Source organism: Scyliorhinus torazame, chromosome 14, assembly GCF_047496885.1.
Source record: "Scyliorhinus torazame isolate Kashiwa2021f chromosome 14, sScyTor2.1, whole genome shotgun sequence".
Classification (NCBI taxonomy): Eukaryota; Metazoa; Chordata; class Chondrichthyes; order Carcharhiniformes; family Scyliorhinidae; genus Scyliorhinus; species Scyliorhinus torazame.
In genome coordinates, this window is record NC_092720.1 from 221664259 (window position 1) to 221734965 (window position 70707).

Genomic DNA, 70707 nt, shown 5'->3' on the forward strand with positions numbered 1-70707 from the left:
TGGGGATAGACGGAATTATAGACGGGAGGTGAGTTTTTGATTTAAAAACGCTTACCTAACAGGAGCAGTCCTCAGAATTTCACCGGGAGCAGAGTGCAGGGGCCTGTCGGGAGGTGAGTTTTTGATTTAAAAACGCTTACCTTACAGGAGCAGTCCTCAGAATTTCGGCGGGAGCAGAGTGCAGGGGCCTGTCGGGAGGTGAGTTTTTGATTTATAAACACTTACCTGGTCCCGATTCTGTTCTTTTCTGTGTTATTTATTTATTTTTTTAATATAAGGCAGGAACCGGAAGTTTGACCCGCGGACTTCTGGGACGGTCCCCCCCCCACCCCCAAACCAATAGATCCTGGTGGAGAGGAAACCCGAGACACTACACGTGTAGTGCCTCCCACCCGCCCTCCTCCTCTAACCTAATAATAAGACCCATTGGTGTGAGGTAAGTGCCATATTATATTATTATTTATTTATTTATTAACCAGAACTTGGTTGGAAGTTAAAGGGATGGCAGGGAAGGGAGTGCAATGTTCCTCCTGCAGGATGTTTGAGGTGAGGGATGCAGTTAGTGTCCCTGCTGATTTTACCTGCAGGAAGTGCTGCCATCTCCAGCTCCTCCAAGACCGAGTTAGGGAACTGGAGCTGGAGTTGGACGAACTTCGGATCATTCAGGAGGCAGAGGGGGTCATAGATAGCAGCTTCAGGGAATTAGTTACACCAAAGATTGGAGATAGATGGGTAACTGTCAGCGGGACTGGGAAGAAACAGTCGTTCCCCTGAGAAACAAGTATACCGCTTTGGATACTTGTGGGGGGGGGGGACTTACCAGGGGTAAGGCATGGGGTACGGGCCTCTGGCACGGAGTCTGTCCCTGTTGCTCAGAAGGGAAGGGGTAGAGGAGCAGAGCATTAGTAATTGGGGACTCGATAGTCAGGGGCACAGATAGGAGATTTTGTGGGAGCAAGAGAGACTCACATTTGGTATGTTGCTTCCCAGGTGCAAGGGTACGTGATGTCTCGGATCGTGTTTTCCGGGTCCTTAAGGGGGAGGGGGAGCAGCCCCAAGTCGTGGTCCACATTGGCACTAACGACATAGGTAGGAAAGGTGACAAGGATGTCAGGCAGGCTTTCAGGGAGCTAGGATGGAAGCTCAGAACTAGAACAAACAGAGTTGTTATCTCTGGGTTGTTGCCCGTGCCACGTGATAATGAGATGAGGAATAGGGAGAGAGAGCAAGTAAACACGTGGCTACAGGGATGGTGCAGGCGGGAGGGATTCAGATTTCTGGATAACTGGGGCTCTTTCTGGGGAAGGTGGGACCTCTACAGACAGGATGGTCTACATCTGAACCTGAGGGGCACAAATATCCTGGGGGGGGAGATTTGTTAGTGCTCTTTGGGGGGTTTTAAACTAATGCAGCAGGGGCATGGGAACCTGGATTGTAGTTTTAGGGTACGGGAGATTGAGAGTATAGAGGTCAGGAGCACAGATCTGACTTCGCAGGAGGGGGCCAGTGTTCAGGTAGGTGGTTTGAAGTGTGTCTACTTCAATGCCAGGAGTATACGAAATAAGGTAGGGGAACTGGCAGCATGGGTTGGTACCTGGGACTTCGATGTTGTGGCCATTTCGGAGACATGGATAGAGCAGGGGCAGGAATGGATATTGCAGGCTCCGGGGTTTAGGTGTTTTAGTAAGCTCAGAGAAGGAGGCAAAAGAGGGGGAGGTGTGGCGCTGCTAGTCAAGAGCAGTATTACGGTGGCGGAGAGGATGCTGGATGGGGACTCTTCTTCCGAGGTAGTATGGGCTGAGGTTAGAAACAGGAAAGGAGAGGTCACTCTGTTGGGAGTTTTCTATAGGCCTCCTAATAGTTCTAGGGATGTAGAGGAAAGGATGGCGAAGATGATTCTGGATAAGAGCGAAAGTAACAGGGTAGTTATTATGGGAGACTTTAACTTTCCAAATATTGACTGGAAAAGATATAGTTCGAGTACATTAGATGGGTCGTTTTTTGTACAATGTGTGCAGGAGGGTTTCCTGACAAAATATGTTGACAGGCCAACAAGAGGAGAGGCCACGTTGGATTTGGTTTTGGGTAATGAACCAGGCCAGGTGTTAGATTTGGAGGTAGGTGAGCACTTTGGGGACAGTGACCACAGTTCGGTGACGTTTACGTTAGTGATGGAAAGGGATAAGTATACCCCGCAGGGCAAGAGTTATAGCTGGGGGAAGGGCAATTATGATTGCCATTAGACATGACTTGGGAGGGGTAGGTTGGAGAAGTAGGCTCTTGTTAAGAGGAAGAAGGAGGCTTATGTGAAGATGAGGTGTGAAGTTTCAGTTGGGGCGCTTGATAGTTACAAGGTAGCGAGGAAGGATCTAAGGAGAGAGTTAAGACGAGCAAGGAGGGGACATGAGAAGTATTTGGCAGGTCGGATCAAGGAAAACCCAAAAGCTTTCTATAGGTATGTCAGGAATAAAAGAATGACTAGGGTAAGAGTAGGGCCAGTCAAGGACAGGGATGGGAAGTTGTGTGTGGAGTCTGAAGAGATAGGCGAGATACTAAATGAATATTTTTCGTCAGTATTCTCTCAGGAAAAAGATAATGTTGTGGAGGAGAATGCTGAGATCCAGGCTATTAGAATAGATGGCATTGAGGTACGTAGGGAAGAGGTGTTGGCAATTCTGGACAGGCTGCAAATAGATAAGTCCCCGGGGCCTGATGGGATTTATCCTAGGATTCTCTGGGAAGCCAGGGAAGAGATTGCTGGGCCTTTGGCGTTGATTTTTATGTCATCATTGGCTACAGGAATAGTGCCAGAGGACTGGAGGATAGCAAATGTGGTCCCTTTGTTCAAGAAGGGGAGTAGAGACAACCCCGGCAACTATAGACCGGTGAGCCTCACGTCTGTTGTGGGTAAAGTCTCGGAGGGGATTATAAGAGACAAGATTTATAATCATCTAGATAGGAATAATATGATTAGGGATAGTCAGCATGGCTTTGTGAAGGGTAGGTCATGCCTCACAAACCTTATCGAGTTCTTTGAGAGGGTGACTGAACAGGTAGACGAGGGTAGAGCAGTTGATGTGGTGTATATGGATTTCAGTAAAGCGTTTGATAAGGTTCCCCACGGTAGGCTATTGCAGAAAATACGGAGGCTGGGGATTGAGGGTGATTTAGAGATGTGGATCAGAAATTGGCTTGCTGAAAGAAGACAGAGGGTGGTGGTTGATGGGAAATGTTCAGAATGGAGTTCAGTTACAAGTGGAGAACCACAAGGATCTGTTCTGGGGCCGTTGCTGTTTGTCATTTTTATCAATGACCTAGAGGAGGACGCAGAAGGGTGGGTGAGTAAATTTGCAGACGACACGAAAGTCGGTGGTGTTGTCGACAGTGCGGAAGGATGTAGCAGGTTACAGAGGGACATAGATAAGCTGCAGAGCTGGGCTGAGAGGTGGCAAATGGAGTTTAATGTAGAGAAGTGTGAGGTGATTCACTTTGGAAGGAATAACAGGAATGCGGAATATTTGGCTAATGGTAAAGTTCTTGGAAGTGTGGATGAGCAGAGGGATCTAGGTGTCCATGTACATAGATCCCTGAAAGTTGCCACACAGGTTGATCGGTTTGTGAAGAAGGCCTATGGAGTTTTGGCCTTTATTGGTAGAGGGATTGAGTTCCGGAGTCATGAGGTCATGTTGCAGCTGTACAAAACTCTGGTACGGCCGCATTTGGAGTATTGCGTACAGTTCTGGTCACCGCATTATAGAAAGGACGTGGAAGCTTTGGAGCGGGTGCAGAGGAGATTTACCAGGATGTTGCCTGGTATGGAGGGAAAATCTGATGAGGAAAGGCTGATGGACTTGAGGTTGTTTTCGTTAGAGAGAAGAAGGTTAAGAGGAGACTTAATAGAGGCATACAAAATGATCAGAGGGTTAGATAGGGTGGACAGTGAGAGCCTTCTCCCGCAGATGGAAATGGCTGGCACGAGGGGACATAGCTTTAAACTGAGGGGTAATAGATATAGGACAGAGGTCAGAGATAGGTTCTTTACGTAGAGTGGTGAGGCCGTGGAATGCCCTACCTGCAACAGTAGTGAACTCGCCAACATTGAGGGCATTTAAAAGTTTATTGGATAAACATATGGATGATAATGGCATAGTGTAGGTTAGATGGCTTTTGTTTCGGTGCAACATCGTGGGCCGAAGGGCCTGTACTGCGCTGTATTGTTCTATGTTCTATGTTCTATACTGTGTCCAATCCGCTGATTAGATTTAACTCTATGTAAATGAGGGTGTTACATGGGCCCGCTGCAGGGCACAAACTTTGATTTCACCGCCAGGGAGGGACTGGAGCCTGGCGTCGGAATCAGTGCCGGGCACAAACCTCGATTTGTGCATTACGCCCGATTCTCCGCCCGATCGCACTTCCGGTGCCGTGAAGCCGAGAATCCGCCATATTTGTTTCCACGGAGCAGAACGGAAATATCTCGGTGTTGAGATCTTCATCTAAATTTGAGAAGAGATTCGTTTATTTTGATGATGTCACCCACCCCCCACAGTTTTACACACACACACAGTTACACACACACACACACAGCACACACAGTTACACACACACACAGTTACACACACACACGCAGTTACACACACACACATACACACACACACAGTTACACACACAGTTACACACACAGTTACACACACGCAGTTACACACACACACATACACACACACACACACACACACACACAGTTACACACACACACAGTTACACACACACACATACACACACACACAGAGTTATACACACAGTTACACACACACACACACACAGTTACACACACAGTTACACACACACAGTTATACACACAGTTACACACACACACATACACACACACACAGTTACACACACAGTTACACACACACACAGTTACACACACGCAGTTACACACACACACACAGTTACACACACACACATACACACACACACACAGTTACACACACACAGTTATACACACAGTTACACACACACATACACACACACACAGTTACACACACACAGTTACACACACGCAGTTACACACACACACATACACACAGTTACACACACACACATACACACACAGTTACACACACACAGTTATACACACACACACACAGTTACACACACACAGTTACACACACACCCACACACACACAGTTACACACACACAGTTACACACACACAGTAACACACACACAGTTACACACACACAGTTACACACACACACAGTTACACACACACACACAGTTACATGCACACACACAGTTACACACACACAGTTATACACACACACACACACAGTTACACACACACCCACACACACAGTTACACACACACAGTTACACACACACAGTTACACACACACACACAGTTACATGCACACACACAGTTACACACACACAGTTACACACACACACACACAGTTACACACACACAGTTACACACACAGTTACACACACACACAGTTACACACACAGTTACACACACACAGTTACACACACACACAGTTACACACACACCCACACCCACAGTTACACACACACACAGTTACACACACACAGTTACACACACACACATACACCAACACACACACACAGTTACACACACACAGTTACACACACACACAGTTACATGCACACACACAGTTACACACACACAGTTACACACACACACACAGTTACACACACACACAGTTACACACACACAGTTACACACACACCCACACACACAGTTACACACTCACAGTTACACACACACCCACACACAGTTTCACACATCCACGCCCACCTAGTTCCATACACACACACAGTTACACACACACAGTTACACACACACAGTTTCACACACACACCCACACAGGTACACACACACAGTTACACACAAACACACACACAGTTACACACACACAATTACACACACAGTTACACACACACACAATTACACACACACACAGTTTCACACACACACACACACACAGTTACACACACATACACACTGTTACACACACACACAGTTACACACACAGTTACACACACACACAGTTACACACACACACAGTTACACACACGCACATAGAGTCTCTCCCCGATCCCCAGTGACTCTCCCCCGATCCCCAGTGAGTCTCTCCCCCGATCCCCAGTGAGTCTCCCCCCGATCCCCAGTGAGTCTCTCCCCGATCCCCAGTGAGTCTCCCCCTGATTCCCAGTGAGTCTCTCCCCGATCCCCAGTGAGTACCCCCCCGATCCCCAGTGAGTCTCTCCACGATCCCCAGTGAGTACCCCCCCGATCCCTAGTGAGTCTCTCCCCCGATCCCCAGTGAGTCTCCCCCCGATCCCCAGTGAGTCTCTCTCTGATCCCCAGTGAGTCTCTCCCCCCGATCCCCAGTGAGTCTCCCCCAATCCACAGTGAGTCTCTCTCTGATCCCCAGTGAGTCTCTCCCCCGATCCCCAGTGAGTCTCTCCCCCCGATCCCGTGAGTCTCTCCCCCCGAAACCCAGTGAGTCTCTCCCCACCAAAACCCAGTGAGTCTCTCCCCCCCGAAACCCAGTGAGTCTCTCCCGCCCAATTCCAGGTGAGTCTCTCCCCCGATCCCCAGTGAGTCTCTCCCCCCGATCCCCAGTGTGTCTCTCCCCCCAATCCCCAGTGAGTCTCTCCCCCGATCCCCAGTGAGTCTCTCTCCCCGATCCCCAGTGAGTCTCTCCCGATCCCCAGTGAGTCTCCCCCCCGATTCCCAGTGAGTCTTTCCCCCGATCCCCAGTGAGTCTTTCCCCAATCCCCAGTGAGCCTATTACCCTGCTCCCCAGTGAGTTTCTCCCCCGATCCCCAGTGAGTCTCCCCCCGATCCCCAGTGAGTCTCTCCCCGATCCCCAGTCTCTCTCCCGATCCCCAGTGAGTCTCCCCCCGATCCCCAGTGAGTCTCTCCCCGATCCCCAGTGAGTACCCCCCCGATCCCCAGTGAGTCTCCCCCTGATCCCCAGTGAGTCTCTCCCCGATCCCCAGTGAGTACCCCCCCGATCCCTAGTGAGTCTCTCCCCCGATCCCCAGTGAGTCTCCCCCCGATCCCCAGTGAGTCTCTCTCTGATCCCCAGTGAGTCTCTCCCCCCGATCCCCAGTGAGTCTCCCCCAATCCACAGTGAGTCTCTCTCTGATCCCCAGTGAGTCTCTCCCCCGATCCCCAGTGAGTCTCTCCCCCCGATCCCGTGAGTCTCTCCCCCCGAAACCCAGTGAGTCTCTCCCCACCAAAACCCAGTGAGTCTCTCCCCCCCGAAACCCAGTGAGTCTCTCCCGCCCAATTCCAGGTGAGTCTCTCCCCCGATCCCCAGTGAGTCTCTCCCCCCGATCCCCAGTGTGTCTCTCCCCCCAATCCCCAGTGAGTCTCTCCCCCGATCCCCAGTGAGTCTCTCTCCCCGATCCCCAGTGAGTCTCTCCCGATCCCCAGTGAGTCTCCCCCCCGATTCCCAGTGAGTCTTTCCCCCGATCCCCAGTGAGTCTTTCCCCAATCCCCAGTGAGCCTATTACCCTGCTCCCCAGTGAGTTTCTCCCCCGATCCCCAGTGAGTCTCCCCCCGATCCCCAGTGAGTCTCTCCCCGATCCCCAGTCTCTCTCCCGATCCCCAGTGAGTCTCCCCCCGATCCCCAGTGAGTCTCTCCCCGATCCCCAGTGAGTCTCCCCTGATCACCAGTGATTCTCTCCCCCCGATCCCCAGTGAGTCTCCCCTGATCCCCAGTGGGTCTCTCCCCCCCGATCCCCAGTGAGTCTCTCCCCGATCCCCAGTGAGTCTCTCCCCGATCCCCAGTGAGTCTCCCCCGATCCCCAGTGAGTCTCTCCCCGATCCCCAGTGAGTCTCTCCCCGATCCCCAGTGAGTCTCCCCCGATCCCCAGTAAGTCTCTCTCCCCCGATCCCCAGTGAGTCTCCCCCTGATCCCCAGTGAGTCTCTCCCCGATCCCCAGTGAGTCTCTCCCCCGATCCCCAGTGAGTCTCTCCCCCCGATCCCCAGTGAGTCTCTCCCCGATCCCCAGTGAGTCTCCCCCGATCCCCAGTGAGTCTCTCCCCCCGATCCCCAGTGAGTCTCTCCCCGATCCCCAGTGAGTCTCCCCCGATCCCCAGTGAGTCTCTAATTTTCTGTTTTTTCTCCCAGTCTCTGGGACCCTGGATGTGGAAACAGCGAATCCCCGGCTCGAGGTGCCTGAGGATCTGAAGAGTTTGAGATGGACCCGGACCCGGAGGAGTCTCCCTGGCACCAGGAAGAGGTTTACACACTGGCTCTGTGTGCTGGGATCAGAGGGATTCACGTCGGGGAGACATTACTGGGAGGTGGAGGTGACGGGGAATCGGCGCTGGGGTCTGGGAGTAGCCGCAGAGTCTGTGTAGAGGAAGGACTGGGTCAGTCTGAGCCCAGAGACTGGATTCTGGACCATTGGGCGGGTTGTTGATCAGTTTAATATAAATTCCTCTCCTGGATCCCGTCTCCGTGTCGGTCAGATCCCCGGGAAGGTGGGAGTTTATCTCAGTTATGAGTCTGGGACAGTTTCATTTTACAACGTGGACACCAAGTCCCATCTCCACACCTTCACCGGGAATAAATTCACTGAGAAACTTTATCCTTTCTTCTGGACTCGGGATGAAAACCAGTTTCTGAGAATCTGCTCCGGTTCTGATCCGGATTGGGAAAGGGGCGGGGCCTCGGGGTGGTGACATCATCCCTGACATCACAATGACTTGAGGGTCAGGGGCAGAGGTCAGGGGTTGGGGGTCAGAAACTGCCACAGACAACAGTTTGTCACTAAATGTGTTTGTTAATTTGCAAATTGTAAAATCCCAATCAGACTGTAAATAAAAACAACACAAATAAAAACGTCAGAGGATTAAAATAAAAAGGAAATTAAATATCTTGAACTTTCCCTTGCAGTTCATTGTAGTGCCGATTTCAGCCACACGATGGTGATGTTGAGCTGTACAAAGATCAGTAACGTTTACAGCACAGTATCGCCACCTGCTGCTGGATACCTGGTACTGGCAGGAATACCAACAACTCAAAATGCTTAATCGCTGATCAGACAATTCAGGCAGGACCTTTCTTCACAACTGAAAGAGAATTGGTTCAGAAGCAGAGGAGAAATAAACATCAGCCTGAATTTCCCACTTCCAGAGCAACACCACCTCCCCCTGGCTGAGAATGGTATTACAGCAATAAAATTAGATTTTTAAAAACCAGTGCAGCAATTCCTGGTGAGACTGGAACAACATGTTTCCCTGTTCAATTAACCAGCAGATCAAATTAATAATAAAAACAGAAAGTTCTGGAAAAATGTTCAGCAGGTCCGGTCTGTGGAGGGAGAAACAGAGTTGACATTACTTGTCAGCAAAACAGTAAACCTGAAACCACAGACTGTCTGTGGATTTATTTTTAACCCAGTCATTTCTCAGAATCTTTGTTATTCAGGCCCCCAAATTTATTTCACTGTTCAATTAGTTCACAAAACTTCATTTCAGTCACTAATATCTGATGATACCTCTCCAGGGTTCCTCTGTTTTGATCTTTATTCAGGTAAATGATTAAAAACATTTTAAACATAAAAATCCTGTTTTGCATGGAGCAGCACTGCCACCCGCTGGCAGAGATCGGGACTCCACAGATTTATTGGTCCTGCATTACTGACTATGGCCACATGGTGGTGGTAGAACACAGCTGTTTCTTTTTGGGGAGACGATTCTGTTGACTGTTCACCAAACTTAACAATAACTAGCGAAGGGAGCTTTGTGTCAGTGAATGGGTCCATTAGTCTGTGTAGGTATTAGGGATGGACAACAAATGCTGGCTTTGCCATTGACACGCGCCTGTTCTGAGCTGCCACCATGTTCTGAGATTGGGTTCTTTGGCTCGGACTCTGGGTCTGGGACGTGGTTCTCAGACAGACTGGAGACAGACTTTAGTATCCGCTTCAACACTTGTTTATTAGGATTACTTCTGAACCGGTTACAGAATAGGCACGTAGCTCTTAGGCATGATTCCAAACTCTCCCTTGAGAGTCGAACACATGACTGACGAGAGTCATTGTTACATCATCATCAACGTCACACAATAGAATATCCCACCTGTTAAACTTTTAAAGAACACGTGAATGTTTTATACATGTTAACCCTTTATACAACATGCGACACGGTGGCACAGTGGTTAGCACTGTTGCTTCACCACACCAGGGTCCCAACCTGCGTCACTGTCTGTGCAGTAGTCTGTGTAAACTAGAAAGAGTGCAGAAAAGATTTACTAGGATGTTGCCGGGACTTGATGGTTTGAGTTATAAGGAGAGGCTGGATAGACTGGGACTTTTTTCCCTGGAGCGTAGGAGGCTTAGGGGTGATCTTTTCGAGGTCTATAAAATAATGAGGGGCATAGATAAGGTAGATAGTCAACATCTTTTCCCAAAGGTAGGGGAGTCTAAAACTAGAGGGCATAGGTTTAAGGTGAGAGGGGAGAGATTCAGAAGGGCCCAGAGGGGCAATTTCTTCACTCAGAGGGTAGTGAGTGTCTGGAATGGGCTGCCAGAGGTAGTAGTAGAGGCGGGTACAATTGTGTCTTTCAAAAAGCATTTAGATGGTTACATGGGTAAGATGGGTCTTGAGGGTTATGGGCCAAGTGCGGGCAACTGGGACTAGCTTAATGGTAAAAACTGGGCGGCATGGACTGGTTGGGCCGAAGGGCCTGTTTCCATGCTGTAAACTTCTATGATTCTATGATTCTAGGTGCTCCGGTTTCCTCCCACAAGTCCCGAATTCTCCCTCTGTGTACCTGAACAGGTGCTGGAATGTGGCAACTAGGAGATTTTCACAGTAGCTTCATTACAGTGTTAATGTAAATCTACTTGTGACACTAATAAAGATTATTATAATATCAAGAAACGGCTGAAGGCACTGGATACTGCAAAGGCTCTGGGCCCTGACAATATTCCGGCAATAGTACTGAAGACTTGTGCTCCAGAACTGGCCGCACCCCTAGCCAAGCTGTTCCAGAACAGATACAACACTGGCATCTACCCGGCAATGTGGAAAATTGCCCTGGACACAAGAAACAGGACAAATCTAACCTATCAGTCTACTCTCCATCATCAGCAAAGTGATGGAAGGAGTCATCAACAGTGCTATCAAGCAGCACTTACTCAGCAATAACCTGCTCACGGACGCTCAGTTTGGGTTCCGCCAGGGTCACTCAGCTCCTGACCTCATTACAGCCTTGGTTCAAACATGGACAAAAGAGCTGAATGCCAGAGGTGAGGTGGGAGTGACTGCCCTCGACATCAAGGCAGCTTTTGACCGAGTGGGAACAAGGAGCCCCAACTAAACTGGAGTCAATGGGAATCAGAGGGAAAACTCGCCGCTGGTTGGAGTCATACCCGGCACAAAGGAAGATGCTTTTGGTGCTTGGAGGTCAATCATCTCAGCTCCAGAACATCACTGCAGGAGTTCCTCAGGGTAGTGTCCTGGGCCCAACTATTTTCAGCTGCTTCATCAATGACCTGCCTTCCATCAAAAGGTCAGAAGTGGGGATGTTCGCGGATGACTGCACAACAAGGGGCTGGTTTAGCACACTGGACTAAATCGCTGGCTTTGAAAGCAGGCCAGCAGCAGGGTTCAATTCCCGTACCAGCCTCCCCGAACAGGCGCCGGAATGTGGCGACTAGGGGCTTTTCACAGTGACTTAATTTGAAGCCTACTTGTGACAATAAGGGATTTTCATTTCATTTCAATATTCAGACCATTCGCGACTCCTCCGATAATGAAGCAGTCCGTGTCCAAATGCAGCAAGACCTGGACAATATCCAGGCTTGGGCTGACAAGTGGCAGTGTCAGGCAATGACCATCTCCTACAAGAGAGGATCTAACCATTGCCCCTTGACATTCAATGGCATTACCATCGCTGAATCCCCACAATCAACATCCGGGGGATTACCATTGGTCAGAAGCTGAACTGGACTAGCCACATTCATACTGTGGCTACCAGGGCAGGTCAAAGGTTAGGAATCCTCCGGCGAGTAACAAAACCGTTGACCCCCCAAAGCCTGTCCAGCATCTACAAAACACAAGTCAGGAGTGTAATGGAATACTCTGGATGAGTGCAGCTCCAACAACACTCAAGGAGCTCGACACCATCCAGGACAAAGTAGCCCTGCTTGTTTGCTCCTCCTTCCACAAACGTTCAAACCCTCCACCACTGATGTACAGCGGCAGCCGTGTGTACCATCTACAAGATTCACTGCAGTAACTCACCAAGGTTCCTTAGACAACAGCTTCCAAACACATGACCACTACCATCTAGAAGGACAAGAGCAGCAGATATTTGGGAACCCACCACCTGGACGTTCCTCTCCAAGCCACACACAACCCTGACTTGGAAATATATCGCTGTTCCTTCACTGTTGCTGGGACAAAATCCTACAGCTCCCTCCCTAACAGCATGGTGGGTGTACCTACCGCTAAAGGACTGCAGCAGATCAAGAAGGTAACTCACCACCACCTTGTCAAGGGGCAACTAGAGATGGGCAACATATGCTGGCAGAACCAGCATCACCCACATCCCGTAAACAAATTTTTAAAAATCTTTAAGTTTACGCTAAAATTGTCTTTGTGGGTTAAGGGTTGAGACTTCAGTTTTGTTTCATGTTGAAAGATACAAGTCTGTAGGTTTAGTTTCACTTTAAACATTGCCTGCATTGCAATGAGGGTTTTACTACTCTAAAAGCAAACACAGGATATAAACAAAACTAAGCTATTGCTTAGAAACCAGAGGGTCACACTGAAAAGCAGAAGTACTTGAGTTTCAGTTTGGAAACAGGCAACCCAGAGTAAGAAGCATTTCCCAGAAACTGCTCGAACAGACAGGACAATGCAGAGGGACAGAGAGCCAGTCGCAAACTAAAGAACAGGAAGTTCCAGAATGGGACACAGGAAAGTCTCTGACGTGTGAAGTCCACAAAAGTTAAATTAATGAGTGGAGAAAGGTAGACCTGGAAATGTGGACCTGGAGGTGCAGACCTGGAGATGTTGGCTCGCGAGAAGCCAGGTATCCGGGATAATCAAATGTTTGGTGACACCTTAATCCAGCCTGTGAGGCAGTGGTGGTCCATTGGAGTAGCTGGGCCTGAGAGATGGTGTGGAAGCTTGAATGTACGTGGTGATCCAGGGTAGAGGAATTCCAAATGGAGAGGTTGAAGTCCTGGAGGTGGATTCTTGGTGAAGCTGTCCGAGCGAGAGTAAGTGGGGGATGATTCCAATATGTTTTCTTTGGAAGGGGAGTTTGGAAATTCTCGTGTGAAAGTCAGAGTTTCAGTCAGTCCAATTGGCTCACAGTGACAAGAATCTGGGAGAATTGGGAAACCCATAGAAGTTGTCACTTGGATTCAGAGTGTGGTGTGTCTGACCACATTTCACCTGGTGCTTTACATGGACTGTGTACTTACTGAGAACATTATAGTAAAAGTCTGTAACTTGTGTTATCCTTACAAATCTGTAAAATCTGTAAAGGTACAGCTGGGATGAAGGAATTGTGAATAATAGGGGGCAGCACGGTGGCATAGTATTTAGCACTGCTGCTTCACCACTGGGTGCTCTGGTTTCCTCACACAGTCCGAAGATGAGCAGGTTGGTTGGGATTGTGGGTTTTGGGTGGGGGAGTGGGACTCGGTTGGGTGTTCTTTCAGAGGATCAGTGCAGACTCGAAGGGCCGAATGGCCTCCTCCTGCACTGCAGGGATTCTATGGATAGTTAATATTTTCTTGTTTAATAATTGTTTTGTTCAAAGTTCATCATCCTGTGACTCTGTTCATCCACGTCTCTAAACTTAACAAAGGGACACAAAATACTTTCCATCCGCAAAATACCCTTTATTCATAACATATCTGAAAGAACGTTACAAACATTTCAAAGTGGCCGTCACACAAAGTGCAATAATATTCAGTTCTCTACATACATCATGTTGCTCTCTGAGGTGCTTCAATACAGTCAAAGAAACATTACAGACATTTCAAAATGGTCGTTACAAATGGTGTAAAAGTATTTCAGTATCGACAGAGATCAAGTTGGACTCTGAGGAGCTTCAATACTATTGTGATCCATGGAATTGTTCTATTTCTCTAGTTGCTGCAAAGGGAAAAGAATTTGAGGTTCCTCGCTCTCAGTTCATCACAAACACAGAGCAGGGTTTATTTGGGGATGTTGCTCTTACAGAACAAGATGGTGAGCGGAAAACCCACGTAAACACTCTGCTGACGTCACTACAGATCACGTGACGTTCCACCAGCAGCTGGATTACTGAATACAGAACATAACTATTGATAATGAGACATCTCCAATTGTAGAATTATTGTTGTGGTGGGGGAGGAGGGAAAGGTGCGGGAGGCTTCTCAGCCAGCTGAGCTTTTCCCTATCTGCTCACCTCTTCCAATGTCCCTCCAAACAGTCAGCCTCCAGAGGGCACGGCCATCGGTAACTGTCTCCCAGTTGTCAGAGTCAATGTCCATCATCTTCATATCTCACTGGCGGTGTCCTTGTAGCGGAGATATGGACTTCCAGCAGTGACTCAGTGCCCAGCTCACTGTACAGAAGATCTTTGGGTAAATGGCCGTCATCCACCTGATGAATGTGACTGAGCAGCAAAGACGTCACTGACTGAGTAATGAGTGTCTGTTCATAGAGCTCATCGAATTTCACACATTTTAATCAATGTCTTCTCAAAAAATATGTGTTGCTCTGTTTGCTAATTGTTTTCTCTTTGTCTGTATGTATTTAAATAGTAATTTATTAATGCAGAACTTGTGTATTTGTGAAAAGAGAGACATGCTGTCAAAGCTTTTCATTTCGCACTTATCAGGTCAGACACAAGAATGCCAAGAATATGCGCCTTTTTGAAATGAAATAAAACCTTTGGGGAAACTGTTACCTGGTATATTCTCCATGACAACGTCTCAATCAATCAATGTCCCCCTGCCAACCAATCAGCACTCTTTTTCTCATGTGGTATTATTTGTTGTTCCCTTTGAAATTTGGAATTTTTGCCTCTGTCCTGATGAGTCAAGATGAAAAGCTTTGACAGCCTGTCTCTTTTTCAGCAATACTCATGTTTGTATTTCTTGCATTCATGGCCTGGGAATGTCAAATAAAAATTGGCACTTGGAGTTCCTGACACAATGGAAATGTGGGGCGTCATTCTCCGCCCCCCCGCCGGGTCGGAGAATCGCCGGGGGCTGCCGTGAATCCCGCCCCCGCCATTTGCTGAAGTCTCCGGCACCGGAGATTCGGCGGGGGCGGGAATCACGCCACGCCGGTTGGCGGGCCCCCCCGCTCGATTCTCCGGCCCGGATGGGCCGAAGTCCCGCCGATAAATTGCCTGTCCTGCCAGCGTAAATTAAAGTACCTATTTACCGGCGGGACAAGGCGGCGTGGGCGGGCTCGGGGGTCCTGGGGGGGGGCGCGGGGCGATCTGACCCCGGGGGGTGCCCCCACGGTGGCCTGGCCCGCGATCGGGGCCCACTGATCCGCAGGCGGACCTGTGCCGTGGGGGCACTCTTTCCCTTCCGCCTCCGCCACGGTCTCCACCATGGTGGAGGTGGAAGAGACTCCCTCCACTGCGCATGCGCGGGAAACTGTCAGTGGCCGCTAACGCTCCCGCGCATGCGCCGCCCCGACATGTCATTTCCGCGCCAGCTGGCAGGGCAACAAAGGCCGTTTCCGCCAGCTGGCGGGGCGGAAATTCCTCCGGCATCGGCCTAGCCCCTCAATGTTGAGGCTCGGCCCCCAAAGATGCGGAGCATTCCGCACCTTTGGGGCGGTGCGATGCCCGTCTGATTGGCGCCGTTTTGGGCGCCAGTCGGCGGACAATGCGCCGTTTCGGGAGAATTTCGCCCGTGACCAGAGTGAGTTTATTCATTTCAATTTAGGATTTGGAAATAATTTTGAATGACGTTCAAGTGAAAGATTTGGAGTGAATTTATTCCAACCAAAGTTTTCCTGTGTAAAGGTGAAAAGCTGTGTCTTTGGCCAATCTAAACACTTCAAATTATTTTTTCCGGGTTTATTCTAAAATCATCCCAGGTCAGTGACAGTAACAAGACAGAGCAGCGAGTTAAAGTTTGGGAATGGAATGGAAGTGCAGGCGAGATAAATGATGTCAAAGTGAAACATCCCCTTTTAATCATTCAGTGATGCCGGGTCAGACTCTGTCCTGGGAACAACACCAAGCAAAGCTTCTTCTGTGGAGGATTCACTGTCACTCTCCCCCAAAGTGTGATATTCCAGAAAGACAATGGTGAAGGATAGAACTGGAGCCAATCTTTACACACTTTTAAATCATTTATTTACAGAACTAGACAATACAAGCATGTACCTCCAACCCAACAAGGACAGTTTCAGTCTATCTATTTTTTTCTTTTGTAGAAATCCTAAACAAGAAGTTCCCCGTCTGAAAGGGGCAGGAATAACCCATTGTGACAAAAATCCAAAACATTTAAAAGAAACTTTAAAACTCAAATTACAATGACTTTCCCAGGGTTGATGATGAACCCCAGGCACCATCCCATTCCACCCCCCCCCCCCCCCCACCACCATCACCCCCACCGCTGCCCCCCTCCCACCCCGTACCCACTGGCCGTGCGTGCCACCAAGCGTACCAGTGGAATCAACTGCCCACTGCCTGGGCCTGTTAATGGTCACCTTTACCAGGCCCAGGAGCAGGAGGACAAGGGGGTCCTCTGCCCGATCTCCTCAGCACCGGGTGGTCAATGATCAGTAAGGTGGGACTGAACTGTAACCAGAAATTGAGGATCAGCCCCTTCAGATAATGGAAGAGGAGCTGGAATCTCACACACTCTGTAGAAATATTAAACACAGACGTCCCAACCCCACCCCCCACCCAGTGACCCAACGTGTGGACCTTCCCCTCCCCCACGCAGTGACCCAGTGTGTGGGACCTTCCCCTCCCCCACCCAGTGACCCGGTGTGTTGGGCCTTCCCCTCCCCCACCCAGTGACCCAGTGTGTGAGCCTTCTCCCGCATGGTGGCACAGTAGTTAGCACTGCTGCCTCACAGCGCCAGGGACTCGGGTTCAATTTTGGCTTTGCGTGACTGTGCGGAGGTTGCACACTTTCCCCGTGCCTGCGTGGGTTTCCTCCGGGTGCTCCGGTTTCCTCCCACAGTCCAAAGATATGCAGGTTAGGTGGATTGGCCATGATCAATTTCTGAAAGGTTATGGGGATAGGGTGGGACATTGGGCCTAGGTAGGGAGCTCTTTCACAGGGTCAGTGTGGACTCGATGGGCCAAATGGACTCCTTCCGCATTGAAAGGATTTTATGATGTCCCCATTAATGCCCAGTGACCCAGTGTGTGGGGCTTCATCCGCACGGTGGCACAGAGGTTAGCACTGCAGGACCTTTCCCCCGCCCCCCCCCCCACCACCCAGTGACCCAGTATGTGGGCCCATCCCCCCACCACCCAGTGTGTGGGGCCTTCCCCGCCCCCACCCAGTGACCCAGTGTGTGGGGCCTTCGCCTCTCCCACCCAGTGACCCAGTGAGTGGGGCCTCCCCCTCCCCCACCCAGTGACCCAGTGTGTGGGGCCTTCCCCTCTCCCACCCAGTGACCCAGTGAGTGGGGCCTCCCCCTCCCCCACCCAGTGACCCAGTGTGTGGGGCCTCCCTCCCCCACCCAGTGACCCAGTGTGTGGGGCCTCCCTCCCCCCCACCCAGTGACACAGTGTGTTGGGCCTCCCCCTCCCAGTGACCCAGTGTGTGGGGCCTCCCTCCCCCCCACCCAGTGACCCAGTGTGTGGGGCCACCCCCTCCCCCACCCAGTGACCCAGTGTGTGGGGCCTTCCACTCTCCCACCCAGTGACCCAGTGTGTGGGGCCTTCCCCTCCCCACCCAGTGACCCAGTGTGTGGGGCCTTCCCCTCCCCCACCCAGTGACCCAGTGTGTGGGGCCTTCCCCTCCCCACCCAGTGACCCAGTGTGTGGGGCCTCCCCCTCCCCCACCCAGTGACCCAGTGTGTGGGGCCTTCCCCTCCCCACCCAGTGACCCAGTGTGTGGGGCCTCCCTCCCCCCCACCCAGTGACACAGTGTGTGGGGCCTCCCTCCCCCCCACCCAGTGACACAGTGTGTGGGGCCTTCCACTCTCCCACCCAGTGACCCAGTGTGTGGCCTCCCTCCCCCCCACCCAGTGACACAGTGTGTGGGGCCTTCCCTCCCCCACCCAGTGAGCCAGTGTGTGGGGCCTCCCTCCCCCCCACCCAGTGACACAGTGTGTGGGGCCTTCCCTCCCCCACCCAGTGAGCCAGTGTGTGGGGCCTCCCCCTCCCAGTGACCCAGTGTGTGGGGCCTCCCTCCCCCCCACCCAGTGACACAGTGTGTGGGGCCTTCCCTCCCCCACCCAGTGAGCCAGTGTGTGGGGCCTCCACCTCCCCCACCCTGTGACCCAGTGTGTGGGGCCTTCCCTCCCCCACCCAGTGGCCCAGTGTGTGGGGCGTCCCCCTCTCCCACACAGTGACCCAGTGTGTGGGACCTTCCTCTCCCCCACCCAGTGACCCAGTGTGTGGGGCCTTCCCCTCCCCCACCCAGTGACCCAGTGTGTGTGGCCTTCCCCTCCCCATCCAGTGACCCAGCATGTGGGGCCTTCCCCTCCCCCACCCGGTGACACAGTGTGTGGGGCCTTCCCCTCCCCCACCCAGTGTGTGGGGCCTTCCCCTCCCTCACCCAGTGACCCAGTGTGTGGGGCCTTCCCCCCCCACCCAGTGACCCAGTATGTGGGGCATCCCCCTCCCCCACCCAGTGACCCAGTATGTGGGGCCTCCCCCTCCCCCACTCAGTGACCCAGTGTGTGGGGCCTTCTCCTCCCCCACCCAGTGACCCAGTGTGTGGGGCCTTCCCCTCCCCCACCCTGTGACCCAGTGTGTGGGGCCTCCCCCTCCCAGTGACCCAGTGTGTGGGGCCTTCCCTCCCCCACCAAGTGACCCAGTGTGTGGGGCCTTCTCCTCCCCCACCCAGTGACACAGTGTGTGGGGCCTCCCCCTCCCAGTGACCCAGTGTGTGGGGCCTTCCCTCCCCCACCAAGTGACCCAGTGTGTGGGGCCTTCCCTCCCCACCCAGTGGCCCAGTGTGTGGGGCGTCCCCCTCTCCCACACAGTGATCCAGTGTGTGGGACATTCCCCTCCCCCACCCAGTGACCCAGTGTGTGGGGCCTCCCTCTCCCCCACCCAGTGACCCAGTGTGTGGGACCTTCCCCTCCCCCACCCAGTGACCCAGTGTGTGTGGCCTTCCCCTCCCCATCCAGTGACCCAGCATGTGGGGCCTTCCCCTCCCCCACCCGGTGACACAGTGTGTGGGGCCTTCCCCTCCCCCACCCAGTGACCCAGTGTGTGGGGCCTTCCCCTCCCCACCCAGTGACCCAGTGTGTGGGGCCTTCCCCTCCCCCACCCAGTGACCCAGTGTGTGGGGCCTTCCCCTCCCCACCCAGTGACCCAGTGTGTGGGGCCTCCCCCTCCCCCACCCAGTGACCCAGTGTGTGGGGCCTTCCCCTCCCCACCCAGTGACCCAGTGTGTGGGGCCTCCCTCCCCCCCACCCAGTGACACAGTGTGTGGGGCCTCCCTCCCCCCCACCCAGTGACACAGTGTGTGGGGCCTTCCACTCTCCCACCCAGTGACCCAGTGTGTGGCCTCCCTCCCCCCCACCCAGTGACACAGTGTGTGGGGCCTTCCCTCCCCCACCCAGTGAGCCAGTGTGTGGGGCCTCCCTCCCCCCCACCCAGTGACACAGTGTGTGGGGCCTTCCCTCCCCCACCCAGTGAGCCAGTGTGTGGGGCCTCCCCCTCCCAGTGACCCAGTGTGTGGGGCCTCCCTCCCCCCCACCCAGTGACACAGTGTGTGGGGCCTTCCCTCCCCCACCCAGTGAGCCAGTGTGTGGGGCCTCCACCTCCCCCACCCTGTGACCCAGTGTGTGGGGCCTTCCCTCCCCCACCCAGTGGCCCAGTGTGTGGGGCGTCCCCCTCTCCCACACAGTGATCCAGTGTGTGGGACATTCCCCTCCCCCACCCAGTGACCCAGTGTGTGGGGCCTCCCTCTCCCCCACCCAGTGACCCAGTGTGTGGGACCTTCCTCTCCCCCACCCAGTGACCCAGTGTGTGGGGCCTTCCCCTCCCCCACCCAGTGACCCAGTGTGTGTGGCCTTCCCCTCCCCATCCAGTGACCCAGCATGTGGGGCCTTCCCCTCCCCCACCCGGTGACACAGTGTGTGGGGCCTTCCCCTCCCCCACCCAGTGTGTGGGGCCTTCCCCTCCCTCACCCAGTGACCCAGTGTGTGGGGCCTTCCCCCCCCCCCACCCAGTGACCCAGTATGTGGGGCATCCCCCTCCCCCACCCAGTGACCCAGTATGTGGGGCCTCCCCCTCCCCCACTCAGTGACCCAGTGTGTGGGGCCTTCTCCTCCCCCACCCAGTGACCCAGTGTGTGGGGCCTTCCCCTCCCCCACCCTGTGACCCAGTGTGTGGGGCCTCCCCCTCCCAGTGACCCAGTGTGTGGGGCCTTCCCTCCCCCACCAAGTGACCCAGTGTGTGGGGCCTTCTCCTCCCCCACCCAGTGACACAGTGTGTGGGGCCTCCCCCTCCCAGTGACCCAGTGTGTGGGGCCTTCCCTCCCCCACCAAGTGACCCAGTGTGTGGGGCCTTCCCTCCCCACCCAGTGGCCCAGTGTGTGGGGCGTCCCCCTCTCCCACACAGTGATCCAGTGTGTGGGACATTCCCCTCCCCACCCAGTGACCCAGTGTGTGGGGCCTCCCTCTCCCCCACCCAGTGACCCAGTGTGTGGGACCTTCCCCTCCCCCACCCAGTGACCCAGTGTGTGGGGCCTTCCCCTCCCCCACCCGGTGACACAGTGTGTGGGGCCTTCCCCTCCCCCACCCAGTGACCCAGTGTGTGGGGCCTTCCCCTCCCCCACCCAGTGACCCAGTGTGTGGGGCCTTCCCCTCCCCACCCAGTGACCCAGTGTGTGGGACCTTCCCCTCCCCCACCCAGTGACCCAGTATGTGGGGCCTCCCCCTCCCAGTGATCCAGTGTGTGGGACCTTCCCCTCCCCCACCCAGAGACCCAGTGTGTGGGGCCTCCCCCACCCAGTGACCCAGTGTGTGGGACCTTCCCCTCCCCCACCCAGTGACCCAGTATGTGGGGCCTCCCCCTCCCAGTGATCCAGTGTGTGGGACCTTCCCCTCCCCCACCCAGAGGCCCAGTGTGTGGGGCCTTCCCCTCCCCCACCCAGTGACCCAGTGTGTGGGGCCTCCCCCTCCCAGTGACCCAGTGTGTGGGGCCTTCCCCTCCCCCACCCCGTGACCCAGTGTGTGGGACCTTCCCCTCCCCCACCCAGTGACCCAGTGTGTGGGGCCTCCCCCTCCCCCACCTACAGGAAACAGTCTTTATTTGGATGAAGGGATAAAACCCTCATCCTCCTGGATTGTTACTGTCCGCGGACAGATTTTCAGGGGTTCTGGGTTTTTACCACCATCAGTGTTACATGGACTGAAATAAGGATAGAGTTTCTCAGTGAATGTCCCAGTGAAAGTGTAGATATGGGACTTGTTATCTGAGTTATAAAAGGAAACCTTCCCTCCCTCATAATCCAGACAGACTCGAATCTTTCTCGGCTTCACTCTCAGATCTAAGAGTTTTGATGGTTTCTCACAAGCCGAGTATTTATTCTCCTGTCTCAGAGCCAATCTCCACAATCCGTTATCTGGATCCAGGGTGATTTTCCCCTTCCTGTTTACGGATTCCTTGGCCACACCCACAGTCCACTCAGTCTGGTTTCCCACCTCCACCTCCCAGGAATGTTTTCCTGATGTGACGCCCTCTGATCCCAGGACAACAGCATAGTGAACAAATCTCTCCGGATTGTCGGGAAGCTGCTCCCGTTTCCCGGTGTATCTCACGGTGCTCAGGTCCTCAGACAGGAGAAGGACAGGATGGGCTGTATTCGGGTCGAAGGTGACTGGAGCTGGGGACAGATGGACACGGATAAAATGTTAGCCCCTCTCACTGTAACTTTCACAGCCGGTCAGTGATTGGCAAAATCAGCCAGGAACCAGAATTAGGAATTCATCCCCCGGGGAAGAGTTTAAACAGAGCACAGGGGGAACCGGAAGTCACGGGAAACGGGGGAAGGTTTTACCCGGAGACCACACCCTGCAGTGAGGCTGAGGAAACCCCGTGACAGAGAGAGAGAGAGAGTGACAGACAGAAAAGGAGAGATGGAGAGAGTGGGGTAAAGCGAAAGAAAATGTGAGGGACAGCAAGGTAAGAGAGAGCGAGCGGGAGCAAAGGAGAGAGAGAGGGAAACAAGACACAGCGGGAGAGTGAGGTACAGAGGGAGAGCGAGTCAGTGAGCGAGGGAGGGAGAGCGAGAGAGAGGGCAAGGGGGAAAGCTAGGAGAGCGAGGGTAGAGAGTGAGGGACCGAACGAGAGAAAGATCGAGGGAGAGTGAGGAAGAGCAAAAATGAGGAAGAGAGCGAAAGGAGAGCATGAGGGAGAGTGGGATCGAGGGAGAGAGCAAGAGTGAGAGAGAGGGTGAGGAAGAGAGCGAGATAAAGGGAGCAAACACATGGGAGACTGGGGGAGAGTGCAAAAGAGAGGGAAAGAACGAGGGAGAGAGTGAGATCGAGGGTGAGAGTGAGATCAAGGAAAAGAGCAAGAGCGAGGAAGAAAGCAAGAGGGAGAGAGCGAGAGTGAGGACAGAGCATGAAGGAGCGAGGGAGAGCCACAGGGAGGGAGTGCTAGGGGAGAGGGATTGAGAGTGAAGGGGAACGAGAGCGAGTTGGAGGAATGGTGATCAAGGGAGAGCGAGAATGAGGGGAAAGTGAGAGGGAATGTGCCAAACTGAGGGAGCGAGCGAGGGCGAAGGAGAGCCAAGGGGTGGGAGTGCAAGGGGGGAGGGAGGTCGAGAGAGAGAAAGCGAGAGTGAGGAAAAGTGCGAGATGGAGTGAGAGGAAAGATCGGGCGAGAGCGAGGGAGATGGCGAGAGCGAGCGAGGGAAGGCAAGTGATGGCGAACGTGAGCAAGAGCGAGGGATTGGGAGTGCAAGGGACAGGGAGACCAAGGGAGAGGGAGTGTGAGAAGGGGGAGAGCGAGAATGAAGGAGAATGAGAACGAGGGAGAGCTAGCAGCAGGGAAAGCAAGGTGCCTGGAGAACGAGGGAGAGGGAGAACAAAGGGGAGGGAGAACAAAGGGGAGGGAGAGGGTGGAAGAATGAGGGGTCGGAAGAACGGGGCAGGGAGGGTGTGGGAGAGAGAGGGAGGGAGAGTGAGCAGGAAGGCGGGTGCGGAGGAGGGAGGGAGGGGGTGGGAGAGAGAAGGGAGGAGAGTGCGGAGGAGGGAGGGAGGGGGTGGGAGAGAGAAGGGAGGAGAGTGCGGGGGAGTGATAGCGAGGGGGACAGAGAGAGTGAGGGGTGAGAGTGAGGAGGAAGGGGGAAACCATTACAGACTCAAAATGGAAATCTCGACCTGAAAGCCTCGATTGAAGAAAGCTGTGCTAGAAACAGCCATCTGTAAAAAAGTCTCTTTCGTTTTACTTTCAGCATTATTTTTACACCCATCTTCCCCCCTCTGTGTTTGTCTGTCTTGTGTGAGTGCGTGTGTCAGTGAGAGAGTGTGTGTGAGTAGGGGGGATGGGTTAGGAATTAGTCAACCTTTTGTATTTGCTGCATATTTAACTATAGTTAGTGTCAATAATAAAATTAATTGTTTTTAAATTTACAAACCTGGTGACTGTAATTATTGGGTGGTGAAGGGCCAAAGACTTTGGGTGTTTTTCTCTGAATTATTTATTAATTTAAATTGTGTTGCTATTCTGGGTCAAGTGGGGCTGAATTGACGGCGCACTCGCCCAGGGGGTCGTAACAATAGCTGATCTGACAATTCTGTATTTTAACAGAAAACTGACTGAAGTAAAGTCTAATCTGTTACAAATACAATTCTGTATTTAATATAAAGAGACCGGTCCCTTCTACTAATAACCGAGAGAGCTGTTTAATAGCTGGGGTCAGGAAGCTCACACCCACCTGTATTAATCACCGTCAGCATCTTTTTCCACACTCTGTACTGCAGTGAGCCAATGTACTTCCCCACATTTATTAACGGGTAAACCTTCTGTGGCTCTGGGAGAGTTCGCTTCAGTCTGAAACAGGAGATAAAGGTCAGTGTTGGATCATTCCAGGCTGGGCGAGAAATAGGTTAGAAATTAAAATCAAATCAAGGGGGTGAATTTTACCTTTCCTGTAAATCCAGAAATTTCTGTGGAACAAGAACAATTATTACTGTTTGTGTTTGGAGAACATTTTATCACAAAAAGTAAAGTTACAGACTGGATTCCACAGGAAAGTACATTTTAAATAGAGAAAGTTATTGGCCTGCCTCTTGCCCTCCTCACTGGACTGTGGGTTACTCCACAATATTACAAATGACTCGATCTTACTGCACAACACAACTCACAGAGTTACAATCCAATTATAAAATCCTCATCAATGTCCAATTACTGGAATTAATTTATTAACACTCACTTGGTGGAACAGAACATATTGCTGAAAATATAGACACGTTCCTGATGGAAAATGACCAGATGAATGGGAATTTCATTGTCATGAAGTACAGGTTATTAAACAGACAGGGTCAATTATATACATGTTGTAAATGTTGAGCAGTCCACAGAGAGAAAAATGTCTGGTTTGTGGACAATTCTGGATTGTGGACAATTCCGGTTTGGGGACAATTCCGGTTTGTGGATAATTCCGGTTTGGGGACAATTCCGGGTTTGGGATAGCTGGGTTTGGGGGGCTGTACCTGTCCAATAGAAATCACCTAGAAACTGGGGTAAATCTGCAATGTTAGTTTAACCTTCAGTCTTGGGACTCATCACACTTGTGTTTGAATCTTTGTCTGCAGTGATACGGCAGACAGAGTGTCAGACCACTCTGTGTAAGCTGAAGCAGACAGAATGAATTCGAATGTCAGCTCCACTTGCTGTGAGTCACACTGAGCTCAATGAGCAACCAGCTGAGTGGGAACTCCATTGTCAGAAGCAGCGGCTTTCCGCTGAGGTCTTAAACCCAGCTCTCTTCTGTCTGCTCAGGTGAAGGTAAAAGATCCCAAGAATATATTCCAAGAAGAGCACAGGAGTTCTCTCAGTGTCCTGGTCAACATTTATCCCTCACCCAACACTGTTCAAATAGATACATCAGCATCTCAATACACAGCAGAGAATTCACTAAAGTAAATACTCAGGGGTTCACTGAACTTCCTGGGAAATGCTGAAAATCAAATTGATCTTAATTTAAATGTTTTCAGTGTGGAGACTCTCCCCTCTCACTCTCTGAACATTGAACTATTTAACTGCTGGGAGGAAGCTTGGCCTATCTGTGTATCTGACACTGGAGGGCTCTCTCCTGGACAGAATCATTCCAGTTCTAGCCGGGGAGGAGCCAAGCATTGGAAACATGGTCCTGCCTGGCTGGATCCTGGACTGTAGTTCCCAGTCTCAGACCAACAACTGGAAATGTCCACTCGGGGGAGAATGGTCTGACCATTCGGAGGGTTCCTCACTCTGGATGAAGCTGATTTTCTTCATTGTTTAATTTGATGACACTATCCCTCTATAATATTACAGTAAACAAGCTCCAGATTTAGTCATTTCCGTGTTAAAGAGCCGTCAGTGATCCTGGGTGTGAGACAGAGGAAATCAAATGTGACAGGTGATTGGGGTTGTTTTGGTCGGTGAGTTTTATATTCTAGATTTTGATGACACAACCTGCTCATTCTTCAAGACGGTGAAGGAGAGAAAAATAAATAAACAGTTACCGTTAAAAACTTGATGTTGTCCTGTTCCCTCAGCTCTTGTTCAATCTCCTGAACAGTGACTGAAAGCGATGAGATTTCCTCCGTTATCTTCTCAATCCTCTCCTTCATCTCCTGACTCTTTTTCTCTTTCTCCAGTTTCAGATCTTCCAACTCAATCCTCTCTTCCTCACGGAGAAACTGGTGAAGCTTTTCAAATTGGGCTTTAATCTGTTTCTCTGTCTTTACACTTTGGTCCTTTGGGAAATATCAGTGAGATTGAAAATTAATGAGGATTTTTAAAAGGTTGTTCAGCCTGAACAGTTCTGTTCAGATCAGAATATTCCAGAAAAAAACATTCCCAATCTAGTTAGTTCCCAAACTGGATAATTTATTAAGATGAAGACATGACTTTGATACAGAAAACTATTCCCTCATGCAGTGAAATCTAGTTAATTGATTAGATATAATAGATAATCGATTCGCAGATGATAATTTATTCAGGAGAGGGAGTTCGAACTGAGGATCGAGTTACTGATTTCTCTATTTGGTTTACTGGTGATTATCTTGGATTTGAAACCCCAGGTTTTGGACTCTCTGTCCAGTAGAAACATTCTCTGTATCTACACTATCAAACCCTGAAATAATTATAAAGAACTCAGCTGACCTCACAGCTTCTCTATTCCACAGTCAGTTTAAGCTTTCCTGATAGGTTTAACCTCTTAGTTAAGACCATAAGAAATAGGAACAGGGGAATAGGCCATTCGGCCCCTCGAGTCTGCTCCGCCATTCAATAGGATCGTGGCTGATCCGACATTTTTCATGTCCACGTTCCTGCCCTTTCCCGGTATCCCTGATCAGCAATCTATCTGCCTCAGCCTTAAATATGCACAAGGACTCTGCCCCCACAGCTCTCTGTGGTAAGGCGTTCCAAAGACCCACAACCCTCTGAGAGAAGGAATTCCTCCTCATCTCAGTCTGAAATTGGCTCCCCTTTATTCTGAAACTGTGCTCTCTGGTCCTAGACTCTCCCATGAGGGAAACGTCCTCTCAGCATTTACCCTGTCAGCCCCTTAACAATCCAATATGTTTCAATGAGATCATCTCTCATTCTTCTGAATTCCAATGAGTAGAGTCCCAATTTGTTTCACCTTTTCTCATTAGACAATCCCTCCATACCGGGGAATCATCCTGGTGAACCTTCACTGAACCGCCTCTTGTTAGTGGGAGAGGATCTCAAATAAATCACTCAATGCCCATGGCTCCTCCCAATCCTCGCATCAAACTGTTTATTTCGCCGGCGGGGAGATGACGTCTGTTAAAGTCCCAGACCACCTCTCCGCCGAACAAAGGAAAACATCCATTCTTATACATTTTCAACACAGCTACACAGCTCATTTCGGCTGGACCTTGTCCAATAATATTGGTTGTAGATTACATACATTAGCTCTATATACAATTAAATTTGACATGACGTAAAGTGGGTTGGCCCCTTACCAGCCCCTGACTTCATGAAGAAGCCACTCATACTAACTGTTAAAGTTAATTTCCCTGTCTGCATCTGGACACCTTGGGCTGGCGAGGATACATAATGCTCTTTGTCCTGCGGAGCTGTTATCACTCGCTGGTGAAGTACTCCCATTTTTCCCATGTCTGTTTCAATCATTCTTGTCTCCCTGACTAACTCTGCTGTCTGGAATTGAATGATGTTACTTATACCAGTTTGCAACTGAACCCAGGCGAATGGTTGTTCTGGAATGTGGGTAGTTCAGCTAAAAGCCATTTTGTGTCTTTAGTATTGTTAGCTCAGCTTACCGCCATTTTGTGTCCTTTTTGATATTGGTAATTTTTAGTTTACAAAATCACATGCATTGTTTAGACACTATCTATTGCTACAAATTGCCTCTTATACACGCATCTGAGCCAATGGGTACCTTTTGTCTAAAAACCTTCTTTCTAAATCTGACTTCAACAGCCTCCATTGAAATAATATATTTCCTTAAATAAGGGACCAAAACTGCTCCCAGTGCTCCAGATGTGTTCTCACCAATACCTTATACAGTTGCAGCAAGACTTCCCGACTCTTATACTCCAACCCCCTTGGAATGCGGGCCAACATTCCATTCCCCTTCCTGATTACCTGCTGTACCTGTCTGCGAGCTTTCTGTGTTTCGTGTACAAGATCCCCAAGTCCCTCTGTGTCACAGCTTTCTGCAGCTTTTCTCCATTTAAATAATACTCTGCTCTTTTGTTCTCCTTTCCAAAATGAACAACTTCACATTTTCCCACATTACACCCCGTGTGCCAACTATTTTCCCACATACTTAACCGATCAAAATCTCTTTGCAAATGGCCTGTGTCCCTCTCGCCATTTGCCTTTCCATCTATTTTGTTTTTTTTTGCAAATTTGGCTACAAGACATTCCCTTCCTCCCTCGGTGTCATTAATACATGTTGTAAACAATTGCGGTCCCAGAACTGATCCATGTGGAGCCCCACTGGTTACAAACTGAAAAAGAATCCCTCATCCCATTCGCTGTTTCCTTCCTTCACCCCCAATCCACCCTCCCCATTTCTCTCCTTCACTGACAATCCCCTCCTCCTCCCATTTCCCTCATTCCCCCCCCCCTTGTCCACCCTCCAAGGATCTGTGAAACATCACCTCAGGGTGATGGGCCTGTGTCGGCACTGACAGCGAGCGGGTCACGATACAAGGCAGGAGAGTGATGATCCCTCGCTGTGAGGTTAGCTCTGGTGCTCCTCAGTTTATGCAAAAGTCTGATTCTGTCTGTCTGCTGACAGGACCCTCACACTCATCCTCTGAACAGGGTCTGCATCGGGGGCTTTTGATCTTGGATCACTGTGCCCGAGGGGGGCAGAGATGGTGGAAGCGGAGGGTAACAGGGGATGGGGGTGCGGGCAGCCTGCTGTAAATATTAACGTGACAGATTTACCACCTTATTCCCAATGCTTTGTGCATTCAGATAAGTTCTGGAACCATCCTTGTGATTTCTTTTACACCTACTCCACTGTCTCTTTATAATTCTTATCATCGAGACCAGAATTCTGCCAGAATACAGAACAAAATAAGATCAGAAATACCTGAATGTGAATGAATGTTTTCTCATAATCACGTTTTACAGTGTTACATTCCTCCTCCTTGTCCTGGACTGGCTTCAGTGAGGTTCGCAGTTCCTCCTGAACAAAAACATAATTTGTACATCTTTCTGAAATAGGAACCCCAAATTAAATCTCATTCTGTTATTCACAGTGTGAGGTAGATGTTCAGTTCACAGTCTGTGTAAAACTGCTGTTCAGGATACTGGCTTAGACATTGTGAAATAAACTTTGAAAAGTTTCTCAATCCTAACTATGGTTCATTATTCCTCTGAAATCTGTGACCCACAAATCATGGAAAAGCTGGTCTGACTCCATGAAAATTGTGGGAGACGAGGAGATCCCTACCCTGGAATGGAGCTGCCCAGGTTTGGAGTGCCGAGTGAGGGCTCACTACTGCAGCCACGTAAAATGGCTGCGTTCCGATTAATCTGGCCAAAACCCAGTTTGAAATGGCTAACCCGAAAGACTGCTGGGAAAAGCAGCTAAGAAGACACAAGCAGGCAGCTGCAGACAGTATTGCATATTCGGCTCTGGGAAGTTAGCCCAGATCGATACTCAGGGCTATCAACAGCCCATCAACCCAGGTATTTGCAGTTACATTCAGGACTGTTTGCAGCCCATCTATCCAGACATCTGCAGTTAAATCGGCTATCCCCGGGAACAATTGCAACATATTAGCAATTGAATTCCGGGCCAGACCTGTCGGCGCCTGCAGTGGCCGAAACAAAGACAGGTGAGCGATCACCCCCCGATCGAGGAATCGCCTCACCATTGGACACATCGACCCCAGGGATTGGGGACAAATCCAATCACTTGGGACTCAGGGTCAAGGGCCGCCCCGAGAGGCGGGAAGCCCCGGGACCCTATAAAGTGAGGGGCCAAGTTCAGATTGCTCTCTATCCCTTCTTCTCCTGCTCGAGACCTTCACAAGAACATCAACCAGAAACTGTAAGTTTGACTCCGGCGATCGCTACCCGATAAAGACTCCCAGCCACCGACCTGTATCAGCCTTTTTGAATCCCGCGGGCCAGATCCGATTGGATAAGCCTTTTGTTTCCCTGACCTGGTGGGCCCTTCCTAAAGTTAAGTATTGGCCAGTAGTGGTAGGTTTCTATATAGATAGTAGGATTATTGTGTAAGCATTACTTGTATATAATAAATGACCGTTGATTTCAATCTTACTAAGTGATGTGCTGACTTATTAATCATAACTCGAGCTTGAACCATGTGGCGGTATCAGAAAGATACCTGGCGACTCGTGAGCAAAGATGACAGAATTAGAGCTAATAAAACTAAGGCTAATAAAAGCAACATAATTGGCGACTCCGCCGGGACCCGACAAAGAAGTGGAAAACCACTCCGGGAGAACCCCAACAATTTGAATAGAATCCAATCGGAAACAAAAACAAAAAAAAACCACAAGTGTTCCAGCGGTTCTGGTTAATAATTCACAATTTGGAAGTGTGTGTATGCATGCGTAACTAACAGGGTTATAAGGTAAAACTGATAGATATTGTTGCGTCAAAACTGTCAGAAGTCTGTATTTTCGGAAATTAGCGCAAGCCGTACCCGCATCTACGACACCACCTTAGCCCTCTGTTCCAAATTTGAACGTAACGAGCAGATAAGAGAGATGGCCATGCAGGCAATGCAACGCCTCATGAACCCCGAGGAATTTGCGGTCGCAGCGACCAGCAGCAGTAGAGTGGGACAGTGTCCCATTTGGGAAGTGGAAATTCGCAAATTTCTGCAGGGCAAAGGATGGCCCGTGTGGAGCGGTTTCTGTAATAATGACGACTCAGGTCCCGGAAGTATAGGGCATACTTGGTGGGAGAACATGAGTGAAATCCATAAGAAAAGCTTAGCGAAAGCGCGCAAGCCGATGGCAATCGTGTCCTGCATGGCACAATTGCGAGGCACAGAGGAGGTCGTCAGGACGCTCCGAAAAGAAATAGAGGGCATACATCGTATGGGTAAAATCGATGTATGCGAGATGGAAAAAGAGAACCTGGAATTGAAAAGGCAGTTAGAAGCCAAGGACGAAGAGGTGGCTGACGCCAAACGGGGTCACCAGTCTTGTCTGGCGCATTTAAGCAGTTTTCAATCCCAGTATGAGAAGGCTTATCAGGACACGCAGCGTGCCATCCTGGTTAAGAAAGAGATAGAGAAGCAGGTGGAGACGCTACAGAAGCAATGTAGTGATCTCAAGGCAGCCTTGAGAGCGCTCCACGCTGCAACCACGGAACAAAGGCAGAGTACCTTAGACCATGCAAAGTGCCGAAAGCAAATTGCAGACCTGCAAGCAATGCTTTCTGTCCAAAAGGGATTCCAAGACACCTTTGGGGAAAGTTTAGACCAGGAAGACGGCCCTGATTGGGAAGAACTGCAAGAGACAGCGCAGAGATATGTTCAGGGAGCATGTGCACAGGGAAAACCCCAAAGGAGGAGAGCACCCCCACCCCCCACACAGCAGGGAATACAGGCTCTCATGAACCCTGTAACAACCCACCGCACCGCCACAGCAGACGAGGCGGAAGTCTTATATTCCACCCCCCTCACAGTGACCCAATTACGGGACGCGTGTGCTAAAATCGCACCGTTCCTTCCCGCTTCAGACCCACACCATTTCTTTGCCACCGTCAAACACCAGGCGACCATGTACGGCCTGGATGAGAAAGAGCAGGTAAAGTTCACGGTCCTCAGCTTAGACCCATCGGTCGCAGCAGCCTTTCCCGACCCACAGAATGTAGGAGGAGGCACCCTTGCAGAAATGCATACCGCGATCCTGGGTGCGATCGGGTACAACCGGGGCGACCCCGCAGACGGTCTAAATAAGTGCAGACAGAAAAAGTCTGAACACCCCACAGCGTTCGCAGGACGCTTGTGGATTCACTTTGAAGCCGTTTTCGGAAATGTAGACCGTGCCCATTTGTCCGCAGACAATATGGCCAAATGGACCCGCACCCTTATCTCCCATGTCACGGAAGCAGGACAGAATGCCTGTAGTAATTATGACCCCTCGGAGGAGGCTCATAATGAGAAGTGGATGGTCAAAAGATTGTCCCGCGTTTGGGAACAAGCGGCTCACAGTAAACCCGCAGCTAGAACCCCTGAGGAAAACCAAGCCGCCGCAGACGTGCAGGCAGTAAGAACCACTATCCACAACCCCGCCTGGGTAAACGAGGGAAAGAGCAGCCCCCAAGCAAAACCGCAAGAATGCTACAATTACGGACAGTTGTGACATTTTGCCAAAGAATGCAATGGCCCTAAAAAGCCACAGAGAGCCCAACAGACAGGCACTCTCAATAAGAAAAAAGCAGAACCCAATCATAGCGTTAGCGCCCAGTCCGATCAGACAGATTTGACCGGAACGGACTGACGGTGTACAGGCTCCCCCAGCTGGGTCTGCGATACCCTTTGGGATAGGTCAGGACGACCCATAGTCGCAGCAAAGGTTAGGGGACAGCCGATCGAGCTTCTCTGGGACACAGGAGGGTCCCGCACAACCTTAAATTCCTCCACCCTTGGTGAGGACACGTGGCCCACCACAGCCACTATCACCCTCAGCGGTTTCACAGGCCACTCACAACAGGGACATATCACAACCCCTGTACCCATCCAAATCGGCACCATTAATACAAAACACCCCGTAGTGTTAGTCGACCTGCCCCCAACAGCAGAGCACATTTTGGGGATAGACTTCATGAATTCTCACCACCTCTCTTTCGATCCAATCAACCAGTGTGTCTGGAAGATGGCAAAATCTGCTATAGCCCCCGCAACACTCAATAGAGGGGATTATATGAACACAATTAGCGCAGTAGGCGAGTTTTGGTTCAACCCCACCACACTCAGCACGGACCGACAGGTTAGGGCAGTCCTGCAAAAGAACAGGGCAGCATCCACAACCCACAAACACGACTGTGGACGGATGACCGGTTCCGTACAAATAACAGGACCGGACCCAAGACCCCAAAACCAGTACGGATTTCCCCTAGAAGCAGAGGGAGAAATCCTAAAGGTCATAGAAAGCTTATTAGAGCAGGGCGTCCTGAGATCGGTAGCCTCAACTAATAATGCCCCGATTTGGCCAGTAAGGAAACCCGACGGATCATGACGCTTGACCATTGATTATCGGGAACTCAATAAAGTCACCCCCGTAGCAGCCCCCACCGTAGCAACAAGTCCCGAGACCATGCTCAAACAGGGACTCCATGCCCGACATTTCACGGTTTTGGACGTCAGTAATGGGTTCTGGTCCATTCCATTGGCAAAGGCGTGCCAGTACAAATTTGCCTTCACCTTTAAAGCACAGCAGTACACGTGGACATGCCTGCCACAAGGCTTCCACAACTTCCCCTCCATTTTCCACCGACAGCTGGCAAATGGATGAGCGAAATTTTCTCAGCCCGAATGCCTGGTACAGTATGTGGACGACCTACTACTGCAGACAGACACGAAGGAAGAACACATTGAGCTTCTGTGCGAACTCCTGGAATTACTACATTCCATTGGCTGTAAAGTCAACCCCAAAAAGGCCCAGATATTGGAAGAAAAAGTGATATATTTGGGTACAATTATCACACACGGCAAACGCGAGATCGAGCACAAAAGAATTTACTCGATCGCTAAACTGCCCCTTCCCCAACACGTTTCCGCCCTCCGGTCGTTTTTAGGACTGGTTGGCTACTGCCGAAACCACATTGACGGTTTCGCCAGCAAGGCCCCGCCCCTCTCAGACCTCCTAAAGAAAGGAACCCCCTGGGAATGGCTTCCGCAGCATACGGATGCTGTGGAATCACTAAAACAGGCGCTCATAGCCGCCCCCGCACTGCAAGTTCCCGACCCGCTTTCCCCTTACGCCGTAGAGGTAGCGACCACAGACCGCACCCTTTCAGCCGTGCTCCTGCAGGAACGGCACGACCAGCTAAGACCCGTAGCTTATGCCTCCCGAATTTTAGATGCTGTGGAGCAGGGATTCTCAGCCTGTGAGAGACACCTGCTCGCAGTTTTCTGGGCAGTCCAGTACTTCTCATACATTACCGGACTGAACCCCATCACCATTTTGACCGAGCACACCCCCACCCAACTTTTACTAGACTTAAAGACGGTACCGTCAGCCAAATCCGCGCTGCTAGGTGGACCCTTCTCTTACAAGGACGGGACATCACAGTAAAACGGACAAAGACTCACACATACTTAGCGGACAATCTACAATACCCCGGAACCCCCCATGAGTGTGAAATCATCTCGCCCCACCATAATACAGGCCCCTTTGTAGCTAAAACACCCCCCAGAAAACTAGCCACTCCTTCTCAGAACCCCCCTCACCCGGACACGTGTGATCCCATTAGGATTTATGTGGATGGATCATCCACAATCCTGGATGGGCAACGCATAACAGGTTGTGGGATTTATGTGGAGGATTTATGCGCCCACGAGGAAATCGCATTAAAATTACCCGGACACTTAGGCACGCAGGCAGCAGAGCTTGCGGCCATTGCTTACATTGTAGAGCACCCAGATTCCTTCCCCAGCCCAGCAGACATATATTCAGACAGTCTATACGTGTGCAACAGCCTCACTGAATTTCTGCCCCTCTGGGAAACAAGAGGATTTGTGAAAGGGAAGTTTCCAGCCTCATACGAGAGGTACAGAAATACAATAACCACACATGACGGTGTGGTGCTAAAGGACACCCTTTATGTAGTTCCTGAGCAGGATAGGAATCAAATAATCTGTTCATTCCATGATGGTCATGGACACCAGGGAATCGAACCCACCGCAGCCCACCTCAAACAGCTTTGTTGGTGGCATAATCTCAAAGAGGATGTTTCCCATTTCATTGAGAATTGCCTCATCTGTGCACAGAACAACCCAGATAGATATGCCAAAAAGGCACATCTCAGCCACACCCGACCCGTTAACGGCCCCTGGACTAACCTCCAGATCGATTTTATAGGTCCATTGCCCCCTTGCAGGAATGGCTATAAATATGTTCTGGTGGTCATAGACACTTTTACAAAGTGGGTGGAAGCATTTCCAGCCCGCACCAACACTGCGAAAACCACCGCCAAAATCCTAACCCACCACATCTTCACAAGATGGGGACTCCCCCGCAGTATTGAATCGGACCAAGGTTCTCACTTTACGGGACGTGTCATGCAGAATGTCCTCACGATATTTGGCATAACCCAAAAATTTCACATTGCGTACCACCCTCAGTCGAGTGGTATAGTGGAGCGCATGAATCGGACCCTAAAAACCACCCTTAGGAAAATGGTCCAGCAGAATAACACCACTTGGGATTCGGTCCTCCCCTTTGCGCTGATGTTTTTACGTAACACTATTTCCACCTCCACAGGTTACACCCCACACACCCTCATGACCGGACGCCCCATGAAAGGGACAGAGTACTTGTTGGGTTTAGATCTGACCAGCCCTGAAGTTACGGCCCTCACCCACGAGAAAGCCGTTGAACAATTACTCGCAAATATAAAAACGGCTCAGGTAGCAGCCGCTGTTAAACTGGGCACTAAAAGAAAACAGAGCAAGGCCCGTTTTGATAAGGCAGTACATGCAACGGAGTATAATATAGGACAAGAAGTGATGTTGTCTGTGTATAACCCCAGCACATTTCTGTCTCCGAAATACTCGGGTCCGTACTCCATTACGGATAAAGTAAGCCCATCGGTATACAAAATCAAATACCAAAATGGTAAGACTGCGTGGTTTCATATAAACCAGCTAAAAGCTTATGGAGCAGTCAAACCACGCCCACCACGTCATGCTTGACGCAGCAGACCAAACCCCGCCCACAGCCAACGTAACCACACCAACCCCTTCCACGTCCAGTCCAGACATGGACTCGCCCCCCGACTCCACCCACAAACTTTACACTCCGCCCCGGAACGCCCACAGACTGCAGCAACAGAGACAGCGACTGTGACTCGGACGACAGCCACAGCACGCCTCCCTACTATCCTGGCCCCACACCCAGCGACTCCGACTTCGACTGCAGTGATCCCTTCCTCATCACTTTCTTAAACAACCCACACCACCGACCACCGAACCACACGGACGACCCCGACTTTGTTCCCACCCAACTCGACCCAACTCATTGGCACCGCGACAACTCCTGCAGACTCGTCCGCAACGACGAGAGCGACCCCAACTCACACCACGCAGCCCTTTCCGCCCTAATTCACTCCAGAGTTTGGCACCCGGGAGAAGGTGACGACCTCGGGTCTGACTCCCAAGCCACCAACTCCTTTGCGACCCTGTTCGCAACAGAGAACTTAGGTGTCCACATGATGATTCAAAGGAGACACTTGGTGAAAAGTGTTGTCCTTCCTGATGGAGCCTGCAGGATGTTTTCCGTTGTTTGTATGTTTGTTTAATGTTGTTCGTCCGACATGAGAAATTTTCTCACACGCCCATTCTGCCAAAACCTCTGAGGACTTGCCTCAGAGACCCACCGAGACCAGACGCTTGTTCAGCGGAACTAGCTTTTCAGCTGATACTTGTTCGGGTATCAGACGCCCGATCGTAACTGCTCTTCTGATTTGACGGGAGATTCAGAACAGCAACCCCACCATGATGACTACATTTTTGCCCGTTCTTGTCGGTTGCTCAGGCAGTGGAGAAGCGGCGTGAGACCCGCCCTGCCTGGGGACCCCCCCCGTTGGTCAAAAACGCTGGGGTAGGGGACATACGGTATTGGTAGCCGTCCTACCCGGGGACTCCATCCAAATCTTACCCGTCGCGGCCCAAACACACCTCATTAGACCTTTTCCTTTCAAAAACAGGTTTATTTATTTAGGCAACCTTTGGATTGCCGCCAAATGCTATTTACATCCTAGAACATTTGGATGATAAACTTAGCACTGGTCCACCATTGGGAAGAGTGCCGTGTCCTAACATTTGTTTCGAAAAAAAATGGGGGAGAAGTCACATATTGTGACCAATTATAAGGGTTTAATTGGCCCCAAGAAGGATAGACACACTAACACACCGGATATTAAACCAAGGTAGTTACAGACACTATGCTTGTTTTACAGAACTCCAGAAGCTCCAGGACCGGAGAAAAACAGAGAACACAGAGAAAGAAAAGAAAGAGGACAACCATGAGGACTTCTTTCATCGTGCTCAACATCTTTTTGGACATTTGGTTGCGCGGGAACGCGGACCCCATTACTCCAAACCCCCCTGCCGTTAATGTTTCACTGCCCCGCAGTACCGAGGGCCCAGTCACCAGCCACGCTGCATTATCCTGGTGTGCCAAGTTCATAACTTGGTACTCCCTGTCGTACGTTATTGAGGCACTGTTAGCATTGGCCATACTCTGCTGTGCAGTACAGACTATGCGCCTCCGCAAGTGGAAAAGGAGAGCGTACCACGCTCGAACCCCGGTATATCGGATCCGATCCCCTATATTCAGTTATGACCAGACCCCAGACCCCCGCGACCTATGAAACCAGAATAATAAAACACGCACTTGCGTTTTTCCTGTCAATAAAAAGAAATGTATGATCCTGAGCTTGACTGCCAAGCCAGGAAAGAATAAATGGAATATTTTGATTGTTGTTGTATGTTTAGAGAGATAGGATTATGCAATGCTTGATGAGTGTTTTAGGTAAAATTAGAGGTTCCAAGTTTTTATTTTTTTAGATACATGCCCCTGCCTGACATAGCGCCCTCAAGAATTGTTTAGGTAAACGTTTGTGCAAAGCTAGGGTCAGAGTAGTGGCCATGTAGGAAGGGACCCCCCCCCCCCTCCCCTGGTCAGGGAACGGAAAGGACAAAATTTATGTGATCCTTCACGCTTCGCGTTAGGATCACAAGGAGGGTGTGTAGCCACCTAAAATGGCTGATTCCCTATTAATTTGGCCAAAACCCGATTTAAAATGGCTAACCGAAAAGGCTGATTGGAAAAGCAGCCAACAGGACACAAACGGACAGCTGCAGACAGAATAGAGTATTCAACTCTGGGGAAGTTGGCCCAGATCGATACTCAAGGCCATTAGCAGCACATCAACCCAGACATCTGCAGTTTAATCGGCTATCCCCGGGAACAATTGCAACATATTAGCAATTGAATGCTGGGCCAGACCTGTCGGCGCCTGCAGTGGCTGAAACAAAGACAGCTGAACGACCACCCCCCGATCGAGGAATCGCCCCGTTATTGGATATATCGAACCCAGTGATTGGGAACAAGTCCAATCACTTGGGGCTCAGGGTCAAGGGCCGCCCCGAGAGGCTGGATGCCCCGGGACCCTATAAAGTGAGGGGCCAAGTTCAGATCGCTCTCTCTCCCTTCTTCTCCTGCTCGAGACCTTCGCAAGAACATCAACCAGAAACTGTAAGTTTGACTCCAGCGATCGCTACCCGATAAAGATTCCCAGCCATTGACCTGTATCAGCCTTTTTGAATCCCGTGGGCCAGATCCGATTCGATAAGCCTTTCGTTTCCCTGACCTGGTGGGCCCTTCCTAAAGTTAAGTATTGGCCAGTAGTGGTAGGTTTCTATATAGATAGTAGGATTATTGTGTAAGCATTACTTGTAATACATAATAAATGACCGTTGATTTCAATCTTACTAAGTGGTGTGCTGACTTATTAATCATAACTTGAGCTTGAACCACGTGGCGGTATCAGAAAGATACCTGGCGACTCGTGAGCAAAGGTGACAGAATTAGAGCTAATAAAACTAAGGCTAATAAGAGCAACAGAGCCCCCGAGGGGGGAAGCGGTGATGAGGCGGTTCCTGGATAGGTTGGAGTTTCGAACGTGGAGGAGGGTCGGGTGCAGGGCCTGGAGGCCCCGATTGGGTTGCGTGAGGTGATGGATGGCATGGGGGCGATGCAGACAGGGAAGGCCCTGGGTATTGAATATGATAAAGACTGAGGTGTTCCCGATCAATACCAGAGGGCAGGAAACGAGGTTGGGGAGCTGCCGTTCGGTGGGGACGAGCTTTAGATACCTCAGTATCCAGGTGGTCCGAGCTGGCCTCAGCTGCATATACTGAATTTGGCTCGATTGGTGGAGTGGATGAAGGGGGATTTTAGGAGGTGGGATGTTTTGCCATTGTCGTTGGCAGGACGGGTGCAGACAGTTAAAATGACCCTGCTGCCTAGGTGTGTGCTCGTTTTCCATAAACTTCCCATCTTTGTCCCTAAGTCGTTTTTCAGGAAAGGTAACGGATTGATCTCAGAGTTTGTTTGGGTGGTGAAGGCCCCGCGGGTACGGCGGGATTTTCTGGATCGGGTGAGGGGGAGGGGTGACTGCCGTTTCCCAATTTAATTAATTATTATTGGGCTGCGAACATTGGGATGGTGAGGAAATGGGCTGTGGAGGAGAGGTCGGTTAGGGGACGGGTGGAGACGGCATCGTGTAGGGCGACGTGTTTGAGGGCTTTGTTGTTGGCGCCTCTGACGTTCTCGCCGGCCAGGTATTCCATTAGTCCAGTGGTGGTGTCGGCTCTGAGGGTGTGGGGGCGATGAAGGCAGCACTCGGGGTTGGAGGGCATGTCATTGTGGGCACCTATTTGTGATAACCATAGGTTTGTGCCAGCGAGACTGGATGTGAGGTTCCAGGGTGTGGTGGCAGGCGAGGATGGAATATGTCGGGGACCTGTTTATTTGGGGAAAATTTGCGGGGCTGGAGGAGTTGGAGGAATTGTTTGAGTTGCCTAAGAGTCAAGACTTAGGTTCCTGCAGGTTTGGGATTTTGTGAGGAGAGAGGTGCCGTCTTTCCCGGGGTTGCTGCCTCCGGTGCTGCAAGATAAACCTCTGTCGGGGGCTGAAATAGGGGAGGGGAAGGTTTCGGGTATTTACAAGGAACTGATGGAGTGGGAGGGTGCCTGGGTGGAGGATGGTAAATGCAAGTGAGAGGAGGAGTTGGGAGAGGAGCTGGGGGCTGGGACATGGGCTGAGTTTTGCAGAGGGTGAATGCGACCTCGTTGTCTGCAAAGTTAAGCCTCACCCAGTTTAAAGTGGTGCACAGGGCCCACATGATGGTGGCGAGGATGAGCAGGTTTTCAGAGGGGGTGGAGGATAGGTGTGGGCGGTGGGTGCAAGGGGGGGGCGTGGGCCGCGAACCATGTCCACATATTCTGGGTATGTCCAAGATTGAGGGGGCTCTGACAGGCGTTCTCGAATGTGATGCTGAGGTTCTGGGGGTGAGGGTGGCCCCGAGTCCGGAGGTGGCAATATTTGGGCTGTCAGGAGATCCGGGAGTGCAGGGGGGGGGAAGAGAGGCCGGTGTATTGGCCTTTGCCTCCCTGATAGCCCGGAGATGGATTTTGTTCTGTTGGAGGGACCCGGAGCCACCAAAGGCAGGGGTGTGGGTGAGCGACTCAAGGAAACTATAATTTAATGATCTTAACCTGTCGAACTACGCCAGGTTTGGGGGAAGCTTAGTTGATGAATCAAGTCCTGGCGCAATACGACAAGTTGTAAGATTTGTAATATTTGTAGACTGTGTTAAGTTGTTTGATTCCTTGTATTATTCGACTGTGTAAAGTTGAAGGAATTTATATCATCTCTGCTATTCGGTTATCAGTAGCACTTTGCGAATACTGGAACTCAGCAGAAATTTGCAGTATAAACTCCTCAGGTGCCAAAAAGAATTGTTTTATTTGTAGTCGCTTGATTACAATTTGAAAGTCATTTAAAAGGCAATTCGTAGACAATTCGAAGCTTTCAGAGAATTACAGACATTATCTTTCTTTGCTTAGGCAGACAGCTCGAAAGTAACTTTTTAAAGGTCAAAGTCTGGCAATGAAACATGAAGAGAGAGAGAAAGCTAATCTTCAGCTAAACTCAAACTCAAAGTCAAAAGTGGACTAACATCACTGACACAGACTGTTAGACTGACAACCCCCAAAAGACATAAACTAAAATGGAGACTAGAATCAAAGGCAAAAACTGACTAAACTAACAGAAAGACAAAACTTAAGCACAACACACCTTCAAAGACAATAAAAACACAGACAACACACGAAAAACTAAACACTAAAACAAAACTTACAAAGACAATACTCACAAAGACAACAAAACCCCAACCTAACCTAACCTAAAATGGCCGGGAGAAACTTTTTAGTTATACACTTTCATATCTGTCTTAAGTCGTCTAATTACACCCCAATATAATCCTAATTGGTTTGGGTTAGACTCAAACACATTTGATTTGATGGCAAGCCGTCCATCTTCAATGTGCAACATCAGCTTTTCTGACCCAGCTGTTATCTGCATTGTGAACAATGTTGCTGTGTATCCAGTCCCTGTCCTTGACAATTAGCACAAGACAGTGTCAAATTATCTTGCAACTGTGCTTTTTTTAATGTCACACAGTTTTTTTGAAAATATGCATTTGCTAGAACAATGGACTTCAGTAAAAGTGAATTATGCTGTATAAATGGGTATTAAAAACTGGGGCTCAACATTTATGCTTAAACAACTATCTTTTACCTATACTAGTTGTATTTGAAATACTTGGCTTCTACAGTCGGCCCTTTGATAAATCGAAAAATTGAGATATATCAGGAAAGATTAAAATACATCATTAATGCGATAGGATAGGTAAAAGCGCAAAGAATCATTGCAGTTTTAAACAATAAAATGGAATTAACATTGCAACAGGCATTTCAAAATAATTATTATAATTAATAAATTAATCAAATTTGATCACATTGGTAATTAATAATAACTTCATGTAAAATTATTATACAATAAAAGTTGAACATATGATCTAGTAATAAATGGTAAAATTATTATCAAAATTGATGTCAAGTCTTTGACATCTTCTGGATAATACACAAAAGCTTGTTGAAAGGGTTAATTTTCTTACAGAGACAAAAAGAGGCGTATAGCTTGGAATGATGCCATTCGCATCTTTAAACTTTTTTTTGTCACTCAAATGGACTGGGAGTAAAAGTTGGATTGCTGCCAAATTCCCGTTATCAAATTTCTTTGAACGATATGTTCTTTTGACTTTTAATCAAAGATTGTTGGGTTTTTTTTTAAACCAGCTTCCACATTGTTTGAAGTTTTAATTTCCAGGCTAATTTTAAACATTTATTTTAAAATATCAAATACAATAACTTATTAAATATATAACTGAACCAATCTTGTGCTGTATCTTGATTTTCTGTAGATGAATTTGCCGATTCTGTTAAAGGAAACACAGCTAACAAGATATGTTAATTTCTTTAAATTAAGAAAGCAACGTTCAGAATGACAGTTTTCTTAAGTTGACAGTTCTTGGCAACTTTTTAGCGATACATTGAGGGTTCTTTAGCTGCTTTGATGGCAGCCGTTCTCTTCTGCGTAAGTTCCCTTTTTCGTTTGGAAATTTTCTGTCCCAAGTAAACATCTTTCTGGGCAATTTGTGCTTTGTGAAAGCTAGCTTTGCGACTGTTAGTACTGAGGTGGTTCAAGACCATCCGTAAATCTTTGTCATGATCATCTTTATTGATAGAGGTTATCAGAACATCATCTTCATATTGGATAATGGTGGAAGGCCGAACAGGCAGTTGCCTGAGATGATTCTGTAAAGCCATGTGGTAAACAGTTGGGCTATTATGATACTGTTGTTGATTAACTGTAAAAGCAAACCATGGTTGTAGTTGCTTAGCCAGTGTTGCTGACCAGAAGCCAAACTGGGTGTGTCTTGTTGGTACGTGTTACATGGTTGACCATGAGGTGGAAATGTATTGTAGTGAACATTGTCTACTTCATTATCATCTCTCGAATCCATCCGTTGTTTTTGATAGCATTTTGCCATCTAGTGTCCTACTCTACCACAGGAAAGACATTGTGGTATTTTCTTACGTGATTTTAATGGAGCAAGGGTACATGTTTGTTCTAGCGCTGGTGGTGAAATTGTAGTTACTGCTGATATTCCTGCAGGTGCTGCAACAGCTGCCGCTGGAGCAGCAGGTAACATGGGCTGGATTTGAGCAATAGGCTGCATTTGAGCAGCTGCAGTGTTAAAAGTTGCCTGATTGTGCAAACCGCGATCTATCTGAATGCATCGGTCAACTATGTCTCGGTATGTGCCAACTGTGGCCCAAGCTGGTAAAACCAAATTCAAGGCAGCAGAAACTCCAGGTTTAACACCGGCTATAAAAGCCGTTTTTAATGGACTTAAAGTGCTTGCATCCCATGTGTCATTTTCCTGGTCGAGTGTCATCCCTGAATATTCCATCCAAGTACGTAAAAATCTTTCCTCAAAATCCTGAATATCTTCATTCTTTTTTTGAAAGCAAGCTGTGATCTTAGACCAATTGGTCCTCGGGGGGCGAAATTGTAATAGCCAATTCTTGATTGTTAGCCAACCAGCTTCTAAATTTTGCAAATCGTCTCCAAGGGCAACTTGTACTTCATTTCTAAGGGTTGAACTTATACGAGTACCTAGCATGATAGTCAGAATTTGTACTCCATCAAATGGGTGGAGACTGTAAATGGCTTGTAATCTGTGAATTCCATCCCATGTGGTCTTACCACCCTTTTTAGGGTGTGGAAGACCCTTGGACCATTCGTCAATTTTAGAAGGATCAATTTGTTCATGAACCCATTGGTGGTCAAATATGTTTCTAGTGATAGTTTCACCATCTTCTTCTATTTTTTTGCTTCCAACTCTAACCTGTTTGCGTTTTAAAGGGGCTAGTCGAATTGCTTTAGTATTTTGTATTGTAGGAACACTATCTTCGTCTGATTCATCCGACAGAGAAAATGATTTATTTTTAACAATTGATCTCGGCTGTGCAATTGCCGATTGTGCCACTAGGTGGGTGGCTTGGACTGCTTTCTGAGTTTGTTCAATCTTTTGTACAGAAAGCATGTTTGTCAAAGATTTACAATGTTCAGTCACGCTGGTTATATTTCTTTCTAAAACACATCTTTCTTTCACTAACTTGCAATTTTCAAGTTCAATTCGCTCAGTTTTTAATTGCAATTGTCGGTATTTTGACTCCACTTCAAAGACTTGATTTTGGAATTCTGTTATTTGAAAAGATAACTGCTGGAGTTCAGAGGTTTTGTTTTGCAAATCTGTTTTAATTTCATCATGATGCTCAAGTTTGGATTTTGCAACTCGTAAATCTGTTTTAATTTCATCATAATGCTCAAGTTTGGATTTTGCAACTTGCAAACCTGTTTTAATTTCATCAGAATGCTCAAGTTTGGATTTTGCATCTTGCAGTTCTATTTCAAGTTTGGATTTTGCATCTTGCAATTCTGTTTTAATTTCATCATAATGCTCAAGTTTGGATTTTGCAACTTGCAAATCTATTTTAATTTCATCATAATGCTCAAGTTTGGACTTTGCAGCTTGCAATTCTGTTTTAATTTCATCATAATGCTCAAGTTTGGATTTTGCAACTTGCAAACCTGTTTTAATTTCATCAGAATGCTCAAGTTTGGCTTTTGCATCTTGCAAATCTGTTTCAAGTTTGGATTTTGCATCTTGCAATTCTTCAACTGTAATTAATTGCCTTTTAGTAGACCTATACTCATCATCACTTCGTTCAGTATTTAATTGCAGCTGTTGGTATTTTGACTCCATTTTAAAAACTTGATTTTGGAATTCTGACTCCACTTTAAAAACTTGATTTTGAAATTCTGCGATTTGAGCATTTAACTGCTGGAGTTCAGAGGTTTTATTTTGCAAATCTGTTCTAATTTCATCATAATGCTCAAGTTTGGATTTTGCATCTTGCAAATCTTCAAGAACTGCACTTAGTTGGTCTTTAGTGGACTGAAGCTGATGATCACTTTTATTTTTAACAATGATCTCTTGCTGACTGTGTATCTGTCCCGTAATTACCAGGGACCATTTTACACGTTCTGCACCGTGTAATCGTGTGCATTTTCCCCATGCTCTCTTGATATTATTGAAGGACCACTGTCCTCTGGGGATATCATACTTTGATTCAATTTTCTTTGAGGTTTCACATAGGTTAAAATGTCTACGAGTGAAAGATCTACAATCCCCCAACATATCTTCAACAGAAACATCTGGTATTCCAGCACCCCCCTTGGATGTAGTGGGGAGTAATTTTCTGTCTGCTAAAGGCTCTGAATATACACTTTGATTAGGATCAGCCATAACTTTTCTTGATCGCTGACTGACGTTTTTTTATTTTAGTTACTGCAGTGACTCATCTTCCAGTCACGTCTGATAGTCTGACCGACCGACTGGCACTTGATTTATTTAACACAGTCTATAAAAAATGTTCTTTTCAAGGGTCGAAGTACTGATTGATGCGGCTTTAAGACTTTTAATGGGGGAAAAAGATATTTCTTACCCCAGTCTAGCCGTGGGTTCCGGCTGTCTTCTGGGCCTCCTCCGATTATCTCCGAAGCTTCCCGAAGGTTCCCGACCTCCTCCGATTATCTTCGAAGCTTTCCGTCGTCACCTGGGCCTCCGAAGGTCGTCCTCAGTACTCCCCCCCCGACTGCCTGACTACGCCAATTATAGGAAACTATAATTTATAGGATCTTAACCTGTCGAACTACGCCAAGTTTGGGGGAAACTTAGTTGATGAATCAAGTCCTGGCGCAATACGACAAGTTGTAAGATTTGTACTATTTGTAGACTGTGTTAAGTTGTTTGATTCCTTGTATTATTCGACTGTGTAAAGTTGAAGGAATTTATATCATCTCTGCTATTCGGTTATCAGTAGCATTTGCGAATACTGGAACTCAGCAGAAATTTGCAGTATAAACTCCTCAGGTGCCAAAAAGAATTGTTTTATTTGTAGTCGCTTGATTACAATTTGAAAGTCATTTAAAAGGCAATTCGTAGACAATTCGAAGCTTTCAGAGAATTACAGACATTATCTTTCTTTGCTTAGGCAGACAGCTCGAAAGTAACTTTTTAAAGGTCAAAGTCTGGCAATGAAACATGAAGAGAGAGAGAAAGCTAATCTTCAGCTAAACTCAAACTCAAAGTCAAAAGTGGACTAACATCACTGACACAGACTGTTAGACTGACAACCCCCAAAAGACATAAACTAAAATGGAGACTAGAATCAAAGGCAAAAACTGACTAAACTAACAGAAAGACAAAACTTAAGCACAACACACCTTCAAAGACAATAAAAACACAGACAACACACGAAAAACTAAACACTAAAACAAAACTTACAAAGACAATACTCACAAAGACAACAAAACCCCAACCTAACCTAACCTAAAATGGCCGGGAGAAACTTTTTAGTTATACACTTTCATATCTGTCTTAAGTCGTCTAATTACACCCCAATATAATCCTAATTGGTTTGGGTTAGACTCAAACACATTTGATTTGATGGCAAGCCGTCCATCTTCAATGTGCAACATCAGCTTTTCTGACCCAGCTGTTATCTGCATTGTGAACAATGTTGCTGTGTATCCAGTCCCTGTCCTTGACAATTAGCACAAGACAGTGTCAAATTATCTTGCAACTGTGCTTTTTTTAATGTCACACTGTTTTTTTGAAAATATGCATTTGCCAGAACAATGGACTTCAGTAAAAGTGAATTATGCTGTATAAATGGGTATTAAAAACTGGGGCTCAACATTTATGCTTAAACAGCTATCTTTTACCTATACTAGTTGTATTTGAAATACTTGGCTTCTACAGCGACCTTTCAGAATTCCTGCGGCTGGAGAAAGTCAGGTTCAATCTGCGGGGGTCGTGAGATGGAAACGGTTCATCGATTTCTTCAAGGAGGATTGAGTGGTCAGCGATGCTGGGGAGGGCTTTCGGGGGAGGGGTAAGGGGGGTTAAAAGGGGGGAAGGCGGGACATGGTGGGGGGTCGGTGTCGGAGTGGCTGGAGGGTTGGGGTTGTTGACTGGGTTGTGATGGTCGTTTGTTGCTCTGCGGTTGTCCTTTTGATATTTTGTATGTTTATACTTTGTTGGAAAGCCTTGAATAAAAATATTTGAAAAAAAGCCAAACGGTATTCACCGCACTCGAACAGCCCCTTACCCCAAGGCCTCAAACGGATTGGCAGAGAGAACAGTTCAGATGTTCAAGTCAGCAATGAAGAAACAATCCCACAGACCAGGACGCCTCAAGTTGTCCAACTTCCTTCTCTTGTATAACACCACCCCCGATGCCAGTCCTGGAGTCACACTGGCGGAGCTACTGATAGGTCGTCGCCTCCAGACTCGATTAGATTTTGTTTTGCCCAATTTGTCAGGGAGGGTGGATGCTGGGCCGGCCTCCCGAAACAAGCAGCAACGTTATATAAAAGGAGACGGGTCATTTAAAGTTGGCGACCTGGTCTTCGTAAGAAACTTTGCTTCAGGTTCACTGTGGTTACCCAGCGGGATTGTGGTAAAGTCTGACAGGACCGACGGGTGTGGAAGCAGATAGACCATGTCACGAGAGAGAGGCCACAACCCCAGTGGCTGAGCAGGTGGAACCAGCAGCATCGCCAGTGTCCCCACAGTGGAACCAGAACCGAGGGAACTGGGGAGTTCCACAAAGGCCCCGCCAAATACCCCTGGAGGTGCTGGAGGGGGGGGGGGGGGGGGCACCCCCGAAGGAATGGTCGAATCCTCGAGGCGAACACCTGCTGTTGACAACAAAACTGCCTCATTGGTGGAGGAGCTTGTTGGGGGCTGAGGCGGTCCATTAGGCCTAAGAAGTACCCTGACAGATTAACCCTAAGAAAGACTGCTGTGGACTCCCTCCTTTTTTGTCTTAGCCTTTTCTTGTACATATTTAACTGTACATGGCCCATGTTGTAATGATGTTGCTGAGGGACCTCAGGGGGAGGGATGTGGTAGTACGGCCTCTTTCAGGAACGATCCTCACAATCCACGTGACCAGCTCGGGGTCTATCGTGCGAGAGCGGGCGAACCCCGACCAATGGGGGAAAAGCGCGAGGCCCTGGGAACGGGGGACTGGGCAGTGTGAACCCAGGAGTCGTAGAGTAAAGTCCTATTTCAGAGACCTGTGTGCCTGTGTATAGTTAACCTTCACCTTGTTATCAATAAACCCCTTCTGGTTAAACAAGAAGCCTCCGCAGCCCTGATAAATATAAGTTGTTGATTAACTTCTATTAAAGTGGTGTTCAGACTAAAGTGAAATTCCTTCACTTTCTGTTCCTGGTTTCTGAAGCAGTGACACAAATAACAGTTCATCTAAAGACCGAGTAATTAAATAATAAACATTGAGAGACACTCAAACCCAAATCTATGAATGTTCCCTGTTCAGGATTCCGGTATCTGTTTCTGTATTTTGTTTCAAACAAGATCTCCTCACCTTAAACTCCTCAGCAGCTTCTTCCACTGGCAGGAACTCGTGGTTTTGATGATTTTTTGAACTCTGACAAACTAGACAGATGGGCTGATTGTCAGTTTTACAAAATAATTTCAGCTTCTCCTTGTGACGGCTGCATTCCTGCTGAATTTTATCACCTTTATCACTTTTTACAAATGTGCTCACAATGTTGGAGAGGGTGCGGTTTGGTCTCAGGTCTCTGGATGAATTCTCCTTTCTACAGATGGGACAGGAGGTGGTGTCAGCTTTCTCCCAGTACTGGGTTATACAGGATCGACAGAAGCTGTGATCACAGTCGAGTAAGACAGGATCTTTATACACATCATGGCAAACAGCACAGGAAAGATCATCTTCCATCTCGAAGGGCTAGTCACCTTGTTCTGTGCTCCAAGTAAAATGGTGATCAGAGTTCAGTGAAAACCTTTCAGTTTCATTTCCTGATTCCAGCAGCAACTTTATAAACCACAGCCCAGAAAGGGACGGAGCAAATAAGTAATATAAATAGACTGCAGATAAACAGTTTTGTTCATTGATATTGTTCAGTGAGTCACCACCCTGACAGGCCTGACTCTGTCTCTGATCCTGTAAAAAGGTAGATGTGATTTTACATTATTCGAATACAGAACAAACAGAACAGTGCATCTGGACAGAGTTAATTTTGACTGTTGTCACAGGAAGGAGTGAGTGTTAATTATTGCACAGTCAACAAGACAACAGATTCCTTTCACTATTAAAAAAATGTTCACAGTTTAAAAACAAAGACAATGGGTGTTGGATTGGGAAGTGAAGAGGTCACTTTCTAGGTGTTGTGTGGAGGTCACTTTCTAGGTGTTGCGTAGAGGTCACTTTCTAGGTGTGTGGGGGTCACTTTCTAGGTGTGTGGGGGTCACATTCTAGGTGTTGTGTAGAGGTCACTTTCTAGGTGTGTAGAGGTCACTTTCTAGGTGTTGTGTAGAGGTCACTTTCTAGGTGTGTGGGGGTCACTTTCTAGGTGTGTGGGGGTCACTTTCTAGGTGTTGTGTAGAGGTCACTTTCTAGGTGTGTAGAGGTCACTTTCTAGGTGATGTGTGGAGGTCACTTTCTTGGTGTGTAGAGGTCACTTTCTAGGTGTTGTGTAGAGGTCACATTCTAGGTGTGTAGAGGTCACTTTCTAGGTGTGTAGAGGTCACTTTCTCGGTGTGTGGGGTCACTTTCTAGGTGTTGTGTAGAGGTCACTTTCTAGGTGTGTGGGGGTAACTTTCTAGGTGTTGTGTAGAGGTCACTTTCTAGGTGTGTGGGGTCACTTTCTAGGTGTGTGGGGGTCACTTTCTAGGTGTTGTGTCGAGGTCACTTTCTAGGTGTTGTGTGGGGGTCACTTTCGAGGTGTTGTGTGGGGGTCACTTTCTAGGTGTTGTTTGGGGGTCACTTTCTAGGTGTTGTGTGGGGGTCACTTTCTAGGTGTTGTGTGGGGGTCACTTTCTAGGTGTGTGGAGGTCACTTTCTAGGTGTTGTGTTGAGGTCACTTTCTAGGTGTGTGTAGATGTCACTTTCTCGGTGTTGTGTGGGGGTCACTTTCTAGGTGTTGTGTGGGGGTCACTTTCTAGGTGTTGTTTGGGCGTCACTTTCTAGGTGTTGTGTAGATGTCACTTTCTAGGTGTGTGGGGGTCACTTTCTAGGTGTGTGGGGGCCACTTTCTAGGTGTTGTTTGGGGGTCACTTTCTAGGTGTTGTGTGAGGGTCACTTTCTAGATGTTGTATAGAGGTCACTTTCTAGGTTTTGTGTAGAGGTCACTTACTAGGTGTTGTGTGGGGGTCACTTTCTAGGTGCTGTGTGGAGGTCAATTTCTAGGTGTTGTGTTGTCACTTTCTGGGTGTCGTGTGGTGGTCACTTTCTAGATGTTGTGTAGAGGTCACGTTCTAGGCGTTGTGTAGGGGTCACTTTCTAGATGTTGTGTAGAGGTCACTTTCTAGGTGTTGTGTTGTGGTCACTTTCTGGGTGTCGTGTGGAGGTCACTTTCTAGGTGTTGTTTGGGGGTCACTTTCTAGGTGTTGTGTAGAGGTCACTTTCTAGGTGTTGTTTGGGGGTCACTTACTCGGTGTTGTTTGGGGGTCACTTTCTAGGTGTTGTGTAGAGGTCACTTTCTAGGTGTTGTGTGGGGGTCACTTTCTAGGTGTTGTGTGAGGGTCAATTTCTAGATGTTGTATAGAGGTCACTTTCTCGGTGTGTGGAAGTCACATTCTAGGTGTTGTGTAGGGGTCACTTTCTAGGTGTTGTGTGGAGGTCAATTTCTAGGTGTTGTGTTGTCACTTTCTGGGTGTTGTGTGGTGGTGACTTTCTAGGTGTTGTGTAGAGGTCACTTTCTAGGTGTTGTGTGGGGGTCACTTTCTGGGCGTTGTGTAGAGGTCACTTTCTAGGTGTTGTGTAGAGGTCACTTTCTAGGTGTTGTGTGGAGGTCACTTTCTAGGCATTGTTTGGGGGTCACTTTCTAGGTGTTGTGTGGGGGTCACTTACTCGGTGTTGTGTAGAGGTCACTTTCTAGGTGTTGTGTGGAGGTCACTTTCTAGGCATTGTTTGGGGGTCACTTTCTAGGTGTTGTGTGGAGGTCACTTTCTAGGTGTTGTTTGGGGGCCACTTTCTAGGTGTTGTGTTGAGGTCACTTTCTAGGTGTGTGGGGGTCACTTTCTAGGTGTTGTGTGGGGGTCACTTTCTAGGTGTTGTGTGGGGGTCACTTTCTAGGTGTTGTGTGGAGGTCACTTTCTAGGTGTTGCGTGGAGGTCACTTTCTAGGTGTTGTGTGGGGGTCACTTTCTAGGTGTTGTGTGGAGGTCACTTTCTAGTTGTTGTGTGGGGATCACTTTCTAGGTGTTGTGTGGGGGTCACTTGCTAGGTGTTGTGTACGGGTCACTTTCTAGGTGTTGTGTGGGGGTCACTTGCTAGGTGTTGTGTACGGGTCACTTTCTAGGTGTTGTGTGGGCGTCACTTTCTAGGTGTTGTGTGGGGGTCACTTTCTAGGTGTTGTGTGGGGGTCACTTTCTAGGTATTGTGTGGGGGTCACTTTCTAGGTGTTGTGTGGGGGTCACTTTCTAGGTGTTGTGTGGAGGTCACTTTCTAGGTGTTGTGTGGAGGTCACTTTCTAGGTGTTGTGTGGGGGTCACTTTCTAGGTGTGTGGAGGTCACTTTCTAGGTGTTGTGTGGGGGTCACTTTCTCGGCGTTGTGTGGGGGTCACTTTCGAGGTGTTGCGTTGTCTCTGACTCTCTCGGTCGGCCGAAGCTCCTCGCCTCATGGGTCCGCCGGTTCGTCTGCTCGTTGCTCGTGGCCCTTTCCGCCACTTCTGTCATCTCGTCAGCCTCCTGAGCTCCCCTTCGCTGGCATTTTTCCCCATTGTTCCTTTTCTTTCCCTGGGATTGTTTTATTGTTGATTTTTCAGGCATAATTCGGCTAATAGTGTCTTCTGTGGTTGTGGTTGGGAGGGGAGCCACCTGATGTGCGTCCGCTCAGCACATCACCGTCACCGGATGTCCCACCTCTCATTCTTCTAAACTCCAATGTGTATAGGTCCATCTGCTCAACCTGTCCACGTGAGAAATCCCAGAAATCAGCCGAGTGAACCTTTTCCCTGCTTCCAATCCAGCTATATTCCCTCCTTAAGTCAGCAATTAGCGAGCAGGAACCAAAGGTAGCAGTAACCGCTGGATTGCTCTCAATCTCATGAGCACGGAAATAAGAGTACAGTGTTAATTAATGTGTGGCTGGAGAGAGAGAGCAGGAAGGAGGGCTTTACATTCCTGGCACACTGGGACCAGCTGTGTACAGACTGGGCGAGCCGTATCAGAACAGAACCGGGTTCAATTTCTTTGCAAGTTGATTTGCTGGTGTTACTGCGGAGAAAATAAACTAACTTGGCAGCTGTGTGGGAATTCGGAGGCAATAAGAGAGAAGAACACCAAGATGAGAGAGTGTGGGGCGAGACACACGGCACTGCAGTAGGAAATAAGAGAGGGGCAGAGAACGAGGGAGGGTTCCAAAGGCCACAGGGCGGGCATCCTCTGGTTGGGCTGAGCTCTGCTGACCCCCTGCTTCCTCTGCCAACACCTGGCGGGCTCCTGATTGAGCTTGGTCCTTGAGGAAACAGCTGGGTTATGAAGGGTGTCCTGAAAGATGGCCTGGATGGACCCCAGATGACGAGAGGCCTTCTGAGTATTTGAAGGACACATGAACAGTCAGCAGTGTGAGCAGCCAGGAGCCTGCAAGTAGCAACTAAGGGGTTTTGATGTCCCTTCAATTCACCGAGAGGCAGAGAGAGCGAGTGAACATTAGGCTTTATTAATCATGAACTTGCCGAGCCAGAGTCGGTTGTACAGATGAGTGGCAATTGCACTGAGAGCTTCTAGGGGCTGGAAAGGGCTGGTCCGGGGGGGGGAGTGGAACATAGAGTCTCGTTATACGCGGATGATCTGCTGTTATATGTATCGGATCCAATGGTGGGGATAGACGGAATTATAGACGGGAGGTGAGTTTTTGATTTAAAAACACTTACCTAACAGGAGCAGTCCTCAGAATTTCGGCGGGAGCAGAGTGCAGGGGCCTGTCGGGAGGTGAGTTTTTGATTTATAAACACTTACCTTACAGGAGCAGTCCTCAGAATTTTGGCGGGAGCAGAGTGCAGGGGCCTGTCGGGAGGTGAGTTTTTGATTTAAAAACACTTACCTGACAGGAGCAGTCCTCAGAATTTCGGCGGGAGCAGAGTTCAGGGGCCTGTCGGGAGGTGAGTTTTTGATTTAAAAACACTTACCTTACAGGAGCAGTCCTCAGAATGTCGGCGGGAGCAGAGTGCAGGGGCCTGTCGGGAGGTGAGTTTTTGATTTAAAAACACTTACCTGGTCCCGATTCTGTTCTTTTCTGTGTTATTTATTATTTTTTTAATATAAGGCAGGAACCGGAAGTTCGACCCGCGGACTTCTGGGACGGTTCCCATCCCCCCACCCCCCCCACCCCCAAACCAATAGATCCTGGTGGAGAGGAAACCCGAGACACTACACGTGTAGTGTCTCCCAGCCGCCCTCCTCCTCTACCCGAATAATAAGCCCCATTGGTGTGAGGTAAGTGCCATATTATATTATTTTTTATTTATTTATTAACCAGAACTTGGTAGAAAGTTAGAGGGATGGCAGGGAAGGGAGTGCAATGTTCCTCCTGCAGGATGTTTGAGGTGAGGGATGCCGTTGGTGTCCCTGCTGATTTTACCTGCAGGAAGTGCTGCCATCTCCAGCTCCTCCAAGACCGAGTTAGGGAACTGGAGCTGGAGTTGGATGAACTTCGGATCATTCGGGAGGCAGAGGGGGTCATAAATAGCAGCTTCAGGGAATTAGTTATACCAAAGATTGGAGATAGATGGGTAACTGTCAGAGGGACTGGGAAGAAACAGTCAGTGCAGGGATCCCCTGCGGTCGTTCCCCTGAGAAACAAGTATACCGCTTTGGATACTTGTGGGGGGGGGGACTTACCAGGGGTAAGGCATGGGGTACGGGCCTCTGGCACGGAGTCTGTCCCTGTTGCTCAGAAGGGAAGGGGTAGAGGAGCAGAGCATTAGTAATTGGGGACTCGATAGTCAGGGGCACAGATAGGAGATTTTGTGGGAGCAAGAGAGACTCACATTTGGTATGTTGCTTCCCAGGTGCAAGGGTACGTGATGTCTCGGATCGTGTTTTCCAGGTCCTTAAGGGGGAGGGGGAGCAGCCCCAAGTCGTGGTCCACATTGGCACTAACGACATAGGTAGGAAAGGTGACAAGGATGTCAGGCAGGCTTTCAGGGAGCTAGGATGGAAGCTCAGAACTAGAACAAACAGAGTTGTTATCTCTGGGTTGTTGCCCGTGCCACGTGATAATGAGATGAGGAATAGGGAGAGAGAGCAAGTAAACACGTGGCTACAGGGATGGTGCAGGCGGGAGGGATTCAGATTTCTGGATAACTGGGGCTCTTTCTGGGGAAGGTGGGACCTCTACAGACAGGATGGTCTACATCTGAACCTGAGGGGCACAAATATCCTGGGGGGGGAGATTTGTTAGTGCTCTTTGGGGGGTTTTAAACTAATGCAGCAGGGGCATGGGAACCTGGATTGTAGTTTTAGGGTACGGGAGAAAGAGAGTATAGAGGTCAGGAGCACAGATTTGACGTCGCAGGAGGGGGCCAGTGTTCAGGTAGGTGGTTTGAAGTGTGTCTACTTCAATGCCAGGAGTATACGAAATAAGGTAGGGGAACTGGCAGCATGGGTTGGTACCTGGGACTTCGATGTTGTGGCCATTTCGGAGACATGGATAGAGCAGGGGCAGGAATGGATATTGCAGGCTCCGGGGTTTAGGTGTTTTAGTAAGCTCAGAGAAGGAGGCAAAAGAGGGGGAGGTGTGGCGCTGCTAGTCAAGAGCAGTATTACGGTGGCGGAGAGGATGCTGGATGGGGACTCTTCTTCCGAGGTAGTATGGGCTGAGGTTAGAAACAGGAAAGGAGAGGTCACCCTGTTGGGAGTTTTCTATAGGCCTCCTAATAGTTCTAGGGATGTAGAGGAAAGGATGGCGAAGATGATTCTGGATAAGAGCGAAAGTAACAGGGTAGTTATTATGGGAGACTTTAACTTTCCAAATATTGACTGGAAAAGATATAGTTCGAGTACATTAGATGGGTCGTTTTTTGTACAATGTGTGCAGGAGGGTTTCCTGACAAAATATGTTGACAGGCCAACAAGAGGAGAGGCCACGTTGGATTTGGTTTTGGGTAATGAACCAGGCCAGGTGTTAGATTTGGAGGTAGGTGAGCACTTTGGGGACAGTGACCACAGTTCGGTGACGTTTACGTTAGTGATGGAAAGGGATAAGTATACCCCGCAGGGCAAGAGTTATAGCTGGGGGAAGGGCAATTATGATTGCCATTAGACATGACTTGGGAGGGGTAGGTTGGAGAAGTAGGCTCTTGTTAAGAGGAAGAAGGAGGCTTATGTGAAGATGAGGTGTGAAGTTTCAGTTGGGGCGCTTGATAGTTACAAGGTAGCGAGGAAGGATCTAAGGAGAGAGTTAAGACGAGCAAGGAGGGGACATGAGAAGTATTTGGCAGGTCGGATCAAGGAAAACCCAAAAGCTTTCTATAGGTATGTCAGGAATAAAAGAATGACTAGGGTAAGAGTAGGGCCAGTCAAGGACAGGGATGGGAAGTTGTGTGTGGAGTCTGAAGAGATAGGCGAGATACTAAATGAATATTTTTCGTCAGTATTCTCTCAGGAAAAAGATAATGTTGTGGAGGAGAATGCTGAGATCCAGGCTATTAGAATAGATGGCATTGAGGTACGTAGGGAAGAGGTGTTGGCAATTCTGGACAGGCTGCAAATAGATAAGTCCCCGGGGCCTGATGGGATTTATCCTAGGATTCTCTGGGACGCCAGGGAAGAGATTGCTGGGCCTTTGGCGTTGATTTTTATGTCATCATTGGCTACAGGAATAGTGCCAGAGGACTGGAGGATAGCAAATGTGGTCCCTTTGTTCAAGAAGGGGAGTAGAGACAACCCCGGCAACTATAGACCGGTGAGCCTCACGTCTGTTGTGGGTAAAGTCTCGGAGGGGATTATAAGAGACAAGATTTATAATCATCTAGATAGGAATAATATGATTAGGGATAGTCAGCATGGCTTTGTGAAGGGTAGGTCATGCCTCACAAACCTTATCGAGTTCTTTGAGAGGGTGACTGAACAGGTAGACGAGGGTAGAGCAGTTGATGTGGTGTATATGGATTTCAGTAAAGCGTTTGATAAGGTTCCCCACGGTAGGCTATTGCAGAAAATACGGAGGCTGGGGATTGAGGGTGATTTAGAGATGTGGATCAGAAATTGGCTTGCTGAAAGAAGACAGAGGGTGGTGGTTGATGGGAAATGTTCAGAATGGAGTTCAGTTACAAGTGGAGTACCACAAGGATCTGTTCTGGGGCCGTTGCTGTTTGTCATTTTTATCAATGACCTAGAGGAGGACGCAGAAGGGTGGGTGAGTAAATTTGCAGACGACACGAAAGTCGGTGGTGTTGTCGACAGTGCGGAAGGATGTAGCAGGTTACAGAGGGACATAGATAAGCTGCAGAGCTGGGCTGAGAGGTGGCAAATGGAGTTTAATGTAGAGAAGTGTGAGGTGATTCACTTTGGAAGGAATAACAGGAATGCGGAATATTTGGCTAATGGTAAAGTTCTTGGAAGTGTGGACGAGCAGAGGGATCTAGGTGTCCATGTACATAGATCCCTGAAAGTTGCCACACAGGTTGATCGGTTTGTGAAGAAGGCCTATGGAGTTTCGGCCTTTATTGGTAGAGGGATTGAGTTCCGGAGTCATGAGGTCATGTTGCAGCTGTACAAAACTCTGGTACGGCCGCATTTGGAGTATTGCGTACAGTTCTGGTCACCGCATTATAGAAAGGACGTGGAAGCTTTGGAGCGGGTGCAGAGGAGATTTACCAGGATGTTGCCTGGTATGGAGGGAAAATCTGATGAGGAAAGGCTGATGGACTTGAGGTTGTTTTCGTTAGAGAGAAGAAGGTTAAGAGGAGACTTAATAGAGGCATACAAAATGATCAGAGGGTTAGATAGGGTGGACAGTGAGAGCCTTCTCCCGCAGATGGAAATGGCTGGCACGAGGGGACATAGCTTTAAACTGAGGGGTAATAGATATAGGACAGAGGTCAGAGATAGGTTCTTTACGTAGAGTGGTGAGGCCGTGGAATGCCCTACCTGCAACAGTAGTGAACTCGCCAACATTGAGGGCATTTAAAAGTTTATTGGATAAACATATGGATGATAATGGCATAGTGTAGGTTAGATGGCTTTTGTTTCGGTGCAACATCGTGGGCCGAAGGGCCTGTACTGCGCTGTATTGTTCTATGTTCTATGTTCTATACTGTGTCCAATCCGCTGATTAGATTTAACTCTATGTAAATGAGGGTGTTACATGGGCCCGCTGCAGGGCACAAACTTTGATTTCACCGCCAGGGAGGGACTGGAGCCTGGCGTCGGAATCAGTGCCGGGCACAAACCTCGATTTGTGCATTACGCCCGATTCTCCGCCCGATCGCACTTCCGGTGCCGTGAAGCCGAGAATCCGCCATATTTGTTTCCACGGAGCAGAACGGAAATATCTCAGTGTTGAGATCTTCATCTAAATTTGAGAAGAGATTCGTTTATTTTGATGATGTCACCCACCCCCCACAGTTTTACACACACACACAGTTACACACACACACACACACAGCACACACAGTTACACACACACACAGTTACACACACACACGCAGTTACACACACACACATACACACACACACAGTTACACACACAGTTACACACACGCAGTTACACACACACACATACACACACACACACACACACAGTTACACACACACACAGTTACACACACACACATACACACACACACAGAGTTATACACACAGTTACACACACACACACACACAGTTACACACACAGTTACACACACACAGTTATACACACAGTTACACACACACACATACACACACACACAGTTACACACACAGTTACACACACACACAGTTACACACACGCAGTTACACACACACACAGTTACACACACACACATACACACACACACAGTTACACACACACAGTTATACACACAGTTACACACACACACATACACACACACACAGTTACACACACACACAGTTACACACACGCAGTTACACACACACACATACACACAGTTACACACACACACATACACACACAGTTACACACACACAGTTATACACACACACACACACAGTTACACACACACAGTTACACACACACCCACACACACACAGTTACACACACACAGTTACACACACACAGTAACACACACACAGTTACACACACACAGTTACACACACACACAGTTACACACACACACACAGTTACATGCACACACACAGTTACACACACACACACAGTTACACACACACAGTTACACACACAGTTACACACACACACAGTTACACACACAGTTACACACACACAGTTACACACACACACAGTTACACACACACCCACACCCACAGTTACACACACACAGTTACACACACACAGTTACACACACACACATACACCAACACACACACACAGTTACACACACACAGTTACACACACACACACAGTTACATGCACACACACAGTTACACACACACAGTTACACACACACACACAGTTACACACACACACAGTTACACACACACCCACACACAGTTTCACACATCCACACCCACCTAGTTCCATACACACACACAGTTACACACACACAGTTACACACACACAGTTTCACACACACACCCACACAGGTACACACACACAGTTACACACAAACACACACACAGTTACACACACACAATTACACACACAGTTACACACACACACAATTACACACACACACAGTTTCACACACACACACACACAGTTACACACACATACACACTGTTGCACACACACACAGTTTCACACACAGTTACACACAGTTTCACACACAGTTACACACACACACAGTTACACACACACACAGTTACACACACGCACATAGAGTCTCTCCCCGATCCCCAGTGACTCTCCCCCGATCCCCAGTGAGTCTCTCCCCCGATCCCCAGTGAGTCTCCCCCCGATCCCCAGTGAGTCTCTCCCCGATCCCCAGTGAGTCTCCCCCTGATTCCCAGTGAGTCTCTCCCCGATCCCCAGTGAGTACCCCCCCGATCCCCAGTGAGTCTCTCCACGATCCCCAGTGAGTACCCCCCCGATCCCTAGTGAGTCTCTCCCCCGATCCCCAGTGAGTCTCCCCCCGATCCCCAGTGAGTCTCTCTCTGATCCCCAGTGAGTCTCTCCCCCCGATCCCCAGTGAGTCTCTCCCCCCGATCCCGTGAGTCTCTCCCCCCGAAACCCAGTGAGTCTCCCCCCGATCCACAGTGAGTCTCTCTCTGATCCCCAGTGAGTCTCTCCCCCGATCCCCAGTGAGTCTCTCCCCCCGATCCCGTGAGTCTCTCCCCCCGAAACCCAGTGAGTCTCTCCCCACCAAAACCCAGTGAGTCTCTCCCCCCCGAAACCCAGTGAGTCTCTCCCGCCCAATTCCAGGTGAGTCTCTCCCCCGATCCCCAGTGAGTCTCTCCCCCCGATCCCCAGTGTGTCTCTCCCCCCAATCCCCAGTGAGTCTCTCCCCCGATCCCCAGTGAGTCTCTCTCCCCGATCCCCAGTGAGTCTCTCCCGATCCCCAGTGAGTCTCCCCCCCGATTCCCAGTGAGTCTTTCCCCCGATCCCCAGTGAGTCTTTCCCCAATCCCCAGTGAGCCTATTACCCTGCTCCCCAGTGAGTTTCTCCCCCGATCCCCAGTGAGTCTCCCCCCGATCCCCAGTGAGTCTCTCCCCGATCCCCAGTCTCTCTCCCGATCCCCAGTGAGTCTCCCCCCGATCCCCAGTGAGTCTCTCCCCGATCCCCAGTGAGTACCCCCCCGATCCCCAGTGAGTCTCCCCCTGATCCCCAGTGAGTCTCTCCCCGATCCCCAGTGAGTCTCCCCCCGATCCCCAGTGAGTCTCTCTCTGATCCCCAGTGAGTCTCTCCCCCCGATCCCCAGTGAGTCTCCCCCAATCCACAGTGAGTCTCTCTCTGATCCCCAGTGAGTCTCTCCCCCGATCCCCAGTGAGTCTCTCCCCCGATCCCGTGAGTCTCTCCCCCGGAAACCCAGTGAGTCTCTCCCCACCAAAACCCAGTGAGTCTCTCCCCCCCGAAACCCAGTGAGTCTCTCCCGCCCAATTCCAGGTGAGTCTCTCCCCCGATCCCCAGTGTGTCTCTCCCCCCAATCCCCAGTGAGTCTCTCCCCCGATCCCCAGTGAGTCTCTCTCCCCGATCCCCAGTGAGTCTCTCCCGATCCCCAGTGAGTCTCCCCCCCGATTCCCAGTGAGTCTTTCCCCCGATCCCCAGTGAGTCTTTCCCCAATCCCCAGTGAGCCTATTACCCTGCTCCCCAGTGAGTTTCTCCCCCGATCCCGTGAGTCTCCCCCCGATCCCCAGTGAGTCTCTCCCCGATCCCCAGTCTCTCTCCCGATCCCCAGTGAGTCTCCCCCCGATCCCCAGTGAGTCTCTCCCCGATCCCCAGTGAGTCTCCCCTGATCACCAGTGATTCTCTCCCCCCGATCCCCAGTGAGTCTCCCCTGATCCCCAGTGGGTCTCTCCCCCCCGATCCCCAGTGAGTCTCTCCCCGATCCCCAGTGAGTCTCTCCCCGATCCCCAGTGAGTCTCCCCGATCCCCAGTGAGTCTCTCCCCGATCCCCAGTGAGTCTCTCCCCGATCCCCAGTGAGTCTCCCCCGATCCCCAGTAAGTCTCTCTCCCCCGATCCCCAGTGAGTCTCCCCCTGATCCCCAGTGAGTCTCTCCCCGATCCCCAGTGAGTCTCTCCCCCGATCCCCAGTGAGTCTCTCCCCCCGATCCCCAGTGAGTCTCTCCCCGATCCCCAGTGAGTCTCCCCCGATCCCCAGTGAGTCTCTAATTTTCTGTTTTTTCTCCCAGTCTCTGGGACCCTGGATGTGGAAACAGCGAATCCCCGGCTCGAGGTGCCTGAGGATCTGAAGAGTTTGAGATGGACCCGGACCCGGAGGAGTCTCCCTGACACCAGGAAGAGGTTTACACACAGGCTCTGTGTGCTGGGATCAGAGGGATTCACATCGGGGAGACATTACTGGGAGGTGGAGGTGACGGGGAATCGGCGCTGGAGTCTGGGAGTAGCCGCAGAGTCTGTGGAGAGGAAGGACTGGGTCAGTCTGAGCCCAGAGACTGGATTCTGGACCATTGGGCGGGATGTTGATCAGTTTTATATAAATTCCTCTCCTGGATCCCGTCTCCGTGTCGGTCAGATCCCCGGGAAGGTGGGAGTTTATCTCAGTTATGAGTCTGGGACAGTTTCATTTTACAACGTGGACACCAAGTCCCATCTCCACACCTTCACCGGGAATAAATTCACTGAGAAACTTTATCCTTTCTTCTCGACTTGGGATGTAAACCAGTTTCTGAGAATCTGCTCCGGTTCTGATCCGGATTGGGAAAGGGGCGGGGCCTCGGGGTGGTGACATCATCCCTGACATCACAATGACTTGAGGGTCAGGGGCAGAGGTCAGGGGTTGGGGTTCAGAAACTGCCGTCGACAACAGTTTGTCACTAAATGTGTTTGTTAATTTGCAAATTGTAAAATCCCAATCAGACTGTAAATAAAAACAACACAAATAAAAACGTCAGAGGATTAAAATAAAAAGGAAATTAAATATCTTGAACTTTCCCTTGCAGTTCATTGTAGTGCCGATTTCAGCCACACGATGGTGATGTCGAGCTGTACAAAGGTCAGTAAAGTTTTACAGCGCAGTATCGCCACCTGCTGCTGGATACCTGGTACTGGCAGGAATAACAACAACTCAAAATGCTTAATCGCTGATCAGACAATTCAGGCAGGACCTTTCTTCACAACTGAAAGAGAATTGGTTCAGAAGCAGAGGAGAAATAAACATCAGCCTGAACTTCCCACTTCCAGAGCAACACCACCTCCCCCTGGCTGAGAATGGTATTACAGCAATAAAATTAGATTTTTAAAAACCATTGCAGCAGCTCCTGATGAGACTGGAACAACATGTTTCCCTGTTCAATTAACCAGCAGATCAAATTAATAATAAAAACAGAAAGTTCTGGAAAAATGTTCAGCAGGTCCGGTCTGTGGAGAGAGAAACAGAGTTGACATTACTTGTCAGCAAAACAGTAAACCTGAAACCACAGACTGTCTGTGGATTTATTTTTAACCCAGTCATTTCTCAGAATCTTTGTTATTCAGCCCCCCAAATTTATTTCACATTTCAATTAGTTCACAAAACTTCATTTCAGTCACTAATATCTGATGATATCTCTCCAGGGTTCCTCTGTTTTGATCTTTATTCAGGTAAATGATTAAAAACATTTTAAACATCACAATCCTGTTTTGCATGGAGCAGCACTGCCACCCACTGGCAGAGATCGGGACTCCACAGATTTATTGGTCCTGCATTACTGACTATGGCCACATGGTGGTGGTAGAACACAGCTGTTTCTTTTTGGGGAGACGATTCTGTTGACTGTTTACAAACTTAACTATAACTAGCGAAGGGAGCATCATTGTTTGTGTCAGTGAGTGGCTCCATTAGTCTGTGTAGATATGAGGGATGGACAACAAATGCTGGCTTTGCCATTGACACCCGCCTATTCTGAGCTGCCACCATGTTCTGAGATTGGGTTCTTTGGCTCGGACTCTGGGTCTGGGACGTGGTTCTCAGACAGACTGGAGACAGACTTTAGTATCCGCTTCAACACTTGTTTATTAGGATTACTTCTGAACCGGTTACAGAATAGGCACGTAGCTCTTAGGCATGATTCCAAACTCTCCCTTGAGAGTCGAACACATGACTGACGAGAGTCATTGTTACATCATCATCAACGTCACACAATAGAATATCCCACCTGTTAAACTTTTAAAGAACACGTGAATGTTTTATACATGTTAACCCTTTATACAACATGCGACACGGTGGCACAGTGGTTAGCACTGTTGCTTCACCACACCAGGGTCCCAACCTGCGTCACTGTCTGTGCAGTAGTCTGTGTAAACTAGAAAGAGTGCAGAAAAGATTTACTAGGATGTTGCCGGGACTTGATGGTTTGAGTTATAAGGAGAGGCTGGATAGACTGGGACTTTTTTCCCTGGAGCGTAGGAGGCTTAGGGGTGATCTTTTCGAGGTCTATAAAATAATGAGGGGCATAGATAAGGTAGATAGTCAACATCTTTTCCCAAAGGTAGGGGAGTCTAAAACTAGAGGGCATAGGTTTAAGGTGAGAGGGGAGAGATTCAGAAGGGCCCAGAGGGGCAATTTCTTCACTCAGAGGGTAGTGAGTGTCTGGAATGGGCTGCCAGAGGTAGTAGTAGAGGCGGGTACAATTGTGTCTTTCAAAAAGCATTTAGATGGTTACATGGGTAAGATGGGTCTTGAGGGTTATGGGCCAAGTGCGGGCAACTGGGACTAGCTTAATGGTAAAAACTGGGCGGCATGGACTGGTTGGGCCGAAGGGCCTGTTTCCATGCTGTAAACTTCTATGATTCTATGATTCTAGGTGCTCCGGTTTCCTCCCACAAGTCCCGAATTCTCCCTCTGTGTACCTGAACAGGTGCTGGAATGTGGCAACTAGGAGATTTTCACAGTAGCTTCATTACAGTGTTAATGTAAATCTACTTGTGACACTAATAAAGATTATTATAATATCAAGAAACGGCTGAAGGCACTGGATACTGCAAAGGCTCTGGGCCCTGACAATATTCCGGCAATAGTACTGAAGACTTGTGCTCCAGAACTGGCCGCACCCCTAGCCAAGCTGTTCCAGAACAGATACAACACTGGCATCTACCCGGCAATGTGGAAAATTGCCCTGGACACAAGAAACAGGACAAATCCAACCCAGCCAATTACCACCCTATCAGTCTACTCTCCATCATCAGCAAAGTGATGGAAGGAGTCATCAACAGTGCTATCAAGCAGCACTTACTCAGCAATAACCTGCTCACGGACGCTCAGTTTGGGTTCCGCCAGGGTCACTCAGCTCCTGACCTCATTACAGCCTTGGTTCAAACATGGACAAAAGAGCTGAATGCCAGAGGTGAGGTGGGAGTGACTGCCCTCGACATCAAGGCAGCTTTTGACCGAGTGGGAACAAGGAGCCCCAACTAAACTGGAGTCAATGGGAATCAGAGGGAAAACTCGCCGCTGGTTGGAGTCATACCCGGCACAAAGGAAGATGCTTTTGGTGCTTGGAGGTCAATCATCTCAGCTCCAGAACATCACTGCAGGAGTTCCTCAGGGTAGTGTCCTGGGCCCAACTATTTTCAGCTGCTTCATCAATGACCTGCCTTCCATCAAAAGGTCAGAAGTGGGGATGTTCGCGGATGACTGCACAACAAGGGGCTGGTTTAGCACACTGGACTAAATCGCTGGCTTTGAAAGCAGGCCAGCAGCAGGGTTCAATTCCCGTACCAGCCTCCCCGAACAGGCGCCGGAATGTGGCGACTAGGGGCTTTTCACAGTGACTTAATTTGAAGCCTACTTGTGACAATAAGGGATTTTCATTTCATTTCAATATTCAGACCATTCGCGACTCCTCCGATAATGAAGCAGTCCGTGTCCAAATGCAGCAAGACCTGGACAATATCCAGGCTTGGGCTGACAAGTGGCAGTGTCAGGCAATGACCATCTCCTACAAGAGAGGATCTAACCATTGCCCCTTGACATTCAATGGCATTACCATCGCTGAATCCCCACAATCAACATCCGGGGGATTACCATTGGTCAGAAGCTGAACTGGACTAGCCACATTCATACTGTGGCTACCAGGGCAGGTCAAAGGTTAGGAATCCTCCGGCGAGTAACAAAACCGTTGACCCCCCAAAGCCTGTCCAGCATCTACAAAACACAAGTCAGGAGTGTAATGGAATACTCTGGATGAGTGCAGCTCCAACAACACTCAAGGAGCTCGACACCATCCAGGACAAAGTAGCCCTGCTTGTTTGCTCCTCCTTCCACAAACGTTCAAACCCTCCACCACTGATGTACAGCGGCAGCCGTGTGTACCATCTACAAGATTCACTGCAGTAACTCACCAAGGTTCCTTAGACAACAGCTTCCAAACACATGACCACTACCATCTAGAAGGACAAGAGCAGCAGATATTTGGGAACCCACCACCTGGACGTTCCTCTCCAAGCCACACACAACCCTGACTTGGAAATATATCGCTGTTCCTTCACTGTTGCTGGGACAAAATCCTACAGCTCCCTCCCTAACAGCATGGTGGGTGTACCTACCGCTAAAGGACTGCAGCAGATCAAGAAGGTAACTCACCACCACCTTGTCAAGGGGCAACTAGAGATGGGCAACATATGCTGGCAGAACCAGCATCACCCACATCCCGTAAACAAATTTTTAAAAATCTTTAAGTTTACGCTAAAATTGTCTTTGTGGGTTAAGGGTTGAGACTTCAGTTTTGTTTCATGTTGAAAGATACAAGTCTGTAGGTTTAGTTTCACTTTAAACATTGCCTGCATTGCAATGAGGGTTTTACTACTCTAAAAGCAAACACAGGATATAAACAAAACTAAGCTATTGCTTAGAAACCAGAGGGTCACACTGAAAAGCAGAAGTACTTGAGTTTCAGTTTGGAAACAGGCAACCCAGAGTAAGAAGCATTTCCCAGAAACTGCTCGAACAGACAGGACAATGCAGAGGGACAGAGAGCCAGTCGCAAACTAAAGAACAGGAAGTTCCAGAATGGGACACAGGAAAGTCTCTGACGTGTGAAGTCCACAAAAGTTAAATTAATGAGTGGAGAAAGGTAGACCTGGAAATGTGGACCTGGAGGTGCAGACCTGGAGATGTTGGCTCGCGAGAAGCCAGGTATCCGGGATAATCAAATGTTTGGTGACACCTTAATCCAGCCTGTGAGGCAGTGGTGGTCCATTGGAGTAGCTGGGCCTGAGAGATGGTGTGGAAGCTTGAATGTACGTGGTGATCCAGGGTAGAGGAATTCCAAATGGAGAGGTTGAAGTCCTGGAGGTGGATTCTTGGTGAAGCTGTCCGAGCGAGAGTAAGTGGGGGATGATTCCAATATGTTTTCTTTGGAAGGGGAGTTTGGAAATTCTCGTGTGAAAGTCAGAGTTTCAGTCAGTCCAATTGGCTCACAGTGACAAGAATCTGGGAGAATTGGGAAACCCATAGAAGTTGTCACTTGGATTCAGAGTGTGGTGTGTCTGACCACATTTCACCTGGTGCTTTACATGGACTGTGTACTTACTGAGAACATTATAGTAAAAGTCTGTAACTTGTGTTATCCTTACAAATCTGTAAAATCTGTAAAGGTACAGCTGGGATGAAGGAATTGTGAATAATAGGGGGCAGCACGGTGGCATAGTATTTAGCACTGCTGCTTCACCACTGGGTGCTCTGGTTTCCTCACACAGTCCGAAGATGAGCAGGTTGGTTGGGATTGTGGGTTTTGGGTGGGGGAGTGGGACTCGGTTGGGTGTTCTTTCAGAGGATCAGTGCAGACTCGAAGGGCCGAATGGCCTCCTCCTGCACTGCAGGGATTCTATGGATAGTTAATATTTTCTTGTTTAATAATTGTTTTGTTCAAAGTTCATCATCCTGTGACTCTGTTCATCCACGTCTCTAAACTTAACAAAGGGACACAAAATACTTTCCATCCGCAAAATACCCTTTATTCATAACATATCTGAAAGAACGTTACAAACATTTCAAAGTGGCCGTCACACAAAGTGCAATAATATTCAGTTCTCTACATACATCATGTTGCTCTCTGAGGTGCTTCAATACAGTCAAAGAAACATTACAGACATTTCAAAATGGTCGTTACAAATGGTGTAAAAGTATTTCAGTATCGACAGAGATCAAGTTGGACTCTGAGGAGCTTCAATACTATTGTGATCCATGGAATTGTTCTATTTCTCTAGTTGCTGCAAAGGGAAAAGAATTTGAGGTTCCTCGCTCTCAGTTCATCACAAACACAGAGCAGGGTTTATTTGGGGATGTTGCTCTTACAGAACAAGATGGTGAGCGGAAAACCCACGTAAACACTCTGCTGACGTCACTACAGATCACGTGACGTTCCACCAGCAGCTGGATTACTGAATACAGAACATAACTATTGATAATGAGACATCTCCAATTGTAGAATTATTGTTGTGGTGGGGGAGGAGGGAAAGGTGCGGGAGGCTTCTCAGCCAGCTGAGCTTTTCCCTATCTGCTCACCTCTTCCAATGTCCCTCCAAACAGTCAGCCTCCAGAGGGCACGGCCATCGGTAACTGTCTCCCAGTTGTCAGAGTCAATGTCCATCATCTTCATATCTCACTGGCGGTGTCCTTGTAGCGGAGATATGGACTTCCAGCAGTGACTCAGTGCCCAGCTCACTGTACAGAAGATCTTTGGGTAAATGGCCGTCATCCACCTGATGAATGTGACTGAGCAGCAAAGACGTCACTGACTGAGTAATGAGTGTCTGTTCATAGAGCTCATCGAATTTCACACATTTTAATCAATGTCTTCTCAAAAAATATGTGTTGCTCTGTTTGCTAATTGTTTTCTCTTTGTCTGTATGTATTTAAATAGTAATTTATTAATGCAGAACTTGTGTATTTGTGAAAAGAGAGACATGCTGTCAAAGCTTTTCATTTCGCACTTATCAGGTCAGACACAAGAATGCCAAGAATATGCGCCTTTTTGAAATGAAATAAAACCTTTGGGGAAACTGTTACCTGGTATATTCTCCATGACAACGTCTCAATCAATCAATGTCCCCCTGCCAACCAATCAGCACTCTTTTTCTCATGTGGTATTATTTGTTGTTCCCTTTGAAATTTGGAATTTTTGCCTCTGTCCTGATGAGTCAAGATGAAAAGCTTTGACAGCCTGTCTCTTTTTCAGCAATACTCATGTTTGTATTTCTTGCATTCATGGCCTGGGAATGTCAAATAAAAATTGGCACTTGGAGTTCCTGACACAATGGAAATGTGGGGCGTCATTCTCCGCCCCCCCGCCGGGTCGGAGAATCGCCGGGGGCTGCCGTGAATCCCGCCCCCGCCATTTGCTGAAGTCTCCGGCACCGGAGATTCGGCGGGGGCGGGAATCACGCCACGCCGGTTGGCGGGCCCCCCCGCTCGATTCTCCGGCCCGGATGGGCCGAAGTCCCGCCGATAAATTGCCTGTCCTGCCAGCGTAAATTAAAGTACCTATTTACCGGCGGGACAAGGCGGCGTGGGCGGGCTCGGGGGTCCTGGGGGGGGGCGCGGGGCGATCTGACCCCGGGGGGTGCCCCCACGGTGGCCTGGCCCGCGATCGGGGCCCACTGATCCGCAGGCGGACCTGTGCCGTGGGGGCACTCTTTCCCTTCCGCCTCCGCCACGGTCTCCACCATGGTGGAGGTGGAAGAGACTCCCTCCACTGCGCATGCGCGGGAAACTGTCAGTGGCCGCTAACGCTCCCGCGCATGCGCCGCCCCGACATGTCATTTCCGCGCCAGCTGGCAGGGCAACAAAGGCCGTTTCCGCCAGCTGGCGGGGCGGAAATTCCTCCGGCGTCGGCCTAGCCCCTCAATGTTGAGGCTCGGCCCCCAAAGATGCGGAGCATTCCGCACCTTTGGGGCGGTGCGATGCCCGTCTGATTGGCGCCGTTTTGGGCGCCAGTCGGCGGACAATGCGCCGTTTCGGGAGAATTTCGCCCGTGACCAGAGTGAGTTTATTCATTTCAATTTAGGATTTGGAAATAATTTTGAATGACGTTCAAGTGAAAGATTTGGAGTGAATTTATTCCAACCAAAGTTTTCCTGTGTAAAGGTGAAAAGCTGTGTCTTTGGCCAATCTAAACACTTCAAATTATTTTTTCCGGGTTTATTCTAAAATCATCCCAGGTCAGTGACAGTAACAAGACAGAGCAGCGAGTTAAAGTTTGGGAATGGAATGGAAGTGCAGGCGAGATAAATGATGTCAAAGTGAAACATCCCCTTTTAATCATTCAGTGATGCCGGGTCAGACTCTGTCCTGGGAACAACACCAAGCAAAGCTTCTTCTGTGGAGGATTCACTGTCACTCTCCCCCAAAGTGTGATATTCCAGAAAGACAATGGTGAAGGATAGAACTGGAGCCAATCTTTACACACTTTTAAATCATTTATTTACAGAACTAGACAATACAAGCATGTACCTCCAACCCAACAAGGACAGTTTCAGTCTATCTATTTTTTTCTTTTGTAGAAATCCTAAACAAGAAGTTCCCCGTCTGAAAGGGGCAGGAATAACCCATTGTGACAAAAATCCAAAACATTTAAAAGAAACTTTAAAACTCAAATTACAATGACTTTCCCAGGGTTGATGATGAACCCCAGGCACCATCCCATTCCACCCCCCCCCCCCCACCACCATCACCCCCACCGCTGCCCCCCTCCCACCCCGTACCCACTGGCCGTGCGTGCCACCAAGCGTACCAGTGGAATCAACTGCCCACTGCCTGGGCCTGTTAATGGTCACCTTTACCAGGCCCAGGAGCAGGAGGACAAGGGGGTCCTCTGCCCGATCTCCTCAGCACCGGGTGGTCAATGATCAGTAAGGTGGGACTGAACTGTAACCAGAAATTGAGGATCAGCCCCTTCAGATAATGGAAGAGGAGCTGGAATCTCACACACTCTGTAGAAATATTAAACACAGACGTCCCAACCCCACCCCCCACCCAGTGACCCAACGTGTGGACCTTCCCCTCCCCCACGCAGTGACCCAGTGTGTGGGACCTTCCCCTCCCCCACCCAGTGACCCGGTGTGTTGGGCCTTCCCCTCCCCCACCCAGTGACCCAGTGTGTGAGCCTTCTCCCGCATGGTGGCACAGTAGTTAGCACTGCTGCCTCACAGCGCCAGGGACTCGGGTTCAATTTTGGCTTTGCGTGACTGTGCGGAGGTTGCACACTTTCCCCGTGCCTGCGTGGGTTTCCTCCGGGTGCTCCGGTTTCCTCCCACAGTCCAAAGATATGCAGGTTAGGTGGATTGGCCATGATCAATTTCTGAAAGGTTATGGGGATAGGGTGGGACATTGGGCCTAGGTAGGGAGCTCTTTCACAGGGTCAGTGTGGACTCGATGGGCCAAATGGACTCCTTCCGCATTGAAAGGATTTTATGATGTCCCCATTAATGCCCAGTGACCCAGTGTGTGGGGCTTCATCCGCACGGTGGCACAGAGGTTAGCACTGCAGGACCTTTCCCCCGCCCCCCCCACCACCCAGTGACCCAGTATGTGGGCCCATCCCCCCACCACCCAGTGTGTGGGGCCTTCCCCGCCCCCACCCAGTGACCCAGTGTGTGGGGCCTTCGCCTCTCCCACCCAGTGACCCAGTGAGTGGGGCCTCCCCCTCCCCCACCCAGTGACCCAGTGTGTGGGGCCTTCCCCTCTCCCACCCAGTGACCCAGTGAGTGGGGCCTCCCCCTCCCCCACCCAGTGACCCAGTGTGTGGGGCCTCCCTCCCCCACCCAGTGACCCAGTGTGTGGGGCCTCCCTCCCCCCCACCCAGTGACACAGTGTGTTGGGCCTCCCCCTCCCAGTGACCCAGTGTGTGGGGCCTCCCTCCCCCCCACCCAGTGACCCAGTGTGTGGGGCCTCCCCCTCCCCCACCCAGTGACCCAGTGTGTGGGGCCTTCCACTCTCCCACCCAGTGACCCAGTGTGTGGGGCCTTCCCCTCCCCACCCAGTGACCCAGTGTGTGGGGCCTTCCCCTCCCCCACCCAGTGACCCAGTGTGTGGGGCCTTCCCCTCCCCACCCAGTGACCCAGTGTGTGG

General features: G+C 49.4%; 1 protein-coding gene across 1 annotated transcript; it reads right to left on the reverse strand.

Moving 5' to 3' along the window:
- Positions 1-21418: 21418 nt before the first annotated feature.
- On the reverse strand, positions 21419-48720 carry LOC140390550 (zinc-binding protein A33-like). Its single transcript, XM_072475726.1, has 6 exons — positions 48258-48720; positions 28980-29075; positions 25903-26136; positions 24320-24342; positions 24111-24226; positions 21419-22052 (listed from the first exon to the last, which is right to left on the reverse strand). Exons 1-6 carry the CDS (start codon positions 48630-48632, stop codon positions 21475-21477), a joined length of 1422 nt encoding a protein of 473 aa, XP_072331827.1. The 5' UTR covers positions 48633-48720; the 3' UTR covers positions 21419-21474.
- Positions 48721-70707: the final 21987 nt, after the last annotated feature.

Coding starts and splice junctions, on each gene's coding strand:
- LOC140390550 (XM_072475726.1), bottom strand. CDS start 48,632: ATGGAAGATGATCTTTCCTGTGCTGTTTGCCATGATGTGTATAAAGAT. Junction 29,076..48,257: donor AAGCTGCTGAGGAGTTTAAG/GTGAGGAGATCT, acceptor GTTTTTGTTCAG/GAGGAACTGCGAACCTCACT. Junction 22,053..24,110: donor GCTGACGGTGATTAATACAG/GTGGGTGTGAGC, acceptor ATCTGTCCCCAG/CTCCAGTCACCTTCGACCCG.